We start from the raw sequence: 72,089 nt of genomic DNA, 5'->3' as shown, positions 1-72,089 counted from the left end.
TGCAAGTGCAAGGTCCCGAGTTCAATCCCCGGTACCAAAAAAAAAAAAATCAAAATGTTGTTTTCCACTTTCTAAGTCTTTATGTTCCCACGTGTAGAAATATGTCAATTAATGTGTAATTTCTCTGTTAAAGTGGGATAGATACAAAATTGTTTGGAGCCTGGACAGAGGAGTTAAAGAAATAAAATTAAATCAACTACCACTTTGACCCAGGCTGGAATATTTAAATCAACTAATAAGCATATTATTATTTATATATATATACTGTTAAATACAATGAACCATTCAAGGGTATTTAAAATACAATAGTTACAATACCAGGCTGGAATATTTAAATCAACTAATAAGCATATTATTATTTATATATATACTGTTAAATACAATGAACCATTCAAGGGTATTTAAAATACAATAGTTACAATAGGTACTCAAGTAAAAATGCAAAACATCATCTGTTAAGTATATGTGCACTTAAGAAATATATGATCACTGTTAGTTGAATCAATAGCTTTGACCTCAAGATAGTTACAATCTAATTGAGGAGAGAATATACACATTTATGAAATAGAAATAGAACATGAGAAGATATAAATGAAGTCTTAAACTGGAGGTCCTATCAGCTCTGAGGATGGAAACAGCATTAATGGGACACCAATGTCCTTGTCACAATTCTTCATGTCTTTTAAAAAATCTTTTCTTCCACATTAAAAAAAAGTTCACTAAGCCAAGTATAGTGGTACAAGCTTATAATACCAGCACTCTGGGAGGCTGAGAGAGGAGGATCATAAATTTGAGCCCAGCCTGGGCAAATTAGCAAGACCTTGTATCAGTACAAAAATTAAGAATGGATGGAGATGTAGCTCAGTGTAAAGGCCCTGGCTTCAATCTCCACTATTGAAAAAACAAAAGCTCATTAAAGAAATTTTGGAAAATAATGAATAAAAGAAAAAAATAAAGTCACTTATATCCAAGCATCTAAAACTAATTATTGTTAGCATTTCAGAGAATTACCTTCTAGGTCTTTAAAAAATATATTAGATGGGGGCCGAGGATTTAGCTCAGTGGTTCCGTTGCCTGCCTTGAAAGTGCAAGGTCCTGAGTTTGATCCCCGGTACCAAAAACAAAATATATTAGATGGGGCCGGGGATTTAGCTCAGTGGCACCGTGCCTGCATCATAAGCACAAGGTCCTGAGTTCGATTCCTGGTACCAAAAAAAAAATATTAGATGGGGGGAGGGGAGAGGATGAGGACGAAGGGATGGAAAAAGAATTGAGATGTGTTATGTACACGTACCAATTCCCCATGGGGAATGTAATCATGTACTGCAAACATTTACTAATAAAAATAAAAATTAAAAAAAATAAAACATACATTAGAACAATTTGGGAAAAGCTAGTTAGACCCATTCTTTACACTATACATAAAACTAAACCCTATAGCCTGTGTTTTGGTGCACACCTGTGATCCCAGCACTCAAGATGATTGCTTTGAGTTCAAGGCCAGCCTGGGCTACTTAGCCAGACCCTGTCTCAAACCAAAACCAAAATAAAATAAAACTCTAAGTGGATCAGAAATTTAAATGCAAAAGATAAAACTACATAAATTCTATAAGAAAATTTGAAAGAGTGAGTTCCTTTTACCGCCTATGTAGGGAAAAGCTATATTTGAAATACAGAGGCAAGTAATATGAAAGATTGATAAAAATTCAACTACATAAAAATTTTAAAATGCTTAAATGACAAAACATCAATAAAAAGTCAAAAGGCAAATAAACTGGGGTGCCATATTCAAAATATATATCATTTCTTTAAAAATCCTTAAAATGAATGTGAAAATGGCCAAAAAGTCTATAGAAAAATAGAAACAACTAAACATTCAAAGGTTCCCAACACATAGAAATGATAAATATTTGAGAAAATGGAGAGGCTAATCACCTTAATTTGATCATTACACATTGTATACATGTATTGAATTATTGTTACTGTACTCCATAAATTAAAAAATAAAATAACTGGGTGTAGTGGCACATGCCTATAATCCCAGAATTTGGGAGGCCAAGCAGGAGGATCAGGAGACTAAGGCCAAGCTGGGATGCATAGTGACAGCCTGTCTCAAAAAACAAACAGGGCCAGGGATTTAGCTCAGTGGTGCCTGTGCCTGCCTGGCAAGCACAAAGTCCTGAGTTTGATCCTTAGTACCAAAAAACAAACAAAAAAATAAGCAATAAATAAATAAATAAATGGCTATTTAAAAAATCAGAAAAAGGCATAAATGTACAATTTACAAAGAGATAAGTAATTTTTACACTTGATCTTAGCCAAAAGGCCAAGAAGGGATGGTAAGTAATTTTTTAACTGTAAGAAGATGTTCAAATTTATTCATAATAAGAAAAATACAAATTATTAAAACTATCATAAGATATAACTTCTTACTCATTAGATTAACAAAAAGGTCGACAGCTTGATAGAATGCTCTGAAGGTTTCTGTTTCCCTAAATTCATACATTGAAATCCAAAGCCCTAAGTTGATGGTATAAAGAGGTGAGACCTTTGGAGGTAATGAGGGCAGTAAAATAAAGTATTTTGAGAGAGAAAACATATTCACACAACTTTTATTACAGTATATTGTTGTGGTTGTTTTATTTTATTATTATTGTGTTAACCTCTTACTGTACCTAATTTATAAATTAAATTTTATCATAGGTATGTATGTATAGGGAAAACATAATATATATGTTTCAGTTTCAAGCATCCACTGGGGGCTTGTAACACATCTTCCATGAGGTGCTGGTCCCTCATCCCAGTCACAGGTCCCCAGATCCACATTGTGCTTTGAGACCGAGGAACTAGATTGAACCAATGCCTCCCAAGAGGCTGCTGAGGCGTCTCCCCCCAGATTTCCCCGTGCTGCTTGTTCCCCAAACTAACAGAGAAGACACTACCTCCCTCACCTGGGCTGGGGCCAGAGAGGAAAGGGGCAGGGGCTGTGTTTTTTCTATGCTTTGGTTTCCTCGGGTCAGATGTAAGAGTACTTAGAGGGTTGTTGTGATTATTAAATTAGATGTTTAAGTAAAAAATTTACAGTGGAACCTAGCACATAGTAATCATTTAACATCTAGCTATTTGCATAATTTTTGTACAGTAAGCTTTCTCTGGGGAGAACTAAAGGTACTATTGTATTTGTGGATATATAGAGGAAGGTTTAGAGATAAGAATGACAATATTAGGAATAGTGAAACCGATGTTTTTATAATCCCTGCTTGCTTTAATTTAGAAAATTTAGTACGGGAATTCTTCTGGTACACCTCTTGCTATGCTAAAATATACCACTAGGTGGAAGCATGATCAATTAATTGGCACTATTAGTATAAATTGTGAATTTCAAACTCATTTCTACAAAAAATGTTCCAAAATAGGAGAATTACTTAAAAAGAAGTGTGGTGACAGCAGGCACATGAAATTTATGGGTGGTGAATCCATTGAAGTATTTCTATTCCAATACCCACCTTGGTGTTGGTTGCCCAAGACATTTCTGAACTGATTCATCTTTCCTCCGACCTTTCTATCTAGTTTAGAAAAATCTTTTCCTTCCTTTTCCTTTCCTTCCTTTATTCTTTTCCATTCCACCTTATGCCAAGGGATGCTGCAGCACAAAAGCTCTCCTCAGATGCCAGCCCCCAATCTTGGACATCCCAACCTCCAGAGCATAAATTCCTGTTTATTATAAATTACCCAGTCTCAGACATTCTACTATATTGCAGAAAATGGACTAAGACAAGAGCTTTGTGTGTGTGTGTGTGTGTGGTCTCCTTATGTTGCTCAAGCTGGTCTCAAATCCCTGGGCTCAATCAGCCCTAGTGCTGGGACTACAAGTGTGCCCATCACACCTAGCTACTCTTTACACTATTAACATGTGCCTTTTGAAAGTCTAATGTCAATCAATTTCCCTATTCTCTTCCTGAATGATCAAGGGCCTTAGAAAGTTTTATCTCCAATTACTCATCTTGTTCATTATTGCTAGCTAGTATTTTAGTTTTAATATCTTCTCAATTTAAATGTTAATATCATTGTTAATGTTTTTTTATAATCAATGCCTATTTAGATATGCTTACATGCTCAGCAGTTTTCTTGCTTACCATTACTTCTTGCAATATGCTATTGCCTTGATTAAAATCCTATAAAGCTCAGTATGGTGGTGAATACCTGTAATCCCAGCACTTTGGAAGGATGAAGCAGGAGGATCGCAAGTTTGAGTCCAGTCTGGGCAATGTAGCAAGACTGTCTCAAAATAAAAAATAAAAAAAGGATTGGGGATGTAGTTCAGTGGGAAAGCCCTGGATTCAATCCCTAATACTAGAAGAAAAATAAGCCTTTCATGGCTTAACATTAGAAAGATTACTAGCTAAACCCTTTGCTATAGTGTGCAACACTGAGCATGATCTGGCCCCTGTGTTGCTCCAGTCTCTTCTCATGCTATCCTTCCCCACCTTCACTACCCTCCAGCTACAATAGTCTTTTTTAAGTCCCTTGAACAAGTTGTACCAAACACCACTTTCTTTCTCACCTCAAAACCTATGCAAGTTCTTTATTGCCACTCAATATGATTTTCTTTTTATTATTCCTGTTCCTAGCATTCTCTCATTTTATCCTAAATGTAACCTTTTCAAAGGAGATTTCAAACTGGGGATGGTGGCACACATCTTAGCACTCCAGAGGTTGAGGCAGAGAGATCACCACAAGTTCAAGGCCACCCCAGGTACATAGTGAGTTCAAGGCCAGCCTGAACTACACAGTGAGACCCTGTCTCAACCAACAAACAAAAACAATTAAAGGAGTTTTGTTTTGCCACTGTATATAAATTAGGTCCTCCCCATGCCATAATTCTGAATAACAGCAACACTCTTGTTTATTTTCTCCATGGTACTTTCCCAAGTCATACTTACATATGTGAATGTATATTTGTGTTAGTGTCTACCTCTCTGACCAGATTTGCCCTGTAAGAACACTGATGGAAATGGAAAAGCAAATGTATGTGAGAAACATTTTGAAAGATGGATCTACAATTTTTAATATCAAATTAAGTGAGGAAAGCAAATAGAAAAAGTAAATGTAATTCTAAGGTTTCCTCTTTGGAAGACTGTAAGAAAGATATATCACCTGACAGAAGTAGAATAACTGGGGAAAGAATCTAATTGGAATGAAATTAGGGAGGGGAAACTTACTTCTGTTTAGAAACATGAATGCTAAAGTAATGGAAAGACATTGCAGTGAAGAGACCACATGGATTATCAGGATTATGATGAAGGAACCTGGGGTAGAGGTCAGGACTATGGATGTGCTTTTGGGAACGACTTGCATTTTTCATTGCTTATCAACTTAATGTGCAAGTTCTCATCAAGTTTTCCAAACCTTCTGCTTTCCCCCATTCATTAACAAATATTATTTGTGACTCTACGATAAATGTAGGGGATGATAAGTGCTATTCCTGCCCTCATGGGATTATAGCACAAAAGTAAGGGAAAGACAATGAAAAAAGCAGTTGCAATGCAGTATGGCATACCTCCTCACAGACCAAATACATGATATTATAGGAGCCCACGGCAGGAAAAGTTAACCTAGTCTACGAGTCAGGGAAAGCTTTCTGGAAGGAAGTAATGGTTTACTGAAAAGCAAAGGAGAAGGAATTATTCAGGACAAGGGGAGGGGAGGGAAGAAGACCCTTTGTAGAGGAAACATACATGTAAAAACTTTAAGGCAAGGAAAAAAATGCATGCTCTGGTATTCCTACTTGTGCCAAGGTCATATTCTTTATCCAGTCCATTAAAGTTTTTTTTTCCAGGTTAGTTAAGGTATAATTTACATATAGTAAAATTCATTACTTTAAGGTATAAAATTCTATGGCTTTTTAGAAACTTACATAGTCATGTAATCATTATGACAATCAAGATATTTTCTATTCCCATTACCCTACATAGTTCCCCCCTACCTCTCTGTAGTCACTGCCCTCCATATTCAGCCCCTGTCAGCTGCTGATTGGATTTGTATCCCTATGGTTTTCTCTTTTCTAGACTGCCATATAAATGGAGGACAAGATGCAGTCTTTGAAGCTGGTTTCTTTCAGAGCATATTTCACTCATGAATATTTTGCATGTGCCAGTAGTTTGCGCCTTTTTACTGATGAACATTATTCTGCGGCATAGAGGCACCACAATCAGTTTCACCAGTTGATGGACATCTGCATCTTTGTGGTTTGGGGTAACTGTCATAAAGTTGCTACAACTATTCTCATAGAAGTTTTTGTGGGAGTTTAAGTTGCCATTTCTCTTGGGTATAGACTTAGGGATAGGATTGTTTGGTTATAGAGTAAAATCATGCTTAACTTTATGGAAAATTGCCGAACTGTTCCTCAAAGTGGCTATAGCATTTTGCATTCCTACCAGAAGTGTATGAGAATTGCAGTTGTTTTGCACCTTCCCTGGCATTTGACTTTTTTTTTTTAATTTGGGCCACACATCTAGTGGTGTCTCATTGTCATTTTAATTTGCATTTTCCTAATGACTAATAATGTGAGCATTTTTTCATGCATTTATTTGCCATTTGTACATCTTCATTTGTGAAGCATCTGTTCATATCTTTTGCCCTTTTTTTTTCTATACTGTAAAGTTTGTTTTCTTTCTTTTCTTTTTTCTGGTACCAGGGATCAAACTCAGGACCTTGTGGTTGCAAGGCAGGCACAGCACCACTAAACTAAATACCCAGCCGTGAAGTTTGTTTTCTTATTGTGAGTTTATATATTCAAGTTACAAATACCTTATCAGACATGTAGGGATTTTTTTTTTTTTTGGAGACGTGGGGATTTTTTTTTCTTGCTATGTAATTTACTGGCCTTGGACTCACAGTGATCCTCCTGCCTCAGCCTCCCAAGTGATGGGATTATAGGAGTTGTGGGGCACAACTATGACTAGGTATGTGTTTTGCAAATGTTCCTCCTTATTGTGTGGCTTGTCTTCTCATTTTCTTAGAGTACTTTTCAAAGAGCAGAGAATTTTTATTTTATAAATTACAATTTCCTAATTTTACTTTTTCTATCCAGCCTTTTGATCTCATTCCTTTCTGTTGTTTTCTAGCATAGATTTCTTTCCCTGCCTTCAGTCATGCAGAATTCTCCCACTTTTTGCCAAAATCTTGGCTTGTGCTTATTGCCCTTCCCACACTGTTACTGTCCTTTTCCCCTTCATTTCCCTGCCAACTATATGGAATGAATGGTCTCTGGACGCCTCCATTTCCTTACTACTTAGTCATTCCTTAAATCCCTGAAACGTTGCTTCTATCCACACCACACTACCAAAACTCACCTCTTGATGTCACCAAAAAACCTCTTACCGTTGATTCCAATGATCTTTTCTAGACTGTAATTCTCTTCCTTTTGACATTTAAAATAGCCAAGGAACCCCTTATTCTAAAAATCACTGTTTAACCTCTCACCTTGAACATTCCCCAAAAGCTGATTTAATGCTATATATTATCCCTTAGGAATTAATTCAGTTGTTATTTCATGTCATGTAAACAAGGGTTTCTTTACCAAATAAATTCAACTTTTCTATTTTTCTGAATTCAGACTGAAGCAATAAATATGAAATAGATGATAAAGTGCTTACAGTTAATTCCTTTATATGATTTTAATATCACCATTTGTTCAGGGACATCATTCTTTTTTTAAAAAATTATTTTTTATTAGTACGTATTTGCCATACAAAATGATCACATTTATCATTAGGAATTTGTACCTGTACATGGTATATCTTAATTCTTTTTTTCCCCATTTCCCTCCCCTCCCTTCAACCTTTCTTCCCCTCCACATTTACAAAAGCTTGGTTTCCACTTTTTTCTTTCCATTCTCTTTTCTCCCCATTTCCCTTCCTTCCCCCCTTCCTTCTCCCTTTCCCTTGTTCCCCAATTTGAACATGTTCTTCTTACTTCCCAATATCTATCCTCCATTATGTTCCTTATTTACCCTTTAGGTTCCTCACACAGAAGAAACAATGCTACATTTCAAGTTGTGTGTCTGATTTATTTCACTTAAAATTATGGTCTCAAGATGCATCCATTTACCTAAAAATGACTCAAGTTTATCCTTCTTTATGGCAGAGTAGTACTCCAATGTATATAAATACCACATTTTCTTTATCCATTCGTCTGTTGGTGGGCACATAGCCTATTTTGAAGATTTACCTATTATAAATTGTGCTGCTATAAACATGGATGTGCATATATCACTGGAATGATGCTTTTAACTCTTTTGGGAAGATACCTAGAAGGGGAAACCTGGGGTCAAATGGAACCTCTAAAGTTTTAGTTTTTTGAGGAATCTCCATATTGATTTCCATAATGGTTGTACTAATTTACATTCCCACCAATAATCAAGAAGGATTCCCTTTTTCCCCACAGCCTCACCAGCATTTGTTATTGGTAGATTTCTTGATGATGGCCATTCTTTCTGTAGTGAGATGGAATCTCAGTGTTGTTTTTATTTGTATTTCTTGAATGACCAATGATGTTGAGCATCATATATATATATATATATATATGTACCTTTTTCTTTGTTTTGGTACCAGGGATTGAACTCAGGACCTTGCACTTGTGAGGCAGGTGCCAGAACCACTGAGCCAAATCCCGGCCCCTTATATATATTTATTTGCTATTTGCACATCCTCATCTGAGAAGTGTCTATTAATCTCAGATGCCCATTTTTTGATTGGATCTTTAAATGTGGGAGGTCTGTTTTTTTATTTCTTTATATATTCTAGATATTAGTTCTTCATCTGAGGAGTAGCTGGTAAAAATGTTTCCCCATTCTGGGGGTTGTCTCCTCACTCTATTGGTAGTCTCTTTTGCTATGCAAAATCCTTCTTTTAAAACCATATTCCTAATGACAGAAATCTCAGCACAACCTATAACTGATTTTCATTATAAATTCTGCATCACTAGAGTCCAAATGAATGAAATTACTCTAGCTTTTTAATTATTTTATAATACATATTATATATTAGGAAGGAATGCAATTCAGGAACAATCTCCTCAGACAGGGAGTAAAGTAGTTATTAGAATCACAAAGTTTATTTGTAGTATTTATTAGGTAAGAAAACTAAAATATAGTAAAATATTTTTTATACTGAACTATATCCCCAGCCCTTTTCATTTTGAGACAGGATCTCACTAAATTGCTCAGTCTGGGCCCCAACCCAGCATCACCCTGCCTCAGCCTCCCAGAGTGCTAGAATTTTAGGCATGGGTCACCACACCCAGCTGCAAATAGCTTTTTGCTTCTCAGGTACTCCCTCCAATCCCTACTCTCTTCCTTTTCGTTTGCCTTCTCTTTCTTTTTCCCTTTTACTTCTTCTTATTAGCATAATGACCAGCAAAATATGACTAAATTAAATCATTACATTTCTCTCGACTCTAGGTCAAGGCAATTACATCTTGTTATCCTATCTATCTGTTCCACTAGCTTCCCTTTACCTGCTAAAACATCTGCTTTCAGATGGACAGCTTCTGCTTCTTTATTCTCAGAGCAAAAGAGAGCTGTGACAAAAATTTTCCTGATTCATTGGTGCCACAAAGCCAATCTAGGAAAATCTATGCCCTGGAGTCTTCTGGAGTCTTCATGTCTCCTGGGGATAACAGTGAATCCTGAGTACACAGGGAGGCTGCATATAGAGTTGAAAGGGCTTTCATGTTCAAAAGATTTGAATTCAAATCAATCCTTCCCCTGCAAGTGCATTCAGCTCAAGGCTAGTTCTATGACCAGGAAGCCAGTACATTCTCCAAGAATATTTCCTCACCTGTGAAAGAACAAACAGCAATGCCCACCTTAACAGGAAGCATGAGAAAGGAGTCTGATACTTAAGTAGTAAGTACTTACTACACTTTAGTGCCATCCACCTCCCCCTATCCAACTAATTTTTTTAGTTGAGAATGACTCATTTTGTTTTGAGACAGGGTTTCACTGTGTAGTTCAGGCTGGCCTTAAACTCAATAAGTAACCCAGGCTTGAACTAGCGGAGATCCTCCTGCCTCAGACTCATGAGTGCTGGGATTACAGGCACATGCCACCCCATCAGGCAAGAATGATTCTTTAAAACGTCACCTTTTTTTGCTGCACTGATGCAAGGCCAATCCCTTGGCACTTTGCATTGACATGATAATGAGATGGGACCATACTGTCTCCTGGATACACTTACGTTTTAACAAAAACTTTCAGGGTAGGAATTTTGGATGTGGCAAGGACACCACTAGTGGTAGTTTCTGTATTGTGTTCTGGAGAATCTAAAGTTCTATGAAGTATCTCAAGAAGTTTCTGGAGGCCTGGTAATGGGAAGCATAGTTTACTTCTGTCTACACTGTGACTTCCAGACTCCATTTTGACAGTAGGTATATTGGTCATTAGTGCTCAATTGTACTACTTATGTAGAAAGAGCATACAGGGTTCTATAAAGATAGCACAGACAGTATAAATGTATCAATAAAATCCAAGAAATGTTAACCCTTTTGTCTTGAAGTAGTGCACATATACTATATGAAATAAATGGAACACAAACTTTAATTTGAACCTTTTTGTTAGATTAAGCTATACAAAATCTTGACTCACCAATTATACTTCTAGGAATCTCTTCTAAAATGTACTCATGTGAGTACAAATGGATGTGTGTGTGTGTGTGTGTGTGTGTGTGTAGAAGCACTTATTACTGCTTATTTGTACTAATCAGAAATTATTGGTTAAATAATACAGGACAGTTATATATTGGGATACTATAAACCCATTAAAATAAGCAAATATTGGGCCAAGGATTTAGCTCAGTGGTGCTGCTGCCTGCCTTGCAAGCTCAAGGTCCTGAGTTTGATCCCTGGTACCAAAAAAAAAAAGCAAATATTAAATAAATAACAATTATATTCCCAACATACCTTAGTAAGTGCTGAGAGAGAATTTTTAAAAGTATATCAGGGGCTGGTAATTTAGCTCAGTGGTTCCACCACCTGCCTTGCAAGCGTAAGGTCCCGAGTTTGATCCCCGGTACCAAAAAAAAAAAAAAATGGCTCTTATTTTGGAGGAACTTATGACCTGGATGGGTAGGGCGAAAGATTCATAACCCCTATCTGGGAAGATAAAGAAGGATCACAAATTCAAGATCAGCCTGGGCAACATAACAAGATCCTGTCTCTGCAGACTCTTCTTTTTTCTTTTCTTTCTTTCTTTTTTTTTTGTTTGAGACAGTGTCTTGCTATGTAACTGAATTCATTCTGCAGCCTAGGCCAGCCTTAATCTAATGTCAATCCTCCTGCCTCAGACTCCCAAGTGCTGGGATTACAGGCAGGAGCCACCACACCCAGCTCAAAGACTCTGTTTCAAACAATCAAAACCCTGCCTAATATATTTCTGGATATGAATTATGTGTCTTTTATCTGAGTTAACTTCTTGACAAAGGGTTTTCTAGACCAGGGATCAGCAAATTACAGCTCATGGGTCAAGTCCAATTCTCTGCCTATATTATTTGTTTCTTTGTTTGCTTATGTATTTACTTTTCCAGTACTGGGGGTTGAACCCAGGATCTCACACATATTAGACAAGAGCTCTTTACCACTGAGCTATACTCACAGGCCCTTGCCTAGTTTTACTGGAACACAGCCATGCTCATTTGTTTACTTGTTTAGAGCTACTTTCCTGACCACATAGCCCACTAAACCAAAAATATTAACTGGCCCTTTACATAAAAAGTTTGCCAACCCCTGTTCTAAGCCTTAAAAAGCAAAGCAACACAAAACAAAAAACCTTAAAAGTGGTTTGGAGTTAGGATGACAGTTTAAAATATGTGTATATTAAATTCTTATTTTGATAATTGTTATAGGCCAGGCACAATTTGAGATACTTTATATGCTTTGGGCAAAGCTAATGAATGATTTGGTTTTCTTGTATGTTGGATTTGAAGTATCTGTGGATTTCCAGATAAAGATTAATTTGAGAACCTGATAAGAGTCAGGTATTATCATATGCACTAGAGAAACAGAGGCAAAAAGGATATGTAGTATACTATACAACATATATTATGGCTACAAAATTAATAACAGCCTTCCATCCCACATGAACATCTCATAGGTCCTATAATAAGCAAGTGATATTACAATAATGACAATGGCAATAATAATAGTATTGCTATACTTACTCAGCATTTATTCTAAGATAGACATTTTATATAATGAGCTCACTAAATACTTATTAACAACCCTATAAGGGACACATTCATATCCCTAATTTACAGATGGAGAAATTGAGGCCCAGATAAGATAAGAAAATTGATTTATAAGCCTACAACTAGTAAAAATAATAATAATAAAAAATGTACATAAATTCTGTTACTCCTTCCTTGAAAAGATGGAGCTTAATTCTCTTTTCTTTGGGTGTGTGCTGGATTTAGTAACTTCTAACAAGTAGGATCAGGTGTACGTGAAAAACTGTGACTTTTGCAACTATGTCAGGAAAGGTGGTCCTTCCTGCCTTCTTTTTTTTTCTTGGTATCAGGAATCGAACTCAGGACCTTGCACTTGCCAGGCAGGCATGGTGCCACTGAGCTAAATCCCTGGCCCAGGTCCTGCCTTCTTGCTGTCTCTCAGATCATTTGCATCAATCATGTTGTAAGAAAACTCAGCTACCCGTGTGGAGAGGTCTGTGTGGCAAGGAACTGAGACCTCCTGCCAACAGCCAACGAGGCACTAAGGCTGCTATTCAGGGCCATGGTGTGAGCCTTCTGTGAAGTAGATCCTTCAGCTCCAGTCAAGCCTTCAGATAACTGGAGTCCTGGCCAACACCTTGACTGCAACCTCATGAGACATCCTGGCCCAGAACCACTCATCTAAACCATTCTTGACCATAGAAATTGTGGAATAATATTTATTTCAAGCTGCTCAGTTTTGGGGGTATTTTGCTATTCAGCAATAAATAGCTAATACAAAGCTGAAGGCTATAGATTTTCTAGAGCAATGAGTCCATACACTTTTTCTTGAAGAGTCAGATAGTAAATATCTTAGGCCAATGGGCCACATGGTCTTCGCTGCAACTACTCAATTCTTCAGCTGGAGCAGTAGGAAAGCAGCCATAGACAACAGGTAAACAAATGTGCATGGCTGCATTCCAATAAAACTTTACTTACAAAAACTGGCTGTAGGCCAGTGAATTGTAGTTTGTCGGTCCTGCTCTGGAGGAACCAATTATAATGATATTAAGCAATGATTAGAAAGGAGAGATGAAAGCTAGGGGATTTCTCAGCTCAAAACTGCAAAGCCAACTACCAAGAAAATCTCTGATTAGAAAAGGGTATGTACAATTTTCTTTTCATTTTTCTAAGATTTTGCCAAGAAGAAAAGAGAAATAAAATATTGGAAGGGTATTGGGACTTTCCCCTGTAAGAAATCTGATGAAATAAGAACTAAACATAAACCAGGTAAGAGACTGAGAAAACTAAAAATAAGGAGAAAACTGTTTATCTGGTCTTTTTTGCTAAGCTGCTAAAACTTTTGAGCTAGTGTTTGAAACAAGCAAAGCAAGCTTGTTAGGGAGGAGGAAGATCATTTCCTATTAACATCTGGAAGGAGAACCAAGAACTAGAAAGTAATTGATGACTATTAGTGGAAATTAAAAAAGAGATTCAGATTTTACTTGTCTGTTTCTTAACATTGTCCTCTAAATGTATCACTTCTTCTTTGTAGTTCCTAGAAGTTAGTAATTGTATACATCTGTAAGTTTACTAAACATATTATTACAGGAAAAACTTGTAACTGGAATCACATGCTGACCAGATGTCTTGTTAGGAGAAAGGCTGTTTGGATTTTACCATCATAGTCTATGATCACTATTATCACTGATTTTTTTTTGCTTTTTGGCTTTTTGAGACAGGGACTCACTATGTAGTCCAGGCTGGCCTCAAACTTGCAGCAATCCTCCTGCCCCAGCCTCCTGAGTGCTGGGATTATAGACCTGTGCCACCACTCCTGGCTTTATTATTATTGACAACTCCCCAAACAGCAGGCTTACCATCAGCCTCCAGTTATAGATGTAATATAATAATAGCTGGTCATTGATAGTATTGAGTACTTACCAAACACCAGTCACTGGGCTAAGCACATTACATGCATTATTTCATCCAATCCTCCCAAAACCCCTATGAAGTCAGTACTAGTATTCCCATTTTACAACTGAGAAAAACCAAGGCTCAGTAAGTCATTCACCCAAGGTCTCTTAGCTAATAAGTGGCAGAGCTAGAATTTGATCCCAGACAGTTGACTTCCAGAGCCCTCTGTCATAACTAGTGCCCTCTGCAAGTCCTGAGGAGAAAAGATTAAGTGTAACATTGTGTGATGGCTGTGAACTTCACATTATCCTTCACAGAAGGTCAATTTAGTCAAGTGAAGAAAATTCAAATAAACTATTGAAAACACTAATAACACACCATGGCAACAATCACACATTACTATATAATGGAGAAGGATCCAGTGGGAGGTGCTCCCAACTCAACATGTATGGAAAAAACATGAGTTTTTACCCTAAAATTAAACTGTTCATAAAGTTCAGTTCTATGGACGAAGATTGGAAAGGAAACAACAGATCTCACATGTTTCTTATGCTCACCCTGGAATAGATCATTATTTAGGGGCATGATTGAGATTCACCCCCAAAATTTAAATTCTCTCTCTTCTCTTTCCCTCCCTCATTCTTGCTGGGTACGTATAGTTGAATGTACATAATTTAAAAATTCTTACAGTGTTACTGAGATACAAATCTAAGACAAGACATGAATGCTAGGCATCCCAGAGTAAAGAACACTTATGAGTCCTCTTTCAGCAAACATAGAACAGGAATAAGTGTCTCAGTGTAGGGCTGCTCTGGTATGTCTCTGTCATGCCATATCCACAATGTCCATTTTTCTAAACCAGCCATCTCTGCCTACCCTCTGTACAGATAGTATTCAGGAACCAGGACCTCTGTCACAACCAGAGCAAATTTCTCTTTCCTCCTCATCTAAAACCACTACAGGAATTGAGGGGCCTTTTGAGATGACAGGTAAAGCTGTCAAGTTCTGAAGTAATCAGAACTCAGATAGCAAGGAGCACAAAATTTAGGAGATACTGTTTGGAAAAAAAAAAGAGAGAGAGATATGAAGCAACAAGAGGACAAGAAAGAACAATTAAGAAGGCTCTGCCAGGAACTTGGTTTCAGAGGATGAAACCAAAGAAAAAAGATGGAATGAGAAAAGCTCTCCACAAAAACCAGTTCATCCTGCATATCCCCTCAGCATAGTAAGCCAAGTTCAAAAGCTTGTTCACAAGCAGAATCCACATAGAAGATAAAAAGAAGAGGTTGAAGTGAGGGCAGGGCTAGAGCAAAGTGAGGTGCTTTCTTCAGGCACCAAATTGAAGGAGGCTCCAAAAAGCTCGGTAATCAAAATAAATATATATTTTTTTGAAATGAGGACTCACTATGTTGCTCAGGCTGGTCTTGAATTCATGGGCTCAAGTGATCCTCCTGTCTCAGCTTCCCAATTAGCTGGGACTACAACATGTGCCACCACACTCAGCTAAGATAAATAATATTTTAATGCAGCAGCTTAACATATCAAATTGGCAAACTACAGCTAGACACCTGCTCTGCAACTGGAGCCAGGGGCAGGTTTAGAGTGAGGAGAGTGAGACAGGGTCTTGTAAGTGCAGGTAGATTCCTGTCTTTATTTAAAATATTGATATTTTTTTCACTGTAGATTTTTGGTACTAATTTTGAATTTTTAAAAATATTACTTTAAAACATTTTTTCCTCTTGGGGATTGAACTTTTTTGGTTCCCCTTAAATTTTGTGCCTTACTTCACTCTTGTCCTGGCCCGGATTACTGAAGGAGGAGGAGGTGGCAGGAAGACATCATGGGTGGTTTAAAGATTCCTGCCGGGATTTGGGGTCAAGACCTAAAGCAGAAAAGTTGGAGAGCCCGTTTCATCCTGCAGTGTGCACACTGTGCCCTGGGCGTCCTTGTGCCAGTGAAGGCCCTTCTTTCTTTGAGCGCCTTCACTTGCCTTGGCAGCTGCACTTACTTTTATATGCAGGTTCTGGAATGCTGGGAGCTGTATGGCAGCCAAGATCTCTCCTCTCTTCCTTCTCAAACATGACGTTCTCTGCAGTTCAGTTACAGACACCTCTTTCCTTAGCCTTCTCACCCGGGGAGCCTGATCAACGAATCTAAGAACTAAGCCTCATTTGCCTTCTCTGAGTATGCAAGTGAATTTGCATATATCTTGTGTCCATTTGCATTCCCCTCACATGGGGCATTTAAAATAAAAACAACATTCATGAATCAAAATGAAGCTTGTTCCATTCTTTCTCTGTCAAAGTATAGAGTAAGTAAAAGGATACCAGTGTGAGAAAAGAGCTGAAATTATATTTTCTAGGGTTATGTGTAGTTTTAAAAGCAATCCAATTTGGTGGCATTTACAACCACAAAATTGGTGTTTAATATTTATAGGTTTAGCCTTGGAGAACACAGTCTCTCATGACTGAAAGAGCCACCCCCTTCCTCTACCATTCTGTAGAAATTTAAGCAAAGAGCCCCTAAAAAGCTGAAACTGCCCGTTTTTACTCCTCTAGGTCACCACTTACAGCCTGGAAGCCTGGTGGTTCCAGATGGCTGATTTCTCCATTTGAGACAAAGTAGCTGAAGAACTGATTAACAGAAAAGGGAGTATTGCTTCTCATCTCCTCTTGGCCCTTTTGGGAGCTGGGAGAACTAAGAAAAGAGTAGCCTGATGTCAACACTGCATAGAATTTCATCCAGAAAAATCAACCAGTGAACAGGGCATGACCAGTGAGATGGGTCTCAAAATGATGAAAACTGATATTATAAATAACAAGGGCAAGTTCAGCATAGAGTTATTTTTAAAAATAGAACTGATAAGAATACTTCAACATGCCTCCAGCACTGTCTGAGAGAAAGTACCTAACCAGAATGCGAGAGTCTCTGTGACAGGTAGCTAGTCCAGAGAAGGGTGACTCAACTCTTCCCCAGCTTGGAAAAAGTCCTTCCTTTTAGTGTACAGCCTCTGTATTTAAAAAGAAAAATTTTTGTTATTGGATAACTTCCTGATAATTGGAAAAGGGGGTGCCCTGGGCAATGGATTTCTATTTGCAAATAGATATACCCACTACTATAATGTAATGAGGTGACATCTTGGTTTATAATGCAGAGCTTTATAAATTTGACTAGAATAAATTGATGCCCAATTCAACTCTTGGTTGACAAAAATCAAGCATCGGGCCAACTTGTCACCAAGACATCATTTCTTCCTTTAAACAGTCATAAGCCTCCAGAGAAATATTATGATAGGCAAAGAGACATATGAAGAAGGGAGGGCTATCTATCTATCTATGTATCTATCTATCTGTTGGTACTAGGGATTGAATGCAGGGCTTTCACATTGAGGTATATCCAAGCCCATTTTTAATTTTTATTTTGAAACAGGTTCTTGATAATCACTAATGTTGCCCAAGCTGGGCTCAAACTTTCAATCCTCCTGCCTCAGCCTCCCAGACTACTGGGATTACAGGTGTGCACCACCACACCTGGCCGAGAAGGATTTCTTTACCATTGTTCTAACAGACTACCCTGCAAATTTTGGAAGTAATTTAAATGCCCATCAATAGAAGATTGGCTAACTATATCATGATAAACTCATATTATGTAAAACTCTGACACTATCAAAAAGAATAATAAAGGTTTATATTTAATCATGTGGAAAATTTTCAAAGACGATTTACTATATAAATAATGTATATTTTGAACAGCATTAATAGTATCATCACATTCAGGTAATATGAAATATATGTGTTTGTATGTGTGTGGGTGATTGCTTAAAATGAAAATTTTCTGGAATAATCTCAATATTATCTATTTGTTTAGAGTGAGATTGGAGGAAAATTGAAAAAACAGGGGCCTTGTACTTTATAAAGTGCTAGGTCTGGAACCTTTTAAATTTTAAATGGTCATGTAGCCCTTTAATAATAAATATTAACTTATAGTGACTGAAGTAATTAATATACTCTGTGAATTTATTAAATCTTATAATTCATATGCATACATCTTATGCATACATAATGAGTGCAAGAGTAAGCATTAGTGCATATGAAAGAAAATATCCCAAATACAGTGTTTCTCATTAAGTAGAGGAATACTAAATGATTTTTATTTTCTCTTTAAATTTTTTCTAGATTTTATAATTTTATAGTGATTATTTTATAATTATTATTATACTTCTTGTAATATTTTTAAGTTATATAAATAGTTCTTTTCAAAGTAGAAAACTGAGAAAATACATGTCAGAATAAAGAATACTCAAAATTCATCTATAACCTCAACATCCAAAGATGACCTTTAGTGTATATCGTTCTGGCCTTTTACAGTTCTGTTGGGTATATCCCAAGAAATGGAGTTGCTGGATCATTTAATAACTCTCCATTTAATTTACTAAGGAACTACCAAATTGTTTTCCACAATGAGCTGTGCTAATTTTCATTCCCACCAGTAATATATGAGGGTTCCAATTTCTTCATAGTCTCATGAAAACTTATTTTTTCCAATGGCCATTCTAGTGATGTGAAGTGATAGCTCATCTTGGTTTTTATTTGGGTTTCCCTAATAACTAATTATGTTGAACATTTTTTTATGTGCTTGTTGGCCATTTGTATATATTCTTTGCAGAGATGTCTAAGCCGATTCTTGGCCTATTACTAAATTGGGCTGTTTGTCTTTCTATCATTGAGTTATAAGTGTTCTTTATATATTCTACATACTAGACCTTTATCATGTATATTATTTGCAAATATTTTCTCCCATTCTGTAAGCTCTCTTTTCATTTTCTTGATAATATCCTTTGATACATTAAAGGTTTTAATTTTTGTTTTCAGTGCTAGAGATCAAAATTAAAGCACTGTACCTCTGAGATACACCCTCAGCCAAAAGTGTTTAATTGTGATTAATCCAATTATTTATTTCCTTTTGTTATTTATGCTTTTTGTATTGTTTAAGAAATAATTGCCTAGTCTAATGTTATGAAGATTTAACACTAAGTATTCTTCTTATAATTTTAGCTCTTATTAAATATAATGATCCATATTGTTGATCCATTTTGAGTTAATTTTTCAGTATGGTATAAAGTATATGTTCAACTCATTCTTTTACATATGGATATCCAGTTGTTCCAGCACCAATATGTTAAAAAGACAATTTTCTCCTCTATTGAACAGTCTTGGTGCCTTTGTTGAAAATCAAAGTATTACTTTTTAAATCAAAATAAAATCAAAGTATGAAAATGTATGTGTTGAATGTGTTCCCTCTTTTTTTTCCCCCTCTATTACTTCTATTTCTATTCATTAGGCTCAAATGACACCATCCTTAGAATAATGCAATAGCCCATCTTGCCTATTGCTCCCACAGAGTAATATTTCTTTACTACCATCATGTTATTTCCTGTTCTAGGGTGGACCAGGTTGCTACTGCTTTAATTATTAATTTGTGATTTGACCTGAGAGTGGAGTTGCTCCAGCAAACTAAAGTAATCTGTGCCTCTTAGCCTAAAATAATGAGCCAGCCCTATCTACTCATTCTATAACAAATGGATTAGAAGAAAATCTCAAGTGAAATACTGTAAAAAAGGTAGAAGGAGTAAGGAGATATACCCTTTTTAGCAGGGGGTTAAAAATAGTATGTTGATCTCAAAATCAAGGGTATTTATTCTTTTCACAAACATTAATTGGACACCTACCATGTACTGGAAATATAAGAAGGAATAAGATTCAGACACTACACACTAGATACTTGCAGCTTAGAAGATGAGATAGTTAAGGAAAAATAGAGTATGGAGAAGACTGGGGAGCGTGCTGGTGAGCTTGGAGGGCACTGCAGGGCTTTCTGGAAGGAGCTGGGAGGAAAAAGGAAGATGAAAAGCAACTGGAAAGGGAACAATTCTGAGTAAAGGATTTGTTCAGAGGGCCTCTGACTACCTGGGGGACTCACAGAGAGCCAATCCCCCTCAGCTCTAAATCATTACCATGCTCCTCCAAGGTCTGTACTCCTGAGGAGAAAGAAACATCCCCCGGGTGGCCTCACAGAAGATACATAACCAAAGCCTACCAGCACCACATTGAAATTGACAGAATCCTGGTACCACTGCGCTCAGCACCAAGGAGGTGAGCTGCGTGGGGGCCAGCAGCACACATACCTCCCCCCTCCCCCCCATTGAAATGAGAAGACACTTAAACAAGTCTCAAAACCAGACTCCCAGATCACCTAAAGCAACCCCAAAGAGAAATGAGATGGAACAATCTGATACTCAACCACCTGGACTCCCTGAACTGGCAACAAAAGAGGATCTGGAAAAAATGAAATCAGAAATCATTTCTCAGATAACAGCAGAGATTGTGCTCATAGTGCAAGACATGATTAATAAATCTAGAGAGGACACAGATAAAAATTGGAGGAGCTGAGGAACATGATGGAATCCCAACATAGGAAACAAATGGAATCCATAAAACACATGCAAACAGATTTCCAGGAGATGAAAAACTCCACTGAAAGTCTATGTAGCAGAATGAGCCAATGTGAGGACAGAATTTCAGATACAGAAGATAAGATTGCAATTAGTGACCAGGAAAAGAAAAATTTATCTAAAATTATAAGGGACCATGAGAGGTCAATCCAGCAGCTGCTAGACAATGCAAAGAAGAGTAACATATGACTGATTGGAGTCAATGAAAAAACAGGAGAGAGTGCAGATGACATAAAAAACTGTTCACAGAAGTGATGGCAGAAAACTTCCCAAGTAGGGGAAAAGAACTTGACATACAGATAAGTGAGGCATACAGAACTCCAACTAGCCTTGATCAAAAAAAACTACACACAGGCATATAATAGTTAAGATTCCAGAAACCCAACAGAAGAACAAAATTCTACAAGCAGTGAGAGAAAAGAAACAAACCACATACAAAGGAAAACCCATCAGAATCACACCAGACTTCTCAATGCAAACCCTCAAGGGCAAGAAGAACTTGGAGTGACCTATTTCAAGCCCTAAAGGAAAACAGCCTCCAACCCAGATTGATGTACCCTGCAAAACTATCTTTCAAAATTGATGGAGAATTAAGATACTTTCATGACAAAGAACACCTTAGGAACTTCATGAATACCAAACCAGCACTCCAAAAAAATTGTACACAATGTCCTAGGAAAAGACAATGAGTATCACAACCCCAGGAAGCCCAGCAGAATGAATCCATCAGGCACAACAAGAAATTAAACACGAAGGGGGAGAATCCAACAAAAAGAAAAAGTCATGACAAGGATAGGTCAATATGTATCAGTTATAACCATCAATGTTAATGGTCTCAATTCACCAATCAAAAGAAATAGACTGGCAGAATGGGTCAAGAAGCAAGATCCAACAATATGCTGCATACAAGAAACACACTTAATTCAAAAAGAAACTCATAGACTGAAAGTTAAAGGGTGGAAAACAATACTCCATGTGACAGGACCCCGAAAAAAAGCAGGAGTAGCTATCCTCTTTGCAGATCAAGTGGATTTCAAACCAACACTGATTAAGAGAGACAAAGAAGGACACTGCATCCTTCTAAAGGAAACAATCCAAGAGGAAGAGAATGACAATCATAAACACATATGCACCAAACACTAGTGCACCCAACTATATAAAACAAATACTAATGGACATGAAAAATCAAATAAGCACTAATACAATAGTAGTGGGGGAGCTCAATACCCTACTGTCACAAATAGATAGATCAACTAGACAAAAAATAAGCAATGGAATACCAGAAGTCAATCAAACTCTTGTACAAATGAACTTAACAGATGTTTCCAGAGTGTTCCTCCCCAGAAAATCAGAATACACATTCTTTTCAGCTGCACACAGGTCATTCTCCAAAATAGACCACTCACTCATAGAACATGTTTAATTGAATGCAAAGGAATTGAAGTTATCCCCTGTATATTATCAGACCATAGTGCTATGAAATTGGAGATCAATAGCAAAAGAAACTGCAAGAATTTCATAAACACATGGGAATTGAACAACACACTTCTGAATAACCAATGGGTCACAGAGGAAATTAAGGAAGAAATCAGACAGTTCCTACAATTAAATGACAATGACAATACAACATATTGGAATCTACGGAACACAATGAAAGCAGTCTTACGAGGGAAATTCATAGTGAATACTCATACTGGGAAAACAGAGCAAGCCCAATTAAACAACCTGATGCTGAACCTCAAGCTTCTAGAAAAAGAAGAGCAGGACAAACCCAAAGCTCATACAAGGGAGGAAATTATAAAGATCAGAGTAGAAATCAATGCAATGGAGACTAAGAGAACAATACAAAAAAACAATGAAGCCAAGAGTTGGTTCTTTGAAAGAATAAACAAAATTGAAAAATCCTTAGCAAATCTTATCAGAAAAAAAAAAAAGGCTCAAGTCCACCCAATTAGGAATGAAAAGGATGAAATTACAATGGAGCAGTAGAAATCCAGAGGATCATCAATACCTACTTCCAGAACCTATACGCCAATAAGATGGAAACACAGAAGAAATGGACAGATTCCTAGATAAGTATGTGTGTTTTTTTTTGTTTTTTTTTGGTACTGGGGATCGAACTCAGGACCTTGCACTTGTGAGGCAGGCACCGGAACCACTGAGCTAAATCCCCAGCCCTCCTAGATAAGTATGAATTACCAAAGTTGAACGAAGATGACCTAAAAATTCTAGGGCCGGGGATTTAGCTCAGTGGTTCCGGCACCTGCCTTGCAAGCATAAGGTCCTGAGTTCAATCCCCGGTACCAAAAAACCCCCAAAAAACAAAGAACAATAAAAAATTCTAAACAGCCCAATATCAATCAATGAAATTGAAAACGTAATTAAAAACTTACCAACTAAGAAAAACCTGGGTCCTAATGGCTTCGCTGCCGAATTCGACAAGATATTTAGAGAGGAATTACTGCCACTACTGTTTAAACTCTTCAAAGAAATTGAAAGGGAAGCAATACTCCCAAATTCATTCCTGGAAGCAAATATCACCTTGATCCCCAAAGCAGAGAAAGACCCAACTGAAAGAGAGAACTATAGGCCAATCTCACTAATGAACATAGATGCAAAAATCCTTAATAAGATACTGGCAAATAGAATGCAGAAGATCATCAAGATCATACACCCTGACCAAGTGGGATTCATCCCAGGGATTCAGGGATGGTTCAATATATGCAAATCAATAAAGGTAATACACTATATCAATAGAGCCAAGGACAAAAACCATAAGATTATCTCAATAGATGTAGAAAAAGCATTTGACAAAATCTAACATGCATTTATGATAAAAACCCTACAAAAACTTGGAATAGATGGTCTCTACCTCAACCTGATAAAAGTCATCTATGAAAAACCAACAGCCAATATCATACTAAATAGTCAAAAACTGAAATCCTTCACACTAAAATCAGGAACGACAAGGATGTCTGCTATCACCACTCCTGTTCAATATAGTTTTGGAAACATTAGCCACAGCAATTAGACAAGAGAAAGAAATAAAAGGAATACAGATAGGAAATGCAGAAGTCAAATTGTCATTATTTGCAGATGACATGATACTGTATATAGAAGACCCCAAGAACTCCACCAAAAGTCTTCTAGGCTTAATATTCAAATTCAGTAAAGTAATTGGATTCAAGGTCAACACATAAAAATCAATAGCTTTCTCTACACAAACAACAGACTCACTGAGAGAGAAACAGGACAAACAATTCCTTTCACAATAGCATCCAAAAAAATGAAATACCTAGGAATCAACCTAACAAAAGAAATCAAAGACCTCTGCTCTGAAAACTATAGCATTCTAAAAAGAGAGAATAAAGATGATATCAGAAAATGGAAAGACATCCCTTGCTCCTGGGTAGAAAGAATCAACATAGTGAAAATGGCCATACTTCCAAAACTGCTCTATAGGTTCAATGCAATCCCAATTGAAATTCCAGCAGCATACTTCACAGACCTTGAGAAAACAATCCAAAAATTCATTTGGAACAAGAAGAGACCTAGAATAGCAAAAGCAATTCTAGGCAACAGAGATATGGCAGGGTGTATCACAACCCCCAACTTGAAACTGTATTTCAAAGCTACTGCAATAAAAACAGCATGGTACTGGCAAAGAAACAAACCCAAGGGTCAGTGGAACAGATTAGAAGATGCAGAAACAACTCCAGACACACTCAGCCAATCTCATTTTTGACAAAGGAGCCAAACACCCTCACTGGAGGGAAGATAGACTCTTTAATAAACGGTGCTGGAAAAATTGGGTTTCAACTTGCCAAAGAGTAAAACTAGACCTATATTTCTCACCATGCACTAACCTAAAATCAAAATGGATTAAAGATCTAAATATTAAAACAGAAACGCTGAACCAGCTGGAACAGAGGTTAGGTAGAACGCTTGAAGACACTTGTGTAAGAAAAGATTTTATGAACAAAACCTCAGTTGCCCGTGAACTAGCACAAACAATCAGCAAGTGGGATCTCTTCTTATTAAAAAGCTTCTCCACACCAAGAGAAACCACCAATGGTGTGAAGAGACACCCACAATGTGGGAAAAAATTTTCACCTGCTATTCCTCAGACAAAAGTCTACTATCTAGAATCTATAATGAACTTTAAAAAATCAGACCTCCCAAATTTAAAGACCCAAATCCAAAAATAGGCATCTGAAATGAACAGACATTTCACAGACAAAGAAGTAGAAATAGCAAATAAATACATGAAAGATTGTTCAACATCACTGGTCATTTGAGAGATGCAAATGAAAACGAAGCTGAGATTCCACCTCACCCCAGAAAGAATGGCTGCTATCATGAAATCAACCAATAACAAATGCTGATGGGGCTGTGGGGAAAGAGGAACACTGCTCCACTGCTGGTGGGAGTGTAGACTGATGCAACCACTGTGGAAATCAGTATGGAGATACCTCAAATAACTAGGACTGAAAGTCTCATTTGACCCAGCTATTCCTGTGCTGGGTATCTTCCCCAAAGAATTAAAAGAATCATACCACAGTGATGTATGTGCACCCGTGTTCATAGCAGCACAGTTTGTAATAGCTAAAACTTGGAAGCAGCCCAATTGCCCATCAACTGGAGACTGGATAAAGAAAATGTGGGTTTTTTTAATAAAATGGAGTACTACTCAGCCATAAAAAATGAGAAATTAGAGACATTTATTGCTAAATGGATGCACATTGAGGTGATACTCTTAAGTGAAATAAATAGGACACAAGTGTGAATACTGAATAGTTTCTCTAGTGTGAGAAACTGAAAGTGTAAATAAGGATCAAAATGTATAATAGATAATGTGAAATAGGAAGAAAAGGGGCAAAGGGGAAGGAGAAGTGGGAGGGGTAGGGGAAAGGAAAGAAGGGAGTGGAATTAATATGAGGAAATGAAAAAATGGAAACAAAGTCTTTATAAACAGGGAGGGATGGAGGGGTTGAAGGAAGGGCAGGGGAATGGGGAAAAAATAAGAACCAAGAGAGGTTATGTAAAGGTGCAAATTTCCAGTGATGAATGTCATTATATTTGTATATATGTATCACTAAAATGTACCAATAAAATTAATTTTAAAAAACAAATAAAAGGGGGGATGGGGATTTAGCTCAGTGGTTTTGCCACCTGCTGTGCAAGCACAAGGACCCAAGTTTGATCCCCGGTACCAAAAAAAAAAAGGAAAAATAATACTTTATAATCCAATATTTAACATGCAATAATAAGTGTGCATAAGACATTGTGATAATACCAAAGTAGAACAAGTTTCATAATAGGAAAGTTTCTTTTTCACTTAGTATGTCTAAATGCTAACTATCTAGAACTATTTTATAGTATTTCCCCATCACAAGTTTATCTTTTAATTCATTCATCTACAAATATTTATTAATTGCCTACTTAATTCATGAGCAAAGGACTTTCTAATCTGGTTGGGATTGGGTTGTGATATATAAAAGGCTATAAACATAGCTATAACTTTTCTTAAATCTGTTTTGTTTTTGTTTTTGTTTTGTGATGATGGGGATGGAATCCAGGACTTTGTGTATGGCAGGCAAATGGTCTACCACTGAGTTATACCCCCAGTTTAAGGTGTGAAGTTTTAAATAACATTTTCCAATTTTGTGACACATTTTAAAAGTATGTAAAATTAATCCATGAGAAAAAATATGCAAGTCAACAGCACAAAGACTGACCCAAGGGAAGGACTAGATGAGTAGTCAAGACACTCCCAGCCACAGTGCCTCACCATAGGCACGTCACTGTAAGTTGTGCAGTGTCTCACAATAATGTGCATGGATCACAGTCATAGTATCAGTTTGTACATTGTTTCATAACTGCACACAAATTAGATGGAATTGAAGCTTATTCTTTTCATTTATTTACGTCTGATAAGTTTATCTGGGTGCTTTAACTAATGAATTCTCAAGAGAGGCAGGTCAGTTTATCCAGAAAAAATTCCATGAAAAATTAAAAGAATAGGCAGTATTTGGAGAGAAGTTGGAGGACAGTACATAGCCCTGTGTAGGAAAGATAGGAATGTGCATGATGTATTAGGAAAAATAAATACACAGGCCTAATTGAGCAGAGATTTACAAAAGCAAGTATACTAGCAAATGAGCTAGAAAGTCTTATCAGTGGAAATTGGTTTTGCTACTCTGCCTCCTTTAGACTTTTTCTAGCAAAAGACCATAATTTCCTCTTACAAACCCTCTCCTCCGATTGAATGAAATTTGGGTAGAGTTAACTCTACCACAGCCCAGGAGTGAATATGTGATTCAGATTTGATGAATCACAGTCCTATTGCTCTGAACAGCCTAAGAATGGACAATAAGATGCAGTGAAACTTTTACTGAGAAGCACATGGTCTTTTCTTCTTTAATTGCTAATAGTAAAGATGTTGTTATGACTTGTGTCTAGATGCCCACCCCTCAAACCTCATGAAGTCATAGGTGAGGCTTTTTCAGAGGTGGCTGAATCTAGAGTGTGTGATGTTGGGATTGATTCATGATGCAATGCTAGACCCAAGGGCACTAGGATTAAGGGTGTGAGTGCTACCTGCCCCAAGTAGCCTGGATAAGATATAAGGGATAGAAAGAGCTGTGATCAGCTCTTGCTTGTTTTGCTAACTTCTGCCCACCATGAACAGTTTCTCCTCTGTGATGCTCCTCTTCTGTGCTACCCTGCTGTGGAGCCAGATGACTATGGACTGAAACCTCTACAGACTGAGCTAAATAAATCTTTCCTCTCCTAACTTTTGGGTGTTGGGTATTTGGTCTCAGTGATGAGAGAAAAGTAAGATGTTATAAGATTGACAGGCCTGAGAGGTCAGCACTTTGGGCCAGGAAATGATTCTGATACAGAAGTTATAACAGAGATAAAAAGAGGGAATAAGTATCATTGACACTATTCAGCCATTGAATAAAGCCATTACTAAGACTAATTGCCACTAGACATTTCAATTATGTCAGCCAACAATTTTCTGTTTGCACTTGTTATTTTATGTTAGTTTTTTCACATGCAACAAAGTAATCCTAGATGATGTGGGCCTTTTGCCCTAAAGAGCCTTATCAAAGATCCTATGTGACAAAGCTAGGAATTAGAACTTTGCCTATGAAAAGCCACTAAAACAAACAAACAAAAAAAGCAAAGTTTTGGGCCTGAGATGCAGCACTTGTTTAGTACACATGCAGCCCTATGTTCAATTCCCAGTACTGCAAAAATAAAATAAAGTTTTAAGCAGTATAGGGCCAAATTATTTCCCCAATACCCAAGATAGAACTTCCTATAGATTCATGAATTCCACAGATTTCCATCACCAAAAACACCCCATAAATATTTGCATTTCCAAACTATAGCACACCTCTCTCTCTTGAGGATCCACACTCTATTGAGGGACCCACCCTCTTTGAGGGTGTACTTTTAAATTTCTGCCTAATAAATACCCCTATGCCTTTTTTAAAAGAGGGAACAAATTACATTAAGGGTACTTATGAAGTACATATTATTATTATTCCCATTTTGCTGAGACTCAAAAAAGTTATGTTTCATACACAAAAAGCCAACGAGAGCCACAAGTTGAATATAGGCACTTCTGTATCACCTCCCTATTTTTCTAATAGTATAGTAAACAATCTATAATAGAATGATAAATATGAAAGAAGAAACTCTGAAAAGCCAAAAGAAATGTTGAAAATGTTTAATATTGGGGCTGGGGCATGTGGGTCAGTGGTACAGCAGTTGCCTAGCATGGGTGAGGACATAGGTTTGATCCCCAGCAATGCAAAAAGAAAAGAAAAAGCTTTTAAATGTTTTTACTTTCCCATAAGGGATTCCCTTGAGCTCAAGACTTACTGACTGGTTTTTTGTTTTGTTTTTGCTTTTTTGGTACTAGAGATTGAACCCAGTGCCTTCTCACTGAGCTATATCTCCAGTCTTTGTATTTTGACTCTTTTTTTTGGTACTGGGGATTGAACTTGGAAACTTGCACTTGCAAGGCAGGCAGTGGAACCACTGAACCAAATCCCCAGCCCCAGTCTTTGTATTTTGAGACAGGGTCTTGCTAAGTCATTAAGTTGCCCAGGCTGGACTCCCACTTGCTCTCCTCCTGCCTCAGCTTCCCAGAGTGCTGGGATTAAAAGTATGTATCGCCACACTTGGCTTTGCCTTTTATTTTATTATTATATATATTTAATTGACAGTTAATTGTCCATATTTATGAGATATTTCAATACATGCACAGAATGTGTAATGATCAGATCAGGGTAACTGGCATATCCATCGCCTCACACATTTATCATTTTGACTTGTTTTAGGCGCAATTCTAAAAAGTATGTCAAAAAAATTAAAAGTATGTCAATGTTTTTCAAACTCATGGGAGATGATAAGGAACAAATAAAAATGCTGATCTCAGTTGGGTAAAGTGGTGCATCTTTGGAATCCCAGCACTCTAGGAGGCTGAGGCAAGAGGATTCCAAAGTTTGAGCCCAACCTGAGCAATTTAGTGACAGGAGAACTTGTCTCAAAAAAAAAAAAAAATGGGGGAAGGGTTGGAGATATAGCTCAGTGCAAAAGCCCTACTGCAATATCCATTATTGCAGTATCCAGCTGGTATTTAAGAGAAAAGTTAAGAAGAGAGGGATAGGAAAATGAGAATGCTGACAAAATAAAATATACACCAAGTTAGGGGCCTCTTTAAGGTAATAGCAAACAAACTTACCTATGGCAGTAGCCAGTAAAATTATCACTATGGTACAGTATATGAAACTGATGTTACCAATAACTATCCTGAGTCAACAACTGAAAGTTAAAGGATAGTCAAGCACAAGGTCCCAAGTTCGATCCCCAGTACCAAAAAAGAATCCGATGAAGGTACCACAATCAAATAAAAGTGACTGAGAAATCTTACTTAAGAATCGTGACATAGGGCCGGGGATTTAGCTCAGTGGTTCTGCCACCTGCCTCACAAGTGCAAGGTCCCGAGTTCGATCCCCAGTACCAAAAAAAAAGAAAAAAATCTTAAACATCAGACCAAGTAGGATCACATCTGGAATGCAAAGATAGTTCAACATTAGGAAACTTATTTTAATACTTAACCATATTAACAATCAAAATAGAAAAAGTAATTATCATCTCCTTCAATCAATTTTATTGATTCAACAAATATTAAGCATCTACTATGTGCCAGCTACTGTGTTAGGTGCTAGGGGATATGACATTGAGCCAAATATAAATGTTATATATTATCAGATTATATGTCAGTAGTATTAAATACTATGACAAAAAAGCAGGCTAAGACAAAAAAATGATGGACAAGATGCTACTTAATATAAGTGACCAAGGAATGTCTCTTTGTTAAGATTAAATTTGATCAAGACCTAATGAAGTGAGGGGCCTAGACAAAGAAACATCTGAAGGAGGCTCCAGGTAGAAGGAACAGCAAATGCAAAGGCCCATAAATAGAAGAGTGTCTAGCATTTTCAGGGTCATCGATATGGCTAGAGTAGAGTAAGCAAAATAGAGAGCAGAAGAACACAAGATCAAAGAGGTGGAGGGCAGAGGGGACAGATAACATAAGGCCTATAAGGACAATGGTTTTTATTTTGATTGAGACCTATAGTCCCTAGAAGGTTTTGAATAGAAGATTCGGTCTCCATTGTAAAAAGATTCTTCTGCTTGCAAAGTTGGGAATAAACTCCAGGGATAAAGGTAGAAGCAAGTGACCAGACAAGAAAATGCCACAGTAGTCCAAATAAGAAACCGTGGTGACTAGTGCCAGAATGCTAATGTGAAGAGGGAATGTGGTGAGAGGTGGTTACATTCTGGATATGTTGGGAATTCCAGTATGCTACAAAGCTGAGTTTGTTTTAAATTAGGGACCTCAATATCAGTATATGCAAATATTTTCTCTGTAACAGTTCAGTTTCTTCAAAGAAAGGTCCTCTTATCTCCTGCCTAGAGACAACCCCAGTTTGGCTGCTAGTTTTCTGAAGTTGGGTAGAGGAAAAAGCAGAGCAGAGCAATGTAGACTTTTATGTTCTCCTATCATGTCCTTGTTTTCATAACCACTTCTCAGTCTGATATGCTCTAGTCCAGATCCTTTCTACTTCAATTTCTCTAGAATTGATATCTTTTGTCTCCTCCATGATGACCAAGAAGAAAGCATTTGACTGCTTAGGGTACAGGTAAGGAGCTGGGTTATGCTTATCTTTATATGGACTTTTACGTAATCTGTTCCCTTTGATTCCTTTTTACTTTCTTACACATGTAATTACTCTCTGCAAACTTTTATGCTAATTGCTAGTGTCCTCTGCAGTTCCTCGACTTGTAATTTCTGTCTTGCTAAAACATTTACCACTTTGGGGCTGGGGATTTAGCTCAGTGGCACCGTGCCTGCCTGGAAAGCACAAAGTTGTGAGTTTGATTCACGGTACTCCCCAAAACAACAACAACAAAAACAAAATACAAAAACTAAAACATTTATCACTTCTCAATCCACTTTTAACCTTCATATACTATACCTTATGGTTAAAAAGGTGTCCTAATATCACTGAACATGGAATTTTTCATTTCTTGTCCTCCCATGAATGTCTTTAAACGTGTTAAAATATTTACTATAACTCCTAATAGGAAATACCAAATTAAAACTTTATAAAATACTACACTTCACCTATCAAATCAGCAGAGATCATTAACTAGGTTTTGACCAGTTTAATTTCTTGATGGCTATTGGCTGGACAACTCAGTTCCTTCTCACATAAGCTTAGCCATAGGTAGGTTACCTGAATATTCTCAAGACATGACTAATTTCTCCCAACACAAAGAAAAGGCAGAGTCATCAAAGCATCTTTCTTTTTTCAAAAGTGCATTCTTTTTTCAAAATTAAAAAGCTTTACTGAGATACAATTCAAGTACCATATAATTCACCCACTTGATTTATACAATGAAATGGCCTTAGTGTATATTTAGAGCTTTGTATTCATTACCATAATCAATGTTAGAACATTTTCACTACTTCCAAGAGGAACTCCCATGAGCCATCACAACCAATTCTCCCTCAACTTTGTAGCCCTAGGCATACAAATCTATTGCCCCTATATATTTGCCCATCTGGTTATTGCATATAAATGGAATCATATAATATCCAGTCTTTTGTGACCAATTTCCTTCATTTAACATGTTTTAAGTTTTAACCATGTTGTAGCATGTATCATTTCTTTTAAGTGCTCTCATTTTTTCACTGTCTTTTAGTGAAATACCTTTGTATTTGTACTTGGGTTTTTCTTTCTTTCACTTTTCCAGGTCCAAGAAAGTCCTGGATCTTTTCAGCTTAAGTTCTAGGTTAACACTTCCCACACTTAGAAACAGCTCTCTTTGGCAGTAGCTGAGGGTCTAATTTGGCCCCTGGGTCCTTGTAGTCTTTTACAACCTAATCTTGTAGGTTACATACCATTATTTTTGCCATATTCTGTTGGCCATTCACACTAATGCCCATACAACATGGGAGAGAATTACACAAGGGTGTGAAGAACACAGGCAGGCATCACTGGTGGCCTTCTTAGAGGTGGCTACTACAGAGAGCATGTGGTCATGTTGCAATCCATGAAAAAGCTTAACCTCTAGCTTTGTCCCATCTCATAGATCACTACTTATAGGATAACAAAAACAAACAGAAAGCTCTCTTACACTGAAAAAAGCTAACTCGGAGAGAAGAGTCACCCTTGCTTCAATAGCACCTGATGTCCCTTGATCAGTATAGAGGTAAATATCTGGCATTATAGGAATGAGGAAATGAGGTGTAATGCTTGTCTTTAAAAGAAACCAATGGCTGATAGCAAATTGACTAAACACAGTGTTGGTTGTACAAATAAAATTGAAAAACTCTCACTCACTTGGCATAAATGTATTCACCTAGTGAATGATTATTTCCAAGAACAGCTACAGTACCATACAGAAGAAAGTAACGACAGCTTTCTTATGGTTTGGTCATGAATATTCACTCAGTCTTTTCATCAATCAACAAATATTAATGGTACAGAGGGGAATTTTGCATTTAATTAACATTCTCTGAATGCTCCTTTAGCATATGACACCATACTTCACAATATAATAAAGAAACATAAAACAAATATATAGTCCCTTCCTTTGCAAATCTTTCACTCAAAGGCAGGAAAAAAAATATAAAAGTCACAAACTACCACAGTATTTCTTTATTTTTAGGGACAATTAACATGCATGGCTATAAAAGTTCTTTTAAAATATATGTATATTGGCATTTCTCTTAAATTTCTTCCTCCATTTCCATGTGTTTTTAGTTACTGATGAAAACTATTTATATAAAAATGGCTTTTTAAATTAAAAAAACACATTTTAGGGCACAATATAGCAGCACCATCTAATGGGGCTTATTTTTCTAGTTAATGTGTGTGGATCAGTTCACCAGATAGTGATAAGATGAGCATTTAGGGTTTTGAAGTTTCACTGAGAGATTAACTTGTGTTGCATCATGTAACCATCTCAAAAGAAGGTACATTGGATCTCTTTAGTACATTTAAAATACAAGGGAATGCACAAATATATCTTTACTAAACTTGGTTCCATGGAAGTATTCCAGATAAACAGATTGAAGGAGACTTTACTTAAAATAGCTTTCCAGATTGGTATAAACTCAAGATCAGATTAATATGTGATAGCAACAAATAGTTTAAAAACGTAATTTTACATATTTCCATTTCTGTATTAATAAGAAATCTTAGAATGTGCATAGTTTGGTATTTATTTGCAACATTCAAACAATCCCATTAGTAGCTTCCAGCACATCTAAGTTTTTATATCCTCAGCAGAAACTATCACACAAATAAATGGCTTTCTCTCAAAGGAACTTCCAAGCACAGTAATGTCCAATGAGGCTGCAAGCTCTTAATATAGAAAGAAGGAGGATATCTTAAAAGCTCTAGGTAAAGATGACTCCTCCATTACATAAGAAATAGATATAGACCATTTTGTCTCCACTAGATTGGCAAAAATTAAGAGGTATAACAATACTAAACATTAATGTACATAAAATTCTTATAAACTGTGGAAGAGTGGAAAACTATTTGGCATTAATTGTCTCATAAAGTTGAATATTTGCATACTCCACAATCCCACTCCTTGGGGGAAACATTACATATGTGATCAGGAGACATGTAAAAGAATATTTGTAGCAGCAATATTTATAATAATATAAAAGGCTGTAAACAAACCAGCAACATATCAATGGAAGAATACACTGTTGTACATTCACACAATAGAATGTTATATAGTACTGAAAATGAACAGGCTGTCATTATACACAATATGCATGGATCTTAGAAATATAGTGTTGAAAACTCAATAGCCTTCCTGTACACAAACAACAGACTCACTGAGAGAAGAACTGGAGAAACAACTCCTTTTACAATAGCATCCAAAAAAATGAAATACCTAGGAATCAACCTAACAAAAGAAATCAAAGACCTCTACCCTGAAAACTACAGCACTCTGAAAAAAGAGATTGAAAAGGATATCAGAAAATAGAAAGATGTCCCTTGCTCCTGGGTAGGAAGAATCAACATAGTGAAAATGACCATACTTCCAAAACTGCTCTATAGATTCAATGCAATTCCAACTGAAATTCCAGCCGGGAATTTAGCTCAGTGGCTCTGGCTCCTGCCTCACAAATGCAAGTGCCCGAGTTTGATTCCCGGTACCAAAAAAAATAAATAAATAAAGTAACTTCCAATTGAAATTCCAGCAGCATACTTCACAGACATTGAGAAAACAATCCGAAAATTCATTTGGAACAAGAAGAGACCTAGAATAGCAAAAGCAATTCTAGGCAACAGAGATATGGCAGGGTGTATCACAACCCCCAACTTGAAACTGTATTTCAAAGCTATTGCAATAAAAACAGCATGGTACTGGCAAAGAAACAAACCCAAGGGTCAGTGGAACAGATTAGAAGATGCAGAAACAACTCCAGACACACTCAGCCATCTCATCTTTGACAAAGGAGCCAAACACCCTCACTGGAGGAAAGATAGACTCTTTAATAAATGGTGCTGGAAAAACTGGGTTTCAATTTGCCAAAGAGTAAAACTAGACCTTATCTCTCACCATGCACTAAACTAAAATTGAAATGGATTAAAGATCTAAATATTAAAACAGAAACACTAAACTGGCTGGAAGAGAGATTAGGTAGAACTCTTGAAGACATTGATGTAGGAAGAGATTTCATGAACAAAACCTCAGTCACAGGTAAACTAGCACAAAGAATCAACAACTGGGATCTCATCTTATTAAAAAAGCTTCTGCACAACAAGAGAAACCACCAACGGAGTGAAAAGACAATCCACAATGTGGGAAAAATTTTTTACCAGCTGTTCCTCAGACAAAGGTTTACTATCTAGAATACATAAAGAACTTTTAAAAAATCAGACTTCCTAAATTTAAAGACCCAAGGCCAGGGATTTAGCTCAGTGGTTCTGCCACCTGCCTTGCAAGCACAAGGACCCAAGTTTGATCCCCGGTACAAAAAAAAAATGTAAAGATCCAACCCAAAAATGGGCATCTGAAATGAACAGACATTTCTCAGACAAAGAAGTATAAACAGCAAATAAACATATGAAAAAATGTTCAACATCACTGGTCATTCGAGAGATGCAAATGAAAACAATGCTGAGATTCCACCTCACTCCAGAAAGAATGGCTTCTATCAAGAAATAAACCAATAACAAATGCTGGTGGGGTGGTGGGGATAAAGGAATCCCTTCTCCACTGTTGGTGGGACTGTAGACTGGTGCAACCACTGTGGAAATCAGTATGCAGATACTTCAAAAAATGAGGATTAGAGGTTCCATTTGACCCAGCTATTCCCCTGCTGGGTATCCTTCCAAAAGAATTAAAAGAATCATACTACAGTGATATATGTGCACCCATGTTTATAGCAGCACAGTTTGTAATACCTGAAACTTGGAAACAGCCCAATTGCCCATCAATTGGAGACTGGATAAAGAAGATGTGTTTTTTTTTAATAAAATGGAGTATTACTCAGCCATAATGAATGAGAAACTAGAGACATTTATAGCTAAATGGATGCATATTGAGGCGATACTCTTAAGTGAAATAAGACACACATGTGTAAATACCACATAGTTTCTCTGGTGTGAGAAACTGAAAGTGTAAATAAGGATCAAAATGTATAATAGATAATGTGAAATACAAATAAGAAGGTCCAAAGGGGAAGGGGAAGTGTGAGGGGTAGGGGAAAGGAAAGAAGGGAAAGGAATAAATATGAGATAAGGGAAAAACAGAAGCAAAGTCTTTGTAAATAGGGAGGAGTGGAAGGGTTGAAGGGAGGGCAGGGTAATGTGGAAAAAAATAAGAACAGAACCAAGATATATCATGTAAAGGTACAAATTCCCAATGATGAATGTCATCATATTGTATACCTAAAATGTACCAATGAACTTAATGAAAAAAATATATAGTGTTGAGTAAAAAGGGCAAATCCCCCAAAAACTTGTATTGGATGATAGCATTTTCATAAAGCTCAATATCATACAAGTTAAGCAACATACTGTTTTGACATATATACATTTGTGATCAAACAAAAATTTTCAAAAGAGGGCCAGGGATTTAGCTCAGTGGGACTGCCCCTGCCTGGCAAGCACAAGGACCTGAGTTCAATCACTGGTACCACAAAAAAAATAAAAATTTTTCTTCAAAACAAAGCTATAGGGCCAGGCATTTAGCTCAGTGGTTCCGCCGCCTGCCTCACAAGCACAAGGTCCTGAGTTCAATCCCTGGCACAAAAAACAAAAACAAAAACCACAAAGCTATAAAGGAATTTATAGCACACAATTTAGGGTACTGGTTATCCCTGAGGACAGGGAGAGGAGACAGCAGAGAAACACAAAGGCGGATGCAAGTGATTATGAATTTTTCTTTTTCTCTTTTTTTTTTTTGGTACTAGGGATCGAACTCAGGTCCTTGCACTTGCAAGGCAAGCGACGGAACCACTGAGCTATATCCCCAGCCCGACTATGAATTTTTCTAATGCTTGGTTTGGGTAGAGCTTCCTGGGTGTTCATTATATTATTAAGCTTTATAATTTACATATGTGTTATTTATATATTTTGTATATATTAAAAAGTAATTTGTAAGAGATTTTTGAAATTAATTCAGTTCACACCCTCCAAATAATAAATAAGAAAGTTAATGTTTACTCCACATGTAAAGAAACTGAGAGTGACATTGCCCCATTCTCAAATAAGGAATGAAACAGAATTCTGCAAAATAGAACCCCCCCACAAGCTACTTAGCTTTCAAGGAGAATAATGAGACTAGCAGGAACCAAGAGAATGTAAGTAAAACTAAATCTAGGCAAATTAAATGGGATTTTTCCCCCCTAACGTGCTAATGGAGTGTGCTGAACCTCTCACCTACCAGTCAAGCAATAAACAGTGATGTTGCAGAATGGAATTTCACTGACATCAGGTAAAGTTAAAAATTCTCAGAAATAAAAGAAATAAAATTTTCATGAAAACTGAACTCAGAATAGAATACCCAGGAGAAAATGAACAAAAATACAAAGACTAAATGAATTAGTTCATTTATTCAACAAAACTTTGTTCAGCATAGCCACTGCTATGGGTGGTGGAGAAGTGAAGTATGAGATATAATTAGGACAGTCCCTACTCTCAAGGAACTCACTCTGGTATTTGGGGGGAAACCTTCAGAATATAAACAGAAGAGATACTGCTACAGAGATCCATAAAGAGGTGTCCATATAGAGAAAAAGGGCCTAAAACCAAGAAGAGGAGTACTTAGAGGTTTTCAAGAACAATCCCGTTGATGAATTTAGTAGTGAGGGAGATATCAGTTTTAATCCTAAACCCAAAGATAGTAAAACATGAAAGCCTAGAGAACAAGGCAAAGTACCTACCCCCTGGGATCTAGAAATAAGAAAAACAAAGAGAGACCTTGGCTTGGAATTGGAGAGAATCAGAAGAAAAATGGTAACACAGCAGTGGGAGGTCACATTTATTGGTTACTCTGTACTAGATACTCTTCCAAAGGCTTCCTATAGATTAACTAATTTAATCCTCATAATGTGTCTATGTGGTAGTTGGCATTATCATCTTCATTTGATAAATGAGGAATTTGGGGCCTATGGAGTTTAAGTAATTTGCCCAAAATAACTTAGGAATTTGCCGAGTTTTTAAACCTAGATTAAATTATACAGACTCATACTCGTTGTGTATGTGTGCACAGGCACATATGTGTATGTGTGTGTGTATGTGTGTGTGTCTGTGTGTGTGTGTGGTACTGGGGATTGAACCTAGGGTACTCACAATGAATTACACTCCCAGCCCTTTTTTATATTTTATTTTGAGTCAGGGTCTCACTAAGTCGCTAAATTGTTCAAGAGTTTGCAATCCTCCTGCCTTAGCCTTTCAGGATGCTGGGATTACAGATCTGTGCCACCATGCCCAGTCCAGACCCGTGCTTTTGACCACCACATTGAATAGCAGAAGAGTTTCTGAACTAAAAGGAAAAACAAAAGAGCAAAAAAAAGTTGTTTTGGGGGGCTGGGATTATAGCTCAGTGGAAGAGTGAATGTTTAGCATGCCAGAGGCCCTGGGTTTGAGCCCCAGCACCAAAGAAAAAAAAGCTGGGCACAGTGGTGCATGGCTGTAATCTCAGCTGTGCCTGTAGAAAGCTATTGCAGGAGGGTAGCAAGTTAGAGGCCTGGGCAAATGTGGAAGACTTCCTCTCAAAGTAAAAAGTTTAAAAGGCTGTGAATGTAGCTCAGTGCGAAGGGTCTGGTTTCAATCCCTAGTACTAGAAGAAAAAGTTATCACTTGAATTAATTAATGTATGTTTTTATACGATGAAGTAAATTTAAAATATTATATGTGTATTCCCAAGACAGTTACAACTTAGTAAATATCATTGGTATGGGGCTGGCAATGTGGTTTAGTGGTATAGTACTTGTCTACCATGTTCAAGGGCCTGGGTTCAATCCCAAATACTGCTAAAAACAAAATAAAACAAAAAAACTGGTAGGCCTCAAAAGTACTGGACCCTATAAAGGTAAAATCTGTGTAGCTGTCTGTCTCTGTGTTGTAGTCTTAGAAGAAAGTCTCTCTTTTTTAAAAAAAAAGTCTTTATCCTTCATAAGACAGAAGCACAGTTACTTGAGGTAAACCTTGGCAAACCCCTCACTTTGTCATATATTAAGTGGATGTACTTTATAGCCAGTCTCAGCACGTATACATATTCATTTAGCTTCTTTTTTTTTTTCTTTCGGCAATTTAATAACTGACTTTTGGGTCATTTGGTTCAGAACTATGCTAATGAGGTAAAATTGATGTGTTTAATTGCTTTTTAGCTCTGATCCCCATAAACTGCACCCCTAAATTTAGCAAATACAAGTCATGGAGCAGCCTCAGAGAAGCTGTATTTGACTTAGAACAAGTCTATCAACATCACACAAAAGATAGGGCTTTATAGTGTGTCAGAATACTTGTCTTTTTATTTAAGGATAACAAATTAATTTTCACAGAGAACTAATGAATTATTTAATGCCTCACAGTAGATCTCCCTGATAATTGAGAATAAATACTTGGAAAGTTCAATATATTTTACTTATTCAAACTGACTCTACCTATATTATACAGTCATAATAGAGTCTTTGTCCAACTTCATGATCCAGAATCCAATTAACCCATCTTGGGGTTTTTTGTTTGTTTATTTTCCCATCTTGTTTTTATATACCCCCAAAATACATAAATTTAAAAAAACAGAAACTCTGATTGTTTAAGGAAGAACTCTTACCTAAGAACAAACTAATGAAAACAAAATCAATTCCCACTCAAAAATGCAAATTTAATATGTCTAAAATAAAGTGATCTGAAGCTAATTATTCAAGAGAAGGCTACAAAGAAGTGATAAAGCTTTAGTAGGTGGTATTTCTCAGCAAACTAGATCCAAATTTTTAATGTTATTTGAAATCTGACAAGATGACAACCATAAGGGAGGTGCTTCATAATTATCCAAAGACAGAGGAAAGGAAAGGTAAGGATGTTGAATGATAAGATTAACACGAAAACAACAGACTGAAAATGAGGATAAACAAATCTCCAATCTCAATTAAACCTAAAAATGGCTGAAATTATAGCAGGAGCAAATAAAATGAAAGATACTTGCTTGTAAAGAAAAATGTAAAGTTTTTCATAACTGTTTAGGTAGAAAGCATCTAATATCAACCAGCTATCACCCACAAGTAATAAGCTATGAGACCTTTATAGCATCTCACCACAAAACTGCCCAGTTCTAGTCACAGTTTAAGTCATATATGTGTGCCGGATGTGGTGATGCAGGCCTGTAATCCCAGCACTCGGGAGGCTGAGGCAGAAGGATGGGTATGAGTTCAAGGCCAGCCTGGAATACATAGTGAGTTGAAGGCCAGCCTGAACTACATAGTGAGACCCTGTCTCAAAAAACCAAAAAAATTAAAAATACATATAAATCAATAAATCATATATGTGAAATTATGAAGCCCCCCCCCCAAATGTAAAGTTTTGACATCTGGTATTTCAGATAGAAGGAAAAATCACATTGTTAGAAAAGGATAATATTTAAACTTTCTCCAAAGTAGATTAAATACAAATGGTATAGAAAGAGGTGAGGAGAGGAGGGAGAGGAAGAGGGAGAGCTAGTTTAGTGGCAAAGAGTACAAATTATGAAGGAAGATTGTCTAGTTCAATTTCTAGCTCTGCCACCTATTAGCTGTGTGAATTTTGTTCTTTTTGTTTTGTTTTTGTTCTTTGAGACAAGGTCTCACTATATAGTCCAGGTTGGCCTTGAACTCATTACACAACCCATGCTGGCCTCCAACTCATCATCCTCCTGCCTCAGCCTCCTGAGTGCTGAGATTGCAAGTGTGTATCATCACCATGCTTGGTCCTCAAATTTCTTTATCTGTATCACAACTTTCTTATTGGTAAAATGGAGATAATTTACACATAGACTTGATAAAAATTTTTTTGAGATGGGGTCTTACTAAGTGTTGCCCAGGCTGGTGTTCAACTCCTGGGCTCAAGCATCCTTCCTGCCTCAGACTCATGCATGCTGGGACACAGGCACATATCACATGGTCTGGTTTTGTTGCAGGAATTTTCTGAGCTAATATTTAGAGTGATTATACAAGTACATAACAAGAGCACTACATAAACATTATTATATTTTTGAAAAAAGGTATCTAAAGATTAACATCAATCTTTAATCAGAAATTAAGAAAAATCTTGTATAGGAACTAAAATCCTTTAGCCAAAATCTTGGGCCTGGATGCCCTTTTGAATTTTAAAATATTTTTTCATATTTTAAGAATGTGATACATTATATTGTCTATATTTTTATTAATATACAGTACTCCAGGCAGCAGCCCTTAAACAAAATATATTAATATTTCTACAATGAAATGTATTGGTAGTTCCACTAAATGGAATAAATGAAGATTTAAAATGGACTATGTCTGCTCTGATCAGATTTTGCCACCAAATTAAGAAAAAAAAATTTTTGGATTTAAGAATTACAGATAAGGGATTGTAAAGCTGTGTCTGTAGAGTGTCATAAATCTTATTGTATTAAATAATAGAATGAGCATTAAGGGAAATAGAGAGCAATGGTGATAATTAACTGAAAAACTTTTCTGAAAGGCTAATGATCTTTATCTCTTAAAAAAAAAGTGTATAACATGGTTATCACATGATGGCTTACACGGTGACCTTATGTGGCATAAATTGTTCATAATGCCTGGAACATCTTCCCAAATACTCCCATGACTATTTCAGAGAGAACCTCTTCAAGAAAGTCTTCTGCACACCTGTAATCCCAGCACTTGGGAAACTGAGGCAGGAGGATCTTTGTTCATTTAAGGCCAGGAGGGCTACATAGTGAGTAAAAAGCCAGCCTGAACTACACAGTAAGACCTTGTTTCAAATTGGCCCCCCCAATAAAAGGGAAGGGGAAAAAAGGTGCAAATAAGAAATTAGGCCACACTCCTGGCAAAAGTATCAAGAATAACTACCATTTTCAAGTTACTATATTTGTGGCCTACAAATTGACATTCCATTGATCATGGTAAATTTAAGACATAAGTATCATTTCAACAAGTTGCTTTTTTTTTTTTTGGTACCGGGGATCAAACTCAGGACCTTGTGCTTCCAAGGTGGAACCAAGATGGAACCACTGAGCTAAATCCCCGGCCCTCAACAAGTTACTTTTAATTTTGTACTTTTTTTTTTCCATTACACTTAACTGGAAAGAAAAAAAAATACTCCAACAGTTCAGATTCTTCAAGGATTTCCTATTAGAATTACTTGAAAAAAATAGGGGAAATTGAGGATATCTATGTTTTCAACAGGAAGAACTCCCAGAATAAAATAAATTAGATATACCTCTTAGGCCATTAACAGTGAAAGATGAAGACCAGAGGCTCATAGTTGCATAAAATTTTACACATGAGATCAAGCTTAAGTCATTACCTCTCTTTGCTCTCAAGTTGCATAAAATCTGTTGAGTTTCATCTGAATATAAACACTTTGGTGTCATAGGTAGGAGAATGAGGAATGATATTCCCTAGCTCTATGCTCTCAACAGAGAGGGCCCTGCATATCTGCTTGTGAGAACTGGTTCAATATCATGTTAGTATTTAAGGAGTAAACAGCACTTCAATTATTTCCACACCAATAAAGAAAATGCCATTCTTCCTCTAAGTGAATATCAAGATTGTTTGATAGTCTATTTCAGGACATACATGAGCTCTGTAAGCCTCACGCTTCTGACCCTTGTCTTCCAGTCCCTAAACTGAAATAAAAACAGATAAATGCCTGAGGAACCACTTCACACCCTAAACACGTGCAAACTTTGTTCAACAGAACATTTTGCTGCCAAAATGGTGTTGGCAGAAGTGTGGAGCAAAGGCCCCCAGGCTGCATGATTTGTTGGCACAAGAAAGCTTAAAAATCTTAACATAACACTGCTGAGTTTGAGAACTACTGATTTGCTTGAGACTCCTTCTCTTAGTTTGACTTGATAAAGATGGGAGCTGTCATCAAAAAAGATTTTATTAACAATTTATTCTCTACCAAGAAATAATTTGATTTCCCATTTCTGATTGTCATACCTCTATATTCCATGGGGGTTGTGTTTCCATAGTAAATCTAAAGCAGTCTATTTTGAAATAAATGTACATTCATTTTGGGGGGGTTACTTGGATAAAAGGGCATAGGGAGGACTACTGTAAATACATAAAATTAATTATGACAAAGTCCTACTTAGAAAATACTTGATTCAAATAACCCCCACATGTCACAACTTACCATCCTCAAAAAATGAGGGAGAAATTAAGATACAGAATTGTCAGGTCTGGGGATTTAGCTCAGTGGTTCTGGTGCCTGCCTCGAAACCACAAGGTCCTGAGTTCGATGCCCAGTACCAAACAAACAAAGATACAGAATTGTCTTTAAAATGCTACCATTTTATATCTAGTTCAGCTTGTCTTCTCATTTGTCTAAGTCTGAGTGATAGCAGTTTGTTTTGTATATGAACAATAAAGAAAAGCCCGGAAAGAAGGTGAGAAGAGTTGTCTTCAACAAGGATTAACAATAAAGTCTTGTTTGGAATCATCAGAAGCTTGATGCTGTTTGAGGAAAAACTGCACCTGAATTTAAAAATTGCAGTTAGTGAATTGGCAACTATACAACTAGCAACTTTAAACTTAAACTTAAATTCTGACAGCCTTTCTGATTTTTCTCCTCCAGAACCCTCCTAAGTGTTCTGATTCTCAGCTCTGATTTCATATTTTCACCAGTTTCTAATCTCCACAATACATATGGAAGCATTTATTCTTTAGGATATCAAGTTGCAGAAGACTATAGTTTTAAAGATAGTATTCACATAGCAGTGCTGCCACCTAAAGTTGAGGTGAATAAAGAAGCAATTCAAAGGCAATGACCCACCAATCTCAAATATGTTCTCATCTCTAACTAGGGATTAATGAGCATTTTGTTGTTAAGGATGGAAGCTGAATTTTTTCACAATAACTTATTGCTGAGCTATCATTTTCTATGACACAATATTTCAAACTCAAACCTTTCAGAGTTCTCTCATTTTTCTCAGCCAGGCTAAGAGACATTGCCTTATAGCTAATAAGGGGGCTTTGAAAAATCACCTGAAGGAAAACAACTGAAGGATTTCTGGTTTAGTGGGTAAAGTAAATGATAAACAGACCTAGGCTTTCCCCTTCATTGGTGACAGACTCCTTGAAATTTTGTCAAGTGACTTACCTTTAGGTAACTTCACAAAATGAAGTTAATCACATCTCACTCCTACTTATCTCCCACGTTTAGTGAGTTTAGAAGTCTACTATTGTCTAACAAAAGAGTATTTGTGGTGTTTTGCAAAGTAACTTCAATATAAAATATAGTCAGTTACTTAAGCCGGCCCAGTACCTCCGTTTCCATAAGTAACAGATTGAGTTTTTGGAGATCTATTTAATTACAAAGGTGAAGGCAGCTCTCTATTTGGTAGGAGACAATTACTACACGATCCATGCTACTTCTATGCTCGGTAGTGGTAAAGGACTGAGCTGTGAAAGCACATAAGGCAAGCGTTACCGTGCACCAAAAATCTTAACAAATTTGGTTAAGATTTCAAGTAAATGGTCTTAAAGAACATTTTATAGTTCTGCATTTGACTGTTGTGTAAGTTTATGAAAATTAACTCGTACCTTTTACTTTTTCCCTCTTAGCCCGAGGATGCATAAATAATATTTATCAGGGTTTTGTCCTTAGTCCCATTCCCTCAAAGGGGTCCGGCTTCACCTACAGAACGTGGGAGGCTGGGCAGCAACTCTACACTTCCTGTAGAGGATTCGTGGGGCCGGAGCCTGGACACGGTCTAGCCTCTTTCTTTATGCTAATTCTGCCCTCCCAGTCCCTCTCGGCGGGTGTCTGAAGGCCAAGGTGAGACCCTCCTCGGAGATGAAAGGCTCTATTGCGGCCAGAGTAACGGGGGGGGGGGGGGGCGTGACGAGGTGGAGGCGGCAGCCGCAAAGACTCTGAGGGCCCTAAATTGAAGGTGGCGCAGGCCCTTCAGTGTTCTATCCCTGCGAAAGCCTGGCCTCGGCCTTCTGAAGCCCAATGAGAGGTAAGTAGTCCTTGGGGCGCTCTGGGCGGTAGGTGGAGGAAGTGTGAGCCGCAGGGACCTAGACAGCCCCTTCTTCAGTCGAGCCACAGGCTTGGGCCGCGGGATGTTGACGCGCCAGCGACAGAGAGGGCGCGCTCACGCGCGCGAGGGGGGCGGAGGGATCGCGTTCCGCAGCCGACTCGGTGGCAGCCGCTGAAACAGAGAAGCGAGAGCGGAGGGCGCGAGCGAGAGCGGGGGGGGGGGGGGTATCGAGCGCGCGCTGACGTCGCCTGGAGTCACGCACGGAGCGCCGGGTTACGCGACGACGTCTGGCTGCCACGACTTGCCGTCTGCGGCGGCGGCGGCGGCGGCGGCGGCGGCGGCGGCGGCGAGCGGATCCCGCAGGGGAAGGAGGAGGAGGAGGGAGAGCCTAAGGGGGCTGTGAGTGAGCTGGAGAAGCAGGGTGTGAGCCGGACTAGCCCGCGGGAGGGAGACGAGCGAGAGCCGACCCAGCCGTCCGAGCCGCTGCCTCCTCCTCCTCCCCTCGGCGTCCCGCCCCCGCCTGCCCGCCCTTCTCCCTTCTCCCTTCTCAACCCGCAGAGCCGGAGTGAGGCGCAGCTCGGCTCGCGCCGCTGTCCAGGACAGGTGTGCGCGCCCGCGCGCCCTCCTCCCCTCCCCTCCCCCCTTCCTCGTGCCCGCCGCGCGCGCCCTCCCTCCCTCCAGCCTGCGCCCTCCCTCACCTGCCGCAGGACAGCGCCCGCCCGGGTAAGCCCCTCGCGACCTTCCTGGCTGCCGCTGCCACAGCTCGAGGTGCCGCCCACCTCGTCCCCTCTAATTGCTCTCAGCCGGGGAATAATCATTGGACCATTGCAGACTTTCCTGCACCCTCCCTCTCCGGGACCCAGGCAGTGCAGCAACTCGCCCCCCCCCCCGTTCCCGCGCCTCGCAGCGAGGAATGAACCCACTCCTACCCCCGAAAGATAACAAAATAACACAACCCTCCCTTAAAAAAAACCCCACCTCCGTAGGCACTGGAGACCACCAGTAATGCCGGTTTCTTAGCAATCCCTGAACCCCATTTCCCCAGACCACCTTTTCCCTGGGGCCTGGGACAGTGCGCTAGACGTGGCCAACACTCCCTGCATGCCAACCCTGAAGGAAGAAGCAAGGTTCCATGATTTAGACTCCACTACCAAACCCTCCACTTCTCTGCTCACCCCCCCCCATTGAATACACCCGCCCAGGATGCGTTGTTTAACAACAACAAAAAAAGCAAAAACCCATTGGTGCTGACATTGCAAGTGAAGCCAGGCCCAAGGATGGGTGGTCCGGACAAGGCATTTTTACTGTCCTACAGAGCTAGATCAGCTCAACAGTCTCTTCTGCCTTTGTCAGGAGGCAAAAGGGAAGGATATGAAGGTCTTCCCTTTTATAACGACAGTGGGCCCCAGAGGCAGGCTGTGGTGTTTATAGGGGAAGGGACCCCACAAACGCATTTACCGTAAGTCTGAACTTTGGTAAAGAGAGGCCCCGAGAGCGGCTGGGTAACTTTGGTTCGTAGCTGTCGACCCCTGAATAAATGCCATCTTCGTTTCCATTGTTCCTTCGGGACTCCCTTGAGAGTTCTACTTGGTTCTGATCTGGGTTCCTTAACCTTTCGGTTGGGGCCAGGCGCCTTTAGGCAGCTTTTGGAAGCAGTGCCTATGCTTGTGTCCCGTGTCCTTGGAAGGGAGGTCCCAGTGCTTTACAAATAGGCTTGATTTGGCTGGATTTGGTTTGACATCTTTTGGTAGATTGTCAGAGGGGAAAGGAAATTTGGAGATTGTTTCAAGACCCCCTCTACCCTCTCCCAACTGACGTTTGCGAATTGCGGCTTTGAAAATTGGAGTGTTTACAGTGTGTGGAGAGTTGCTGATTTCATTCCTTTGAGTACAGTACTAGTAAAACCATTTAAGTGTCAGCTGGAAGAGAAAGCTTTTGACATTTGAATCCGTTCTGTTTGGACCTTTTGACTACATAAAATGTCGGGTTCTCTGAAATGATAAAAGTACCAAATTTAGAATGTATTCTAAATTTATTTAATTCTTATGCAAATATTTAAAATGAAAACATTTGGGAAATGTGAAGATTCTATCACATGAATTTTTCTCTTCAGATTTTAAATGTTTAATTCATATCTTTATTCGTAAAGATTAAATATAGCATGGAAAAGGCATAATTTTCAAGAATAGTTGAGCTATAGAAAGGGGACATGCTTTTTTAAAAAGATCTGTGAAATGCTGGAACTATAACGTGATGGTAAATGTTAAGATTTATTGAGAGTTTTCCTTAATTTTCTTTGTAGAGAAATGAAATGGGTAATTCGTCAACTTTGAACATTTGAAGTACAACATTCCAGTTAGTTTTAATGACTGGAATATTGAAGATAACTGTCTGATTTAACCCATCTAGAACTTGAAAACAAATTCTAATGTTCTCTTTTATTTTGGAAATGTGTGCTCTGGTAAAATATGAATACATTGTTTCTCTTGGAAACTATAATCAAAAGGCTTTTACTAACCAAAAGTAGATACCCTCTCTCAAGTTTATTTTATAAATGTGTGTTGATATTTACTTTTAAAAACAAAAGTTGAGCTAGATTATTTCAGAATCACCTGTAGTTCACGCTGAGGAAAACTGAGGCTTTTCCCTTTTTGTTCTGTTTCCTTGTGCAAAAATTTTTGTAAGAATTTGTTAAATACGTAGTGGGATTAAAATAAAATAGTGTTTATGCTCTGCAAATTGTGTGTATAGTGTCAATAAAAGGGTTCAAGAAACGTAGAGATGCTTACCAGGTTTTTTCAATGTAATCATATTTTGCGGACAAAGGGAATATTTTTTATTTTTTTCATTAACAAGATTAATTTGCTACATAATATATTTCGTTTCCCTTTTACCTTTCCTACACTGTAATGAAATTGTAGATTTAGTTTTGCAACTAGTTGTTTTGAAGTAACAAATTCAAACTGAAAGCTAGTACAGGTTTTTCATTCAGTAAGTTAGTATCTGTTTAGGTAATCAACAGATGGCTAGAAGCCTTTTTAAATTCATAAATTTTCTCATAGATCGTCAATGTTACAATTTTTTGTAACATTCTAAACTTCTTTTAAGACTTTTCTACAAGTTAGTATTCATTCCTCTGAGGCTGCTTTTTAAGGCTATTGTGCAACAGCCTAAAGAAAGCCGACTTTCACCTCCTAGTCTAAGAAAAAGCCCATATATACGGGCTTATCCTGAAATTAACCCTCTTGTTTCAGTAGTGAAAATGGGTTGTGAAAGTATGCTATCCAGTTTATCATTGAATTGTTTTGGAAAAGGCATGCATGCATGTGTAAAGTAGAATAGAAGCTGGCATATAAGGGCAGAAACTGTATACATATATAATGAATAGTATAAAATAAATACATAAAAGATATGTAGAGAGATCCAGGGCTCAGTCATTTGCTGATTTTTCGCTTAAAATTCCAAGTTTAAGTGTGCAAATGATATTTAATTTGTGTTCTGTCTAGAAATTCATCAGTTGCTTCTGCGATGGGGAACTAAGAAGTTAATTCCTGGTGACAATCGCTTTTTCTCAGAAAATCAGGGCACTCCCAAATCCAAAATGCTTCAGAACCTCTCTCTATATGTAAATGTTTGGGAAAGAGGACAAGAAATTCAACTACAAAGTTAGGCCAGTAAGGCAGGCAGTTTTGAATATACCAGCTTCTGTCCCTAGTATGGGAACATAAGCACGGAAGAATGGCAAGGACCAACAGGCAGGACCCCTCATTGAAATAACTTTGGCCTTGTTGCTTCTGCTTTGTGATCTCTGGGTCCAAGGGTTTGGTTCATCACAAAGTAAACCCTTGAAGACCAGCAGCAACCTTTTTAGATCAGACTTCACTGGATGTTAGCCTTAGATTAGGAGTGGGAGCTTAACACTCCGCCCTATTTCTAGAGACTGCTGCTACTCAGCTTTTTCCCTGCTGCCGCGGTCGGGGTCTATCCAGGGTCCTGATCGCTACTTCGTGAGCCTGGAGGAGCCACTGCTTCTTCACCCAGGTATTTTTGTTTAGTAAGAAGTAAAGTTCTTGTGTTTCCTTCCCAACAGATTTGGGAATAGGAGAGGGAGTGCACAATATTCAGCACTGAGGGGGCCATGTGTGGTACTAGAGATTGCACCCAAATTAAGGAGAAGTTTTTTTTGAGGCCCAACCCCTGGGTTTTTCTCTGGATGAGCCTGCCCTTTAGGGGAACCATTTCAGAGACTACTGGAGATAGGGGATGGTTCTGAGGCTGGTTCACAGGACTAACCCAGTTCGCTCTTTGGTAGTCAAGGTTCTTTAGTGGGAAATAGCTTTAGCCTAGAGCTGAAATAGCTGATGCTGAGTAGAATGAGGCTCTTGCTATGAGGGAAAAAAAAAAAAAAAAAGAAGCCCCAAATACCTAACAGGTTTCCCCAAGAAGTGAACAGATATTTTAGGGGCTTTGAGGGCTCAGGTATTAACAAGGTTTATGCCCTAAACTGTTCTTGGTTTCTTGATCAGCATCCCTCTCCCTCCTTTGGGGTAACCATGTAATCATTTTTTCTGAAGCTAAGAGTAGGGGAGGCAAGTCTTACTTTGGGGGAAAAGGTAGAGATGTTCAATGGGAGTGGAACCTACAGATAGAATAGGTACACTTTCAGGATGAAGTCAGCAATCTATGCATCAGAAAGCCAGGGGTAAATCTGCATAATCCTCTTAGCCCCTAGCCGAAGGTGGTGGGGGAATATAGGGGAATTGGCAGGGGTCCCCTGGAGATAGGCCTTAGCCTTCCCACAGCTGCCAGGGCTGTACACTGCAAGAGGCAGTGTAAGCACTTATTACCTACCTGGAAGTTGTAAAATAGGCCCTATATTATGCATGAGGTCTAGGAAGAAAGAAACCAATGATTTCTGAGTCCCCCCCCCAACTCCTTTCCATTACGAGAGGATCCTGTTTAGCTGTCACCCTCCAAACATTCATTGGCTAATTAATGGTTGGTAGCCTAGCTGTCTGTGTAAAAACCAGCGACCATTTAATGTTTTATTGGGTGAGGGGTCTCTCCTCAACACGTTTCTGGGAGAAAGAGTAAAAGGGGCAAGCAAGCGAACCTGCTTTAATGAATCCCGTAAGGAAGTGCGTTTCCCAGGAAATTCCTGACATTTTTAGCTCATGAATTTCCGAAAGCCTTCTTGGTTTTCTCCTCCATTCTGGGTCCTTCCAGAGAGTAAGAATAGTGGGTTAGGGTCTAAATGCCCAGCAGGGCCTGGTTCATCCGCAGAGCTGGCCGGCAACCCAGGCTGGGCTCTGCCCTAAGCAGGGTGCCCCCCTTGCCCAAATCTCGGGGGGGGGGCAGGCTGGCTGCCGTGGTCCCAGGGGGGCTGATTGCAGATTTTTGGGTGAGTGTGGGGTTTCTTTTTGATTGCTGTTTCGGAGTAAGGGCAGAGCCTACGGGAATAGGCACTGCGGGCACCCAGGCCCTGGTACGGCTACTGTCCTCCGCTCAGCGCCCCCGCCCCCCCGCCCCCCCCCCGCCGGTGAGTGCGCCCGCCCGCCCGACTGTGCGGGGCTGCGGTTGGGGGGAGGGGGGAGCGGGATCATCTGAGGCCAGAGCCGCTGCCTTGCGCGGGGAGGGGGAGCGGCGGGAGAGAGGGGAGGGAGAAGGGAGGGACAGGCTAGGTGTCTGCTGCTCCGCGCCACTGCTGCCGGAGCCCCGTCCTCATCCCCGGCAGCCCTCTCTGCAGCTAAGGGTTACTACCACCGCACCGCCTCCTTTTCCTCGCCTGCCTCTGCGGCCAGGGGGCCTGGGTTCTGCGGTAGGAGACTACCAAGCTGGGTGACGGGAAGGCCTGTCTGGGTTTGGGTCTGGGTTTGGCTGAGGCCCGCATGGGAGGGGGTGGCAGTGACTCGGTGTCCCCTCTCTGCGGCTGGCTCTGCTGCGCTGCGCAGGCCCCTCCTCCTACATCCTCTCTTTGGGGGTCACGGGAAAGCGGAGCCCAGTCCTCTTCCCTGTGCTTAGTATGGGAGACCCCTTCTCACCCTAGTCCCGAAACTCCCTGGGTCAAGGCCTCTTAGGGTCTGGCTAACAGCGACAGCCACAGCGGTGCTGGTGGTGGCACAGTGGGGGCAGCAGAGCTGCGACGCGGCTCAACCCGCTCCCTCCCCACCCCCAGCCAGGGGTTTAGGGTGAGGGCTGGCCGGTGGGCGCCGCCTGGCGGGCGGGCGGGAGAGTGGACTGGGGGCCGACATCAGGGAGAGGGCGCGGATCACGTGCTGGCGGGCGGGTGGGCGCGTACAGTAGGGCACCCTGCTACTGTACTGGGGAGTCAGTGCCCTGTTACCGGGTCTCGTCTGTCTCGTCTCTCCCGCAGATCTCGCGAGAGTGGCTGACTGGCTGTGGGGGTTGCGGCGGCAGCAGGCGGAGCCGGGGAGGGAAAGCAGCGGCGGCGGCTGAGGCGACTGAGGCGGCGGGCGGAGCGGCTGGCGGCGGCGGCGCGGCGGCGGCGGAGCGCAGCATCATGGCGGACCGAGACAGCGGCAGCGAGCAGGGTGGTGCGGCGCTGGGCTCCGGCGGCTCCCTGGGGCACCCGGGCTCAGGCTCTGGCTCCGGCGGGGGCGGTGGTGGCGGCGGGGGCGGCGGCGGCAGTGGCGGCGGCGGCGGCGGGGCCCCGGGGGGGCTGCAGCACGAGACGCAGGAGCTGGCCTCCAAACGGGTGGACATCCAGAACAAGCGCTTTTACCTGGACGTAAAGCAGAACGCCAAGGGCCGCTTCCTGAAGATCGCTGAGGTGGGCGCGGGCGGCAACAAGAGCCGCCTCACTCTCTCCATGTCAGTGGCCGTGGAGTTCCGCGACTACCTGGGCGACTTCATAGAGCACTACGCGCAGCTGGGCCCCAGCCAGCCGCCCGACCTGGCCCAGGCGCAGGACGAGCCGCGCCGGGCGCTTAAGAGCGAGTTCCTGGTGCGTGAGAACCGCAAGTACTACATGGATCTCAAGGAAAACCAGCGCGGCCGCTTCCTGCGCATCCGCCAGACGGTCAACCGGGGGCCGGGCCTGGGCTCCACGCAGGGCCAGACCATTGCGCTGCCCGCGCAGGGGCTCATCGAGTTCCGCGACGCCCTGGCCAAGCTCATCGACGACTATGGAGTGGAGGAGGAGCCGGCCGAGCTGCCGGAGGGCACCTCCTTGACTGTGGACAACAAGCGCTTCTTCTTCGATGTGGGCTCCAACAAGTACGGCGTGTTTATGCGAGTGAGCGAGGTAAAGCCCACTTACCGCAACTCCATCACCGTGCCCTACAAGGTGTGGGCCAAGTTCGGACACACCTTCTGCAAGTACTCGGAGGAGATGAAGAAGATTCAAGAGAAACAGAGGGAGAAGCGGGCTGCCTGTGAGCAGCTGCACCAGCAGCAGCAGCAGCAGGAGGAGACTGCTGCTGCCACTCTGCTACTGCAGGGTGAGGAAGAAGGGGAAGAAGATTGATCAAACTGAATGGAAACACACACACGCATACACAAACACACAGCCAGACACAGAGAAAATATACTGTAAAGAAAGAGAGAATTAAAAGTTAAAAAAAAAAAACAAAACTTAACTCCAAGGGCGCACCACCCACAGAACCTCCACCAACTGACAGTTTCTCCTCGTGACTTGCCACCCAGCGCTGGATGTTGTCCACTTTATCCACCATATGAAACAGTAAGCAGCTGCTAAAAACAAAAAACAAAAAAATACAAAAAGTAATAACATTATATGAACTGTTTCCTACTTGATTAAAAATATAAAGAACTGAGTGTTTATTTCCCTAATTAACCAAGAACTTTTGTACACGTTTAAGCTATTATTAAAAGTGTTTGCAAAATGGTCAAGATTATAATATTGCTGAATTATATAAAAGTCCTTTTCATGTTGAGCTAACATTTGACTTTAGCACAAAAAAGAGATATTTTAGAACACGTAAAATAATATTTTTAGTTTTTCTCATTTTGTTACCAAATTTCAAACCTTACATGGAGGCTATTATAGTATATTTGACATCCTATATACCTGTGATTAGAGATGTGTATATATATATGAGGGCTAGGCATGCTGTGTGTCTGAGCTTTGTCTAAATGTTATGCAGAAGTTTGTAGAGTTAAAGGTACGTAGGTTTAATTCATGCAAGGTAAACAATAAGTGCTCTCTTTTATACAATATGCATTGCATCTGGACCTTAAAATATGGTCAGTGAAACTTCTGTGAACATGAAGAAATTATTAAAAAAGGCATTTAAATGAAATTTGCTAAGTTGTGATTTTTATGGTTGGAACCAAAGTTATTCAAATAGAAAAAGGAAAAGGAGAAAGAAAGAAAAAGGAAATCTCCCATAATATTTTTCTGCATCTGTTTGCTTTGACTGAGTAGGCGTTTTGTTATTATTGTGTATATGAGATGTACTTGTATTGTTCATAATATATTTTTTTTATTATGTGTAGAAAGATTTTAAAAATTTAACTAACGTGCAGCAATTTCCAGTGAATCTGTACTTGGACATCAGGTAGTGAGTCTATTTGTGGTCACTAGCACTGTCTCCCAAACTTGTAAGAGGTCTAAAGCTATCATTTTTTTTTTTTTTTGCCAGTGCTATTAACTTATGTAGACCTGTTAAAAAAGCAGAGCAACACAATTATAGTTATCCTACTGAGCCATGGATTCTGAGTTTTGTTTTAAAAGTGAGAGCCAAGTTGGTGTATGTAAAGGATTTCCATGTAGCTGTGGTGCTAGTTATTACTGGCTACATTCTATGCTAAGTGTATTTGTGTTCCCCAAGTGTACAAGCCTTCTATCAAAAGTATGTTCTATAACTCATTTTCAAAGCATAGGGTATGAAAATGAAAAGCTTAGGAGAGCACTTTACCAAGCTGGTGTCCTCCATAAATTGTTTGTAACGATAGTCTTAAAGATTTTCATTTAAAGATGTTTATGTGCTTTTAATTGACAACTAACTTCTTGCTGCTGTATAGTAAAATATTAATATATTTTTATCATTAAACTGCTGCATGACTATCATCTTTGAGTGAAGAGAAAATGTTATAAAAAAAGATGCCTTAAACAGTACATTTTGGTTTGGAATTCTGTAGAAAGTATTTTGGTAAAAAAAAAAAAAAAGGATCTTGGATCTTGTCTGACAGAGTTCTGGGGATAGAATTGTTTCTTGGCAAATCTAGCCACATAGATCTAACTGCTGTATGTAGACGACTCCACCTGTAGGAGTGGGAAGGTTAACAGTGCTTCTCTTATTGTAAAGCATTGGACTAGGAAGGTGAAACAGTTGTCTTTTTGAAGGATTTTTTCTGCTGGTTCTTTGGGTTTTGATTTGATATTTTTAAGCTCCCTGGTTGAGTGTGTTGTCTTTGTTTTTGAGATCTACTGTATGTGTTGAATAACAAGCTATTTTCATTGTACTGTGCATTTTCTCATTAAATTGTTTGCTTTTAATATTCATACAATGTTAAATATGAGGTGACCGTACAGTAGTTAGGAGTTTCTTTACTTACAAAATCACTGGAAATGATTAAATTGCTTTTCCCCTTCCCCAAGGTGCATTTTTCTTATTTCCATATAGTAAAGTTGAGCTTTTACAGTGCATAATGTGACATTTGGAATGCTTATCAACTGCATGTAAACATTAATAACCTGCACTTTTTTGTCTTAAGGTTTGTTGAGCTGTTTTGTTCACTGTACTTTAACTGTGATATGGAAAAGATTGCATTCTCTGTGCTGTTACTAATTAGGAAAGAGAATTGCTTTGATTTTGTCTCTTGTTTACTATAGCTTCTTAAAGTAAAACCTTGTACTACAGGTTGTTGGAGTACTCCTAGATCAGTGTTTCATAGTAGCCAGCAATAAGTAGTGCAAGTCAACAAAAACAGCAAACTTAGGCAAAGTGTCCTTTCTTTAAGATGTGAGTTCTTTCATGAGGTTTTCTTTAGGGTCAGAATTACCTAAAGTGAAGCCTTTCTTAACTTAGAGACTTCAGATTCTGCTTGGAATCCTACCGGATCAAGAAGCACATTTACTGTGCAGTTATCTTTACACTATTAACAGTTGAACACAATCTTAACTAGGATTTTGACACCATTGTCTGATTCATGGTCAGTGGATTTAAGAAATCCACGTGCAGATCTTTTAAGACTTAAGAAGTGATCATAAAAAAGACTTAAGTGACTGTAAAGATGCTCTTTTTTTTTTTTTAAAGCATCTCACTTTACCTCCCCAAACACGTTCCCAACCTTCCTTTCTGTATTCTCCTATTTCATCTTTCCCCAACGCCCCCACCCCAGGTGCTCAGTACTTTACTAGGGTTCTATATCTCAGTGTTTTATGTTGGAATTTTTCCTTGTTCTTATTTTACTAGTTGGTAAACCCTGTTTGTGCTGAAAAAAAAATGGTATATTTGACCATATGTGTTATGCATCAAAGACAGTATGATCAAATGTGCCAAAAAACAAGCAAACAAAACTTAATTCCTGAAAAGTATGCCTTATTTTTATTGATCTATTCTGTCTTATAATTAAGGTCCAAGAGCTTGGTTAAACTGTTATTTGCCTAAGTAAAAGAAAACTTGAAATGCGTTTCAATATTGACATTCTTTAAAATGAGAGACACTGTCAAGTAATTTAACCCAGAGATCAACCACCAGATTTGAATGTGTGTGTGTGCGTGCGCGCGCGTGCGCGTGCACGTGTGTTTGGTGTTGTTCATTGTGGAGTTGTTTTTTTAATTTTAAATCACCAAATCTTTTTTTAAGCTACTTTTTATTTATACCTCCTATTTATCATGCTGATGTTAGAAGCAGCAGTCATCCAGCCACAGAGGGAGCTAAAGTTAACTAACCAGAACTGTAGAAATCATTATATTTGCCTTTGACAACAAAGGAAGTTCATAAGAAAAGCCATATCGGCTTTTCCTCTACTAAATACAGATTGGAGGTAGATGCATATTTGCCAAATGGAAAAACAGAATGCTATAGTCAGGAAAGACAAACTGTTTTCCAGCTTCTCAAAAGCCATGGAAAGTAGAAACCAAAATCAACAGGGAAATTTAAAAACCCATAAGTCTCACTTTCTAGTTGTGCAGGTGTTGAAATTTGACTCAAAATGGAAAATATATCAATATTTTTTTTAGGCCTTCATATCCAGAAATGGATAAATATTCCAGTTTGATTTTTCAGGTAATGAAGAAAGCTGCTAGTATTTTTAAACCCTGCCTAAAGAAGACAGATAATTTCATTTGGGCGCAAATACTTATTGCCTTGAAAAATAGCACTGTAATAGCCTATGATAATTAGTCTTAGAATAACCTTTATCCCTTTCAAACTATGCAAATTATTAAATATGTGTAAATTAGAATTCAATTAAAGATATTTGATTATATTGCAATCAGATGGCATTCATGAACTTAACTGGAGCATATACAAATAAAATCTATTAGTTTAAGAGTTTTTTATGCTGACAGAAAAATATAATTTAGCTACCTATTCTAAAAATGGTGAATATTATTAATGTTGTATAATAAGACTGGGAAGACTGCCTCCTTTTTGAAGAGAGAGATTAAGGATTTTTATAATTGTTTTTCATCAAATTTTAATATTTTTGTCAAAATTTTAGGTATTTAATTTGTAAAACAGTTTGCTTTGTACTGGCATACAGAAAATAGGGTATTGATTTTAAACTTTTTGAAGCCAAGTGATCAAGTACATTTGTAATAAAAGTCAATGGATCTATATCAGTTGTACTCACTGTTTTCATTTCTTACTAACATAGGGATGCTATACTTTTTCTGCAGGAAAATGGAACTAAATTTGGGTGGAAGGGAGGGGGAAAGATAAATCTGTTGATAGTGAGAATCTGGGAGGGCAGGATAGCCCAAGCACTTTATATCATTTATAAGTCAGTTAAGAATTAATACTGTATATTTTTAAAAGATGCCATGTCAGCTGTTTTCTTCTTCATTTTTTAGGGAATTTGATGTCTGGAAAGTTTATCTCATTCATTTTTGTTTCTGTGCTTTAACATTTTTTGTTTTGGCACTGTTGAAACTTTCCAAACTAACACATTTTTCTTTTGTGACAATTTAGTTTATCTGCTAGTGATGGTCACCCCACCATGAGCATTATTATTTTTATCTCCCACACATGGCTCACCCTCTCTTTTACAATATTCCCACTTATTTTTTTCTCATGTATTTTACACACACACACACACACACACACACACACACACACACTGCCAGACTATTTTAGAATGGAGCTTTTTGAATTGTTGTGGTGGTAGCTTTCATAGTTCCATAATTTCTTTTAAACGTGAGCATACTCATAAAATTTTCTTCTGCATAAAGAGATACTAAATCTAATGACTTTTTTTTTTCAAAGTCTTTTGAATATCAGAGTGAGATCTTGCTATGTAAAGAATGCCAAAACAGGGGCATCTTTAGCAACTTAAATTTAAAGTGGTGACGACTCTGAGCATAACATTTATACTTGATTATCCCTAACTTGGAATGTCATAATAGTTTGGAGGTATATATACTGTGTCATGAGTGGAATAAATAGGAGAGAAGATTTTTTGGAATTGCTTAAGGAAATAAATTCACCAAAGTTGTTTGTGCAAAATTCTGTTAAATTTACCAATTTAAATCATACATTATATTTTTATACTCTTCATTACATGTTAATCAAATTTAGGCCACTTGTAATGAAAAACACAATAAAACTAAAGTGATCATTGCTGTTAAAGTTACTGTTTTCACTCAGCAGTATTACCAGAGAGTCACCTTTGCAGACTTTGCAATGTACTTTTTTTGGTACTGGGGATCGAACTCAGGTCCTTGTGCCTGCAAGGCAGGCGGCAGAACCACTGAGCTAAATCCCCCGCCATTGTGATGTACTTTTAAGAAAAGCTGATTTTCATATTTATGAAGTTATTGGATCCCAAAGCAAAACCTAAATTTAAGGTCTAGGCCATTTGGCTCTTTTTTTTTAATTAATAAAAATTTAATTAATATGGGCTAGGTGAAGATGATCTAGATTAGCATTAGCCCAAGTCAGGTAGAATTTCAAGATATAAGAACAACCAGATGAAATATGGAAAATATGGGTTCTAAGCCAAGTCGTCATCATTCATCTGCCAAATTGACTACCAGATTTTGAGGTTAAAAGAAATAAGCATTTTTTTTTCTTTAGGAAAGCTGAGTATGGCAACGGTCACTTAGTAAAAACATTTTTAAAATAAGAATTTCATAGCTACACATTCATTTTTATTTTATATCCATATTACATTTGATATTTATTGTTTCCTTCCTTTTTCCTGACATCCTTTGCTTTTGTGGCACATTGTCTTATTGATAGGTAGAAATATGGTGATGATCATATATGTAAAATAAAATTGTTTCTTATAAACCAGAAATATTTTATTCATTTTGGAATCACAAGATTTTTGTGCTTTCATGAATACATATTTTGTTTTGTTGATTACTAGTGATTTACTAATTAAATTTTTGTAACAATGGAAAATTATCTTTATTTAGGGTCTACTTTAATAATGAGGAAGCTTCTATGTTTAAGGACCAAGACCTTCTATTCTAGATTTGTGAAAAACATGGAAATATTCTTGTTAGTATATATTTTGATCTAAAATGTGTTAAGCAGAAGGCTTCTAGGTAGATGTAAGAAAAGATGTTTTTGTTGTGAAGTGGCAGTTAAAAGTTATGGCACAAATGACTTCTAGTCACCTAGACTAGCTCAAACAGTGATGGACCATCAGGTAATGATTTATTAAATTCATATTGAAGTTGGGTCAAACTCCCCTTCAGCTCGAGTAGCTTGGCGATTTTCAGTGCAATTAGTTGTTGGAGGCTCTTAAGCTACCACTTATCTTATACATCTGACATCTTGTCTCTCCTATCCTCCTTTTCCCTTGTTTCTTTCTTTTTCTTTATTCTTCTTGCCATAGGCCTGCCAGTGGCACTCAAGCTTACCCCCTTCAAAAAGAAGTAAAGACATTGCTAACTCCTGCCTTAGAACATAGCTAACTGATGATCCAGAAAGATTTCCATATTGTGAGCTAATTGGGCAGTGTTTTTTCCTGCTGTTTTCCCTTTAAGATTTAAGTTGATAATTTGAAGAGTGTGTCTAAATTAGTGTTAAGAAATTTTGAATTGAAGAGTGTAAGAAGTATATGTCTTTTACTTAAGTTTCTGGGAACTGAGACATTGGTTTGGAAGTTTGAGAGCAGGAAGGGGAAAGCTGTTTAAAGTGTTTGTGGATGGAGGTGTGAGAGGTACATAGGGAATGGTTTGGAAGTAAATTGGGAAGAATTTTTATTGGATTAGGAAAAGATGCTAAGATGATGTTTGTATAAGAGTTGTTTGCTAAGAACAATTAAGTTGATCTTTACTAAGGATGTTTCAGTGATGCCAGAAAAAAAACGAGTCCCTTGTTGACTGAGAGAAAACTGTTTGTTGGTAGCTAGTTATGATGATGATGATGATGATGATGATGATGATGATGATGATGATGATGATCACGATGACGACAACGCATTATACAAATCTGTTTCCACCTATAAGATGTTTACTTTTCTGGGACAAATTTAAATAGCAAATTGGAATGGCAGCTTTTCTGGTAATGGCAAGTTGGTGCTAAGTGCTTATTATTTTGAGAAAAAAAAGTTGAAAGTTTCAAACTTTTTCACAGTTAACCATTTTTAAACTATCAGTAATATTTATTATTACAGACTATATTTTCTTGGGCTCTTGTCACAATGTAGTTTACCTTTAGATCTGTATCCAAAGATCCTCCGTTCTACATAAACTCTAGCCTTTGGTCCCAGTTAGTTTCTTAGAAGACAGTAAACCAGATAAAAGCACCAAGTTGCAATTTTAGGTATCTTGTCTGTTTCTTTTATGTTTACAATATTGGCAACCATTTAACATTGTGGACTTTATGAGGCCTTCAATAATACTGTATTTCTGAAATTAGATGATATACCCCCTAAACTCATATTTCTGTTTGTTTTTCCACTTTTTCTCTTACTTTAAAATTGTAGACTTTCTGAGTTTGTTGGTGGTGGATGTTAATTACATAATTTAGTATATCTTGGAGGTTCTTATGTTCTTTTGTAGAGTGAGATAACCATTTCATATTCTGTTCTCATAATCCCAAGGGTGTTTTAAATTATTTAAGATAAAGAATTGCTATGATATTTTTAATTACATAATTCAGATATATTTGGATTAACTCTTTGTTAGCAAATCTAGTATGAGTTATTCCCAGTGATTTTGACATATATTTTCAAGTTCCATTTAATTAGATCTCTGTACATTCATATTAAAAATCTCTTTTAAAATAGTCAAAAAAATAGGTTCTGATTTTGTACTCGGAAGGTAATTTTTCTTTTTTATACATGTCAACTTCATTAACAATAGGAAGATTATTTTTATATTGCTTATTTTATAGAGTTGGCACTTAGTATAATTTTCACATTTTAGTGTGTGTCACATTTCAAATTATAATACAATAACATACTGTAACTTGTTTAAGTCAGTGCAGAGCCTTCTTAAGTAGTCCTTCCTTTAGGAATTGGCTTAAAAAGAAGTGAATTCCCCAACCTGTCTCAAGAACCAGTGATTTAAATAACTGTGAGACAAGTCTTTGAAAGGCTTCCTTGAGTCTAGTTAGTGGAAATAAATGATAGCCCATTTCCATGCTGCATAGTTGTTAGGGTTTATAAAGTTGTCAGTATGTAAAAGTACAGAAGTAGGAAAGACTATGTAAAGTTGCCTATAAAATTTCTATTTTTCATTATTTGCACTATTTATCTTTGCACTTGATTTTTTGAAAGTTAAGACTAGTCACTTTCACTTTTGTTTCTAGTCTTTTCTAATTTCTTGCAGAATTATGTTTTCAATATCCCTCCCAAAGCAAAATGTATATGCAATTAAATATACTTTTTAAAGCCAAGAAAATATTTAATCTTAGCTATGTAATACAGAAATTTGTTTTGATAAATATTTTAATAAGGTCCTTGATTTGCCAATAAAATTCTTTGTAAATGTGAGCTTTATTAAACGTTTTAAATAAAGTAAAAGCTTAGGATAGATATAGCTTTGAGATCTAGCTTCCAGCCTCAGATAGCCTGGTTTTGGAGTGTTGGTTTGTTTCCACTTTAGTCAATGAGATCTGAGTCTTACTGGGTACATGCTTAAAAAACTGGAAGTGAAGTGGGTGGCAGTGGCATCTGCCTCTTTCATGTAGTTTTCCATGATGTTCATATAGTTTCCTCATGGTCTATATGATATAACTGGTATTGAAAGAATTGCTTAAATGACTATTCCTTTTTGGAATTCAGAATTGACTCATTTTTTGAGGAAGGGTGCAGCAAGGGATAAGAGACTTTATTTTAACCAGAGGCAGTCTTATAACCTCAGAGGTGTTCTCTAAAAGGAAAGAACAAAAAGTGTACCTGTAAGCATATTTTTTTGTCTTAGTGAGATTGTGTAACACAGTGTTTATAATTGCAAAAAAGAGATTTGACAGTTTTGTCAATAGAACAGAGAGATGTGTTTTTGGCTGAAATTGTTTTTTATAAGTTATTTCATTGTTTCATTTTATATTCCCTTTCCCATAATTTTTACATACTTAAAACTAACAAGTAAGCGGCCTTTTTCAGATCTTGCTTATTTTCAGAATGCCCGAATGTGTTTCTGGGGAGAAGGGATGGTAGTGTTTTAATTCTTGACGTGCTCCTCTCAGCATGTTTTGCTAGTCATTCTGGATCTGGTATTTGAAAATTCTGTTGAAAATTTGATGGTGTATTTGAAATGAGAATGTCCTCTATAACATGGTGTGAATGTTTGTGGCCAGATTCTGTTGTGGAACCCGTGGCTTTGTTTTTAATTTGACTATAAGACAACTTCCACTGTCTAGATTTTAAGTTTATCTAGTGGAATTGTAGTTGTCTAACTATAAACCAGTCTGGGGGAATAGAGGTTAATAGATGTGGATTTGACTCTACATAATCCTATACAAATCACAAGTTAAAGGCTTACATCATTAGAGTTACCTAAGTTTTATGTTGTTAGGTCTTTAAACGTGGGTGATGTTCAGCATTATATCTATCATTTTTCTTTAGGAAAAGAGGGAAATTCAATCCCCAAACTTTTTCTTGGAGACTAAATTTACCACATACGGAAAATGAAAAAATTTTTTAAAGTGGCTTTATTTTTAAATGGAGTTTAACCAGCTTAATTAGTTCTTTTTCCTAGTTTAAAGTAATTATTTCCCAAGTGTGAATAAATGATCAACATTTGCCTCCCTCAACCCTTTTTGGAGGTTCTTTTTCATTTTGTGCTCCCAGTTCCCAATCATGGTATAAAATGAATTACGGGTATCCCTCTTAAGTCCCGTGATCCTTTTTGGGGGAATCACAGATACCTTTGATAATCTGACAAAAGTGATGGACCCTGTCCCCAGGAAAAAAATGCACATACACATAATTTTGCATACAGCCTCAGGGGCATCACATCTTCTGAAACCTAAGTTAAGGATCTATGCTCCAAGTAAACTCCATAAAGAACATTCTAATGCAAATATTTGATAAAAATTAGGAACTAACTATTGTCTTAAAACATTTCAGATTGCAGTTATTAGATGGTGGCCCCACTAGCAAAATGTGACATTGCAACAAGCTTTGTTAGACATTTTAACATCCAGACAGAAAGAAAAAAGAAGCAAAATTCTGAGAGCTACTTAAAAGGAGTCAGGGCATCTTTAGACATGGGAGCCATTTTTGGTTCAAGGCAGGGGTCAGGGTGCCTGACAGCTTCTAGCAGGGTAGAGTTTGATAAACCACAATGCTCAGGATGCCAAGGGGTTAGCCATTATCTTAACCCCTTCCTCACCAAAAGATTTTAGTTTTGTCTGTTGGGAAACAAGATGTCACTAGGGAAAAAAAGATTTGCCTTACAACTGCTGGAACACATCAGTTTGCTGATATACGTATGGGACACTAGTATTATTTTTGAGAAGGTGCATAAAACCAAAGTAAATTATCCTTTATGTAGAACATTATTTACTAGAAATATTTGTTTGGGTAAATTAGCTTTGACAATTTTTACCAGTAAATACTGATTTTATTTGAAACTGGGAATCCAGTTTATAAATAGGATAGTTGATATATCCATTCTCTCCCCCATATAAATAATAGTTTAAAGATTTATGCATAGTTTTTACTTTCTTGATGCCACAGGATGGGGTGTGGGGCGGGGGGAGATCTTTGAGTCAACAACTGACAAAATGTCAAATTTAGTCAAATTTAAAAATTGAGAAGCAGCACTTTAAGTCTAACTCTACACCATTTTAATGCATGTGTTAGTTTTAATGATTTTTGGTGCATGCCTTTGGGCTTATTCAAAAGTGTACAATAGGAAAGTATATTTCCTTTCTTAGAAAGGAGATGTTTTTCTACTTTGAAACATGTAATTACAAAAATCTTCCTCTGTGGGAAGATTAACCATGTACTGAACTACTGAGAAGTATATATTTTTAGATATACAGAAGGAATCTACATGGAGCAGCATTCAGACCTATATAGAAGTGATAGCATTCTGTATAGGACCATAAAGGAAGTAACATTAAACACTTAAACAGACCTTGTTGGGTAGAAATACCTTAGATCTTGCATTGACTTCCAAAAAGAATATGCCACAGAAGTTTGCTGAAACTTTTGTTGTTTGAATTTTCTCTGTCAGTGTATTTAACCCAAATACAACAACTTTGGGTTAGCACATATGTAAGAATCAAAAACTAAACTAAATAGATCAGTCTGGTTTGTCAATCCACCTTGACTGAAATAAGTACACTAATCACTTGCAACATGAAAAACTGTCCAACTCCTCTAAGGTTTTGACAAAATAACCTTGGCTAATGTGGGAAGACTCCCACTTTGATTTCTGACCTGACAGTGAAGATTCATGCTTGACATGATTTCAAACCTGACAGTGTCTGTTTAAGGAGCCATGGTACAGTTTGCTAATTCAATCCCAGATACCTGTTGATTACCTGTGAGATCTAGAGTCCAAAGTAGCCAGCAGCCGTATCCCTGAGTGCTCTGTGCCCATCAGATAAAGTGAGCAGGGTTGGGACAGGTCACAGCTCAGATGATTGACCTCAGGTGTTGTAGACAGCCCCAGTTTCAAGAATTGTATCTGCTTTCTTGGGAGTCATCACTGAACTAATGTCCCATACTGTGTTAATGTAGATGCTCTCTCTTAGTGGAGGCCCAGAGCACACACGTGAATTGCTTGTGGTACTCAGAGAGGGGGTGCTAACTCTGATGCCCTGGCCAAGTTCCAGTTTAGGGATGTGGGTCTTCTTGTCATTCTAATTGGAAATGTGCATCACTTCCCATTTTTCCTATTGATCTCAATGCAAACTACACTAGTCTGTTTCTTTGCCCCCGGTCCCAAGTCTCTAAGATACTGGTGTGTATTATATGGGCCAAGTTCATGCTTTATCTCAATGCACAAGGGTTGAGGAATGAGTGAGCTTGGTATCAGGATGCACTGTGATGGGAGGATGGACTCTTGTGATGCCAAAGGGATGAAATTGGCCCTTTTTAAAGCATAATTTAGGGAATGTGCACTGGCCGGAAGCTTCCAGCCATGAGGTATGAGCTGAAACCAATTTTCCCTCTTTTCTTATAGCATGATGAGGAAATCAGTTGGGTTTTCAGCGGTCAGGGAAGGCCGGAGTTCTGCAGCTTTAATCTGGGTAACTGAGGCTGGCTTGAGCAAGACTTTGGTTAATTAACTGGGTTCTCAGATGCCACAGACTCCGTGAGAAGTCACCATTATTTTCAATGGTTGTGATAGAATATCCCCCTAGTAGCCATTATTTTAAGATTATATTGCAGAGTTGCTTTATTTTGAGCTTTTTGTGTATACACAATCCCAAACTGGAAGAAATTTTTAAAAGGAATCCTGCTGTGAAAGGTATATATTACTCTAGATTTTTCTTACTGTAAATATTGTAAGATTGTAATACTGTCAATATTTTATTAACCAACAAATGTTAATCTATGTGAATTCAGACTTATTTTAAATGTGCTTCTTATTTACTGTGTGTGGTCCCTGTTGCTGACAGTATTAAGTTATATTCTGATGTAAGATTAACTTTATTAAAGAATGTAAACATTAATGTTTCCTTATGGGAAAACAAATAAAGTATAAAGAAGACAATTCTTTTCATTGAAATATACTGTGTATTTACACTTGCTAGACCCAGCACCACTTATAAATTTAGTACACTGTTCAGAATTTTAGTTCACACAGCTGACATGATTGTGCTCTATTTGAAAGTCTAAGAGTAGGTATTGTTGGAATATAAAGTTTGTATTTGTCTGCTGTGAATCATCATCTTGAAATTTCTAATCAAGTTTGTAAAATTTTTATAATAAAACATTTTAATGACAATTTAAAAATTTATCTTTAAAGAATGGTCAAAACAATATCCTTTCAGAAATAGAATTGTTCTTTAATATCTTTCCAAAATGACTTTGGTTAAATGGACCAGATGTACATTAGTTAAAATTTAGGATGAAGTTGTTGATATTCTTTGAGTTTACAAGTTAATCCTTATTGGAAATGTGCCAATATATAGTAGAATATCATTACTTTGCACTGTTTGGGGACCCCATTCAAGAATGTTGAATTTTGCCAACTAAAAAGTAAGCAAATGCAATTTAAAAAGTAAATTTGAGCATTCTGTATTGCATATGTGCAGATATTATCATATGAAGAAGCGCGTGTGTTGGGCTGTAATATAACCATATTTGCTGTCATGTTCTCCCATCTCAGTGCTGGGAACTCACCATGTGGAAACCAAGCAAATGTGTTGTGCATCAGCCGGCTTGAGTTTGTTCAATATCAAAGCTGAAACTAGCGAGGTCTGCTGTACTGCTTATTGAAGTATTGTGATTCTTTTAGGCATTGATTCTTACAAAATATATACTGTAACAGTATACTTTGTACAGATTGAAATTTTATTTGAAAAAATGAAATAAAGTAGGCAAAAAATAAAGATGTTTATTTTTCATGTGACTATATAAACAGATCAGTCTTGTTTCAGTGCTTTTTTGGGGGAGGGATCGGTGGCTCTTTGATTTTTATTTTTAATGAAAACTATTTTTAGGCATAGGCAGCAGGTATGCTACTACTTGCCCATTGTAATCGTTAATTGCTGTAGCATTAGTTGTTCTCTCAAGCTGGAAAAAAGCTATTTTCTATTTTATTAAAACAGATTTGTTTATTTTTTAAGATTTTATGTGAATAGTTCCCTGTCCAGCTTCTCGAGTCTATTTTTTCTGATGGTGCAACAGTTAATGAAGCCATCACATTGGAGAAGGAAAAACTTTTCCTATGGATCATGTTCTTTCCTGTGGAAGGTTTTCTGTTTCCTGTCATTTTAAATTTGATTTAGGGTAGCGCGCGCGCGCGCGCACGCGCGCACGCACACACACACACACACACACACACACCTTTCGAAACTACTTTTCTAATGAGTAGAATGGCAAACGGAATTAAGTTACTCGTAAAAATCATGACAAAAGGATGATCTTTCAGGATAGTTTCATTGGAATTTTCTAGAAGAGTAGATTAACTAAAGAGAACTACTCCACATTTGACTTTTAATTTAAAAACCAGCAAAGACCTCAGGTATATATTTTCTTTGACTTCTAAAAGTAGAGTTTGAAGTTTTATTTGTGCCTTGCTTCATTTTATCATCTTTGATGCTTGTACTTTCAGGGTGGATATAAGGAAGGCTGGGAGTAAATAAGTCTCCAAGGTTCCTGGCAAAAAGCATACTATGGAAAATCTTCCAATGTTACTTAGATATACATGACAATCATTATATTCTAAAAACTCGTGCATAGTTCATAGTGTTAGAATTTCAGGCTTCCCTAGATGAATCCCATGAGAATTTGTTATTGTAATTACTGTTTTGTTGGTTTTCTTGCTAAAATAGCACCCATTTGTAGAGAACAGTGGGATTGGAGTAGTTTCCACATCTGACAACTACCAGTTAATAAAAACAATGAAGACATCTTACAACCAAAAATTAAAGCTAAGCTGGGGATACTGGTACATGCCTTTCTTCCCAGCTGAAACTGGGTTCTGGGTTTAATCCCTGGTATAAAACAAAAACAAAAACCAAATCTGAGGGTGCCACTGTTTTGGAGAGGTACGTGGAGTGTCTAAGAAACTAGTTTTCCTTTAGTTCTGCGGTGCTTCTGACTCTAAGATCACAAAGAAGACAGGTGAGTACTTTCTGAAAAAAGAAACCAGATTCTGCATATTCCTCAAGGTAGGGTAAAATAAATTCCTGAATCCCAATCTGAGAAGAACACAAACGTGAAAACTAGCCAAGATTTGCTCCCAGTAAATATATGGCAATGAAAAGCCAGAAACCAGGCCTGTTTGTAACTGTCCTGTGGCCTTAATATTTTAAAGACAGGTTCAAACAGGACCATGATATGTTCAGTGGTCATTTTGAGAGCAAGAGGCCTTGAGGTGAGATCCTACTGCAGGGTCACAAGGGGAACATCCCAGACATGGGATTAGTATGAACTACAAGGCAAGGCTAGAGTAGAGCCATGAGGCCCCTCAAGAAAGGAGCCCAGCATAACATGGTTAAGAACTTTTTGTCACTTTTCTTTAGTATTTCCTTTTCTAACATGATACAATTGGCAATCTCTTCCTACTCCCACCTCCAATGGATATAAACTTTTATTTGATAAAAGTGATGCATGTGATAATGTAATGTATTTTGGCTCTTTTGCCTGTTTTTTAGAAATCTCTTTGTTGCTAGCTCCAGTAAGAGTTGCTTTCCAAGCAAATAGGACTTTTTGATTTGGGGTACTGGGTTTTGGAAGAATTTCGGCTCATTTGGGATCAGAGGGAAAGGATCCCTCTTTTTCATTGTCAGGGTACTAGCTCTCCTCAGGGTGACCACATACCTCCACTACTGTGACTTCATGTTGCACTACACTTCTGAAACTTAAGTAGGAGGATCCACATATTTTCCCTAACAATGGGGATTCCACCTTAATCTTGCAAATCTTCAGTTTTCCTACTAACGTTGATTTTCACTTTTCTGATTTGTTCAACTCAGACCATTTGACACTTAGATTGGCAGTGAAGAAATATCACAAAACAGATTCATTGAACATTTCAGTGTTTAAAAGAATGAATATCCCCACTTTATAGCCAGCAGGGTGGTTCAGTTAACTCCATACCTTTGGCATCCTGTCTCTGCCATCCTTCTGGACTTATACCACAGAATTCAGTGAGCCTCTCATGGAGATTGATGGTGGCACTAAAAGTACCTAAATTTTTCTAAGCCCACCACTTTTTTTTTAACACTGAGTGCTTAAATACTCAAAACCCCAAGCTGAGCATTTTACCTATGTTATTTCATTTCATTCTTATTGCAACCCTATAAGATAAGCACTATTATTGCCTCTGTTGTGCAGATGAAAACAGTAGGGTACAGAAAAATTAACATGCCCAGTGCTCTGCAACCAGAATTCAAAGTCCAGGTAGGCTGATATCAAAGCACAACCATGGTCTCAGTTACCCTGACTATACTGCCTGCCCTATAAAGCTCTACCTCCATACTCCCAAATATGTAATGTCTCCTTTGACATTACCTTACCTCACGGTTTATTTATTTATTGGCTTTGTTTGTTTTGTTTGAGACAGGGTCTTGCTGTGTAGTTCAGCCTGGCCTTAAACTCACTAGGTAGCTCAGGCTGGCCTTGAATTCACAGCAGTCCTGCCTCAGTTTCCAGAGTGCTGGGATTACAGGTGTGCACCACCACACACGGGCCCTCATGGCATATTTAGCTGGACAGTACAACCAATGTTTCTTATACAAAGAGTTCCTCTGCCTAGCTCAAAAGCCACATTTCCTGTTCTGGAAGTTGATTCATAAATGAATCCACATTTTCATTTCTTCCTCCCCTTTCATGGGGGAATGACTTACTCAGAGCAGGTCTAAAGGAAGCTATTAAATGGCTCTCTCTCTCTCTCCACTACTCTTGCTTGAAGTAAGCATGGCCCTTGTACTATTCCTGCCAATGACCTGAACAAAGGATTCTATGAATGAGGGTCTTGAACTTTGTCTCATTGAGTTGTCAGTTTCCTTCTCCTATTTCCCAGATACTGGCCCCTTGCAAATACTTTTTCTTCCTTACAGCAGACCTTCTAATACCATGTGGCTTTAGATATAAGATCAACAACGAGGGTCAGGAGGCAGAATCTAGTCCCGGATTCTCCAAACCTCACTATTCACCAACAGTTGGCCCACTAATTGGATTAGCTAGAATCAGTTGTGTAGTTTCTAGCTGAGTTTTGCTCAGCCTTTTAAGTTTCTGGAAGCATATTCCTGTGCCCTCTAAAATATTATTTTCCAGATGTTTCTTGACTTTCAAGGAGAGGTTAGGAGTCTCACTCTCCAGGGGCTTTTTCCAAAGATAAAATCTCAAATTCCTCAGAGCTTAAGGGTGTTTTAGAGGGCTGTGACATCTGTTAAAACTCTGGTCTGAAAAGAGAAGACCGTAATTTGAATTTGAACCCTTCATGATTCTTTTGTATCCTCTACAGCATGGTTCTCAGGGTGTGGACCCTGGACCAAGAGTGGTAGCTTTCCCTTGGAAATTGTTGGAAATACACATTCTTGAGCCCCATTCCAGATCTACCTAATCAGAACTCTGGGTCTGGGGCCCAGAAAGCCCTGCTGTAACAACCCTTCTAGGTAATTCTGATGCAGGGTGAAGTGTGAGAACCACTGCTCTCTAAAGTAAAAGTTCTTTAATTTTAAATTCTAGAGTCTTAGGTTTGAAAAATCTGATGAAAACTTGAGGCTCTCTCAGCTGCTTCACAGACCATCCACCTTGAAGGACCAAGTTAAGAATTTCTAGTCTAGAACTTAGTTTGTCTATTCCTCTCTGGCTTGTACCTGCTCTTAGCACCACTACAAGAGTGGTATTCACATACTCTGTGCTTCATCTATGTATTGTCAAGTGTCACTGAGGGTGTGCATCCCATGCCAGAGAGGACCAGGGATAAGGGCTTGCTGCCGCTTGTGTGTATTGCAACTATATGCTAAACAAAACCCAAATTCTCATGCAAAGGCCTCCAGGCCAGATTTCTGGTGTCATAGGTGACTTCTCCTGGAGTTGGGACCTCTGTTAGAGCAGAACTGTTAGAACCTGTTGAGTTGCCTATGACAGCACTAGTCAGAGTGAGTAGGCTGCAGCTAGAGCTTTATCATAGGCAGCTCTTGGTCTCCCAAAAGAAGAGCTCCCAGGACAAGGCCCAGGCTTTGATTTCCTGGCTAAAAGCATCTCCTTTTATTTTCATAAGCTGTTTTCACCTGAGCAGCCAGTGAGTAAAACTTAGCTTGGGGGTTGGCACTCAGCTTTTCCTGCACAATCATTCTTGGGCCATGACTTGAACTGTCACTCAGAGCAACCTCATTGGGAAAAATCCTGTTTCTAAAATTGGGACCTTCGGGCTGGGGATTTAGCTCAGTGGTTCCACCACCTGCTTTGCAAGTGCAAGGTCCCGAGTTCAATCCTTGGTACCAAAAAGAATAAATTAAATAAATAAATAAATAAAATTAAATAAAATAAAATTGAGACCTTCTAAGAAGGAGACTGACTACAGAGCTTGGGCCAACCTGTGAATTTCTCCCTCTGACTGGTAGAACTGCTTCCTCATTCTGAGAGGTGGCCCAGTGAAAAAAGGTCTGTTTCTGCACTCTTGACTTCAAACATCTGAAGCTTAATTCCTTCACAAAACTCATTTTTTCCTGTCTTAGTTTTGTGCATTGCAGTAAAGAATACCACATACTCAGATTTCCCAAACCAAAAACAGAGCTCATTCCAGACACTAATTTCCTTCAGAAACACCTGGCCACAACTCCTCCCCTACACCACTGTAACTCAGTGGTTCTCAAACTTCAGCCTGCATCAGAATCTACTGAAGGACTTTTGAAAATACCTACTACTGCATGGACTGAGGGTATAGCAGCTCAAGGGTACAGTACTTGCTTAGCATGTGTGAGACACTTGAGTTCCATCTCTAGCACCACAAAACAAAAACAAATGAGCAAACAAACAAAAACACCTGCTTGGCCTATCCTCAGTTTCTGATTCAGCAGGTCTAGGGTGAAGCCTGAGAATTTGCATTTCTAATAAATTCCCAGGTAATACTGATTGTTGCTCCAGGAACCATACCTTGAGAACCATATCTCTAGCCTATCATATCCAAAGTGTCCATTTGTCCCACTTTGCCTGAGAGCGTGGTTGTGATTGCTGTTCCTGCTTAATTTTGGTAACACTCCTGTTTACTTTCCCAAATATTCTAGCTTTGATGACAAATTATATGGTCACCCATTTTCTTACCTACAGCCTCCTCAGTGGTCTCCCTACTGCTGTTCTGCCTTCTGCAATCCATTCTCCACACAGCAACCAGAATAATCTTTTTTAAAAATGCTAATTGTAACCATTGTAACTCATTGTGGCACATGCCTGTAATTCCAGCTATTTGGGAGGCTAAGGCAGGAGGATCAGCCTGGGCAACTTAGTGAGACCTTGTCTCAAAATAAAGATTTTTTAAGAGAGCTAGGAATGTAGCTCCAAGGTAAAGTGTTTGCCTAGTATGTACAAGACCCTGGGTTCAATTCCCAAGGTGGGGAGTTAATTAAATGGTATCACCCCCCTGCTTCCCACTCACTTGGGATAAAAATCTAACTCTCTACTGTACTTACAAGACCACTGTGACCTGACACTCCAGCTTTCTCTCCTTCCTTTCACTCCCTTGTTAATTACTCTCATGTGGTTGTTTTCTGTTTCTTAAATGTATGGAGCCATTGTTACCAAAGGGCTTTTGGCTTTGCTCTTCTCTCTACCTACAATGTATTTCTTCCAGATCCTCACATGGCTAGCCATTTTTCACAATCAAGCGTCAGCTCTCATGTACCTTCTCCAAAGAGGTTTCGCTTGAGAGCCCAATTGCTGCATCTGCTTTCAATCCCCCTCCCTCCCTTCTC

At 38.3% G+C, this 72,089-nt stretch overlaps 2 protein-coding genes across 6 annotated transcripts; both read left to right on the top strand.

Moving 5' to 3' along the window:
* The first annotated feature begins 44,815 nt into the window (after nt 1–44,815).
* On the top strand, nt 44,816–66,053 carry Pura (purine rich element binding protein A). Of its 5 annotated transcripts, none has more exons than XM_087180789.1 (2): nt 44,816–44,910; nt 51,305–66,053. In XM_087180789.1, the coding sequence occupies exon 2, from the start codon at nt 51,452–51,454 to the stop codon at nt 52,415–52,417; it is 966 nt and encodes a 321-aa protein (XP_087036915.1). In that variant the 5' UTR covers nt 44,816–44,910; nt 51,305–51,451; the 3' UTR covers nt 52,418–66,053. The 5 variants fall into 5 exon arrangements, with proteins under 5 accessions (XP_087036915.1, XP_087036914.1, XP_021111573.1 ...); XM_087180788.1 differs by lacking the exon at nt 44,816–44,910 and adding an exon at nt 45,415–45,534; XM_021255914.2 differs by lacking the exon at nt 44,816–44,910 and adding an exon at nt 45,519–45,654.
* Nucleotides 65,749–66,053, top strand: Igip (IgA inducing protein). The gene is given in 2 exon segments (XM_087180790.1): nt 65,749–65,776; nt 65,779–66,053. Coding segments are annotated over 2 exon segments (159 nt in total). The 3' UTR covers nt 65,910–66,053.
* Nucleotides 66,054–72,089: the final 6,036 nt, after the last annotated feature.

The sequence above is a fragment of the Heterocephalus glaber genome, unplaced genomic scaffold (assembly GCF_053883595.1).
Source record: "Heterocephalus glaber isolate CG9 unplaced genomic scaffold, H.glaber_assembly_v1.0 deba00001465, whole genome shotgun sequence".
NCBI lineage: Eukaryota > Metazoa > Chordata > Mammalia > Rodentia > Bathyergidae > Heterocephalus > Heterocephalus glaber.
Note: the sequence above shows the minus strand (reverse complement) of the source record. Positions and strands in the feature narration are given on the sequence as shown.

Excerpts from the sequence above, each read along its gene's own strand:
- Pura (XM_087180789.1), top strand. The coding sequence starts at position 51,452 with ATGGCGGACCGAGACAGCGGCAGCGAGCAGGGTGGTGCGGCGCTGGGC.